The 72,089-nt window shown below is 44.6% G+C and overlaps 1 protein-coding gene and 2 long non-coding RNA genes across 5 annotated transcripts; all 3 read right to left on the minus strand.

Annotated features, from left to right (window-relative positions):
* Nucleotides 1-22,864: 22,864 nt before the first annotated feature.
* On the minus strand, nucleotides 22,865-23,296 carry LOC123487402. Its single transcript, XR_006659762.1, has 2 exons — nucleotides 23,236-23,296; nucleotides 22,865-23,054 (listed from the first exon to the last, which is right to left on the minus strand). It is a non-coding gene; the product is annotated as an uncharacterized LOC123487402 (long non-coding RNA).
* A 3,410-nt stretch (nucleotides 23,297-26,706) lies between these two features.
* On the minus strand, nucleotides 26,707-27,844 carry LOC121561641. 2 transcript variants are annotated; one of them, XR_005999296.2, is made up of 4 exons: nucleotides 27,800-27,844; nucleotides 27,483-27,560; nucleotides 27,272-27,337; nucleotides 26,707-27,159 (listed from the first exon to the last, which is right to left on the minus strand). It is a non-coding gene; the product is annotated as an uncharacterized LOC121561641 (long non-coding RNA). The 2 variants fall into 2 exon arrangements; XR_005999295.2 differs by having other exon boundaries at nucleotides 26,707-27,337.
* A 14,524-nt stretch (nucleotides 27,845-42,368) lies between these two features.
* LOC121564400 lies at nucleotides 42,369-49,459 on the minus strand. 2 transcript variants are annotated; one of them, XM_041875744.2, is made up of 4 exons: nucleotides 46,482-49,459; nucleotides 43,860-44,068; nucleotides 43,088-43,175; nucleotides 42,369-42,623 (listed from the first exon to the last, which is right to left on the minus strand). In XM_041875744.2, exons 1-4 carry the CDS (start codon nucleotides 49,132-49,134, stop codon nucleotides 42,439-42,441), a joined length of 3,135 nt encoding a protein of 1,044 aa, XP_041731678.2. In that variant the 5' UTR covers nucleotides 49,135-49,459; the 3' UTR covers nucleotides 42,369-42,438. The 2 variants fall into 2 exon arrangements, with proteins under 2 accessions (XP_041731678.2, XP_045074577.1); XM_045218642.1 differs by having other exon boundaries at nucleotides 43,860-44,113; nucleotides 46,482-49,458.
* Nucleotides 49,460-72,089: the final 22,630 nt, after the last annotated feature.

The following is a 72,089-nucleotide window of genomic DNA, read 5'->3' on the forward strand; positions in this document are numbered from 1 at the left end:
ACAACAATACACACAATACACTCAAATCTAAAAGTAAAAGAATGGATTGAAGAAATATATAAATATTAGGATGAGCAACGTCGGAGTGGCATAAACTAAAATACAGTAGAATAGAATACAGTATATACATATGAGATGAGTAAAGCAAAAATATGTAAACATTATTAAAGTGACTAGTGTTTCATTATTAAAGTGGCCAGTGATTCCAAGTCTATATATGTAGGGCAGTAGCCTCTAAGCTGCAGGGTTGCGTAACCGGGTGGAAGCCGGCTAGTGATGGCAGGTGAGTTACCGCCGCTCTGATATCCAAAAGTTATTTCCGGCTGTAATGTAATAACACAAAAAAAAATACTGGCCAAATAATGTAAGAAATACTGCAAAGTTGCTTAGGAGCTAGAAGCAGAGCTGCCATATCTGTCGGCGCCATCTTCAAAATTCTATGTGTCATGTTGTGTCCCATGCGGGTTCTGTCTGTGTGCGCGGCAGCCCGAAGCGCGACCTGTTTGATTCATTCATAATGTCATCAAAAAGCATTGCTCCTCCTTCACTAGAACTAGAATGGCCCGACTACAGAATATATAATGTCTGGCGTATTAAGTGATGCTATGTTTTCTGTTCTTTTCATGTTTTTTTTTTTATTCAACTTATTGTTAGATTTTTGGTCCCTCTGAAGGCCTAGGTCCTATAGTCACGGTCTGTTTGTGACGTCAGTGTGTCATGTACTGGAAAAGGGTCTATAACCACTTCCTCAAAATAGTCAGAAAACTCAAGAAATCTGTCTTTAATGTTGATGTTTTTGCCGAAGAGATCTTAGTGGTGCAATTTTACATTTAACTAAGATGTTTGTTGCAGATCTCAATGAAAAAATCTGCATGAAAAACGACTCGTCTCTCATTTAAGGACAAATACATTATTGAAGAATACCTACTGTTGACCAATAACCCCCTTCCCCTTCGGCTACAGACTTCGGCTTGACTCGAGGAAAAAAATGTTGTGTGCCAGAACAGCTGAAAAAAACCCTTACCGTAAGTCCAAAACGAAAACAAAATGTTGTCATAAGATATGCACAAACTCTTCCGAACTGTTTCGGCTGGGAAAGCATGCTGACGCCTTAAAGGCTAACAAAAGTCTGTCTTACAATGGTTTCAGTAGTCCTACATTGTCACAAGGTATAGATTATACCCCTATTTAGACCTGAAGTAGCAGACAGTCTAAATCCAGATTAGTGACATTGTCGGACTACTAAAACCATTTGTAACAGAATTTTAGCTAGTCTGCCTAGTTAAATAAAGGTTAAATAATAATAATAATAAAATATGTACATGCTAAAATCTCCACTGTAGAACACACAGGGTGTTCACTCCTTAGACCTACCTTCCTTTCTGCGTAGGACTTCGGCCTCAAGTCTTGGGTGGAAAATCTACTTCTGAAAGTACCATGCTTAGATTCATACACAGCCACATTTTCGATGCAAACAAGACACACTGGTTTGGCATTGGAGAAATATGATGAATATATTTTAATAGAACAGGTAGGCAGGGGTGGAAAAAGTACCCAATAGTCATACTTGAGTAAAAGTAAAGATACCTTAATAGAAAATGACTTAAGTAAAAGTGAAAGTCACCCAGTGAAATACTACTTGAGTAAAAGTCTAAAAGTATTTGGTTTTAAATATACTTAAGTTTCAAAAGTAAACCTAGTTACAAACCCCCCCTATATTGTAAATTCAATCCGGTTGGTATAAGATTGAAATGGGAAAATAATGAACCTGTGAACACCCTATGAAATAGCTCCCCAATACCGTCTGATGTATAGATTTAATGTATTACATGAATGGTGACCACAGCCCTTCCGACAATCCATTTAAAACGTGTTTTCCTGTGTTTTTTCCCACCCTGCTGAATGTATCCAATGTTCCATATCAAATGTGTGTCCTATTATGACACATCTGGCAGTTTCTTCTCTCCATGTTTCTTGGCCCAGTATCATTTTTTACAAAAATCTGTGTTTTTTGGTCACTACCATTGCAGGAAAATACCATGGTACTGGTGCAGCTACCATGGTATTTCCCTGACATGGTATTACAATGAAAAAGATACCACGGTACTATCATGTTTATTGGGTCACTACAGTGGCAGGAAAATGCCATGGTATTTGCACCAGTGCCATAGTATTTTCCTGCCTTGGTAGTGACCCAAAACACATCATAGTACAATGGAATGTTGTTGTTCATTTTTCTACCATGGTACATTTTTGTAAGGGCTGTCCTTCACATCGGAGTGCTAATGCTGGCTCTTTGCGTCTCTTGACCATGTCGCGTGGACCGGGCACAAAGCTCAAGGAGCGCTCTCCACTTCCCTCCTGTAGTTATTTAGCAAGCCTGGTAACACATCACCCCCGACAGACACAAGCAAAAACTCTTGCATAAATGTAGAAGCCTATACACCTAAACACTAGCGATCTGACATGCTGTATTGCATGGAAACTGCAGGCTACTAACAACAGCAGCTACAGTGACTTGCAAAAGTATTCACCCCCTTGGCATTCTTCCTATTTTGTTGCCTTACAACCTGGAATTAAAATTGATTTTTGGGGGGTTTGTATCATTTGATTTACACAACATGCCTACCACTTTGAAGATGCAAAATATTTTTTATTGTGAAACAAACAAGAAATAAGACAAGAAAACAGACAACTTGAGCGTGCATAACTATTCACCCCCCCAAAGTCAATACTTTGTAGAGACACCTTTTGCAGCAATTACAGCTGCAAGTCTCTTGGAGTATGTCTCTATAAGCTTGGCACATCTAGCCACTGGGATTTTTGCCCCTTCTTCAAGGCAAAACTGCTCCAGCTCCTTCAAGTTGGATGGGTTCCGCTGGTGTACAGCAATCTTTAAGTCATACCACAGATTCTCAATTGGATTGAGGTCTGGGCTTTGACTAGGCCATTCCAAGACATTTAAATGTTTCCCCTTAAACCACTTGAGTGTTGCTTTAGCAGTATGCTTAAGGTCATTGTCCTGCTGGAAGGTGAACCTCCGTCCCAGCTGCAAATCTCTGGAAGACTGAAACAGGTTTCCCTCAAGAATTTCCCTGTATTTAGCACCATCCATCATTCCTTCAATTCTGACCAGTTTCCCAGTCCCTGCCGATGAAAAACATCCACCATGCTTCACTGTGGGGATGGTGTTCTCGGGGTGATGAGAGGTGTTGGGTTTGCGCCAGACATAGCATTTTCCTTGATGGCCAAAAAGCTCAATGTTAGTCTCATCTGACCAGAGTACCTTCTTCCATATGTTTGGGGAGTCTCCCAAATGGCTTTTGGTGTTTGCTTATTTTTTTCTTTAAGCAATGGCTTTTTTCAGGCCACTTCTCCGTAAAGCCCAGCTCTGTGGAGTATACGGCTTAAAGTGGTCCTATGGACAGATACTCCAATCTCCGCTGTGGAGCTTTGCAGCTCCTTCAGGGTTATCTTTGGTGTCTTTGTTGCCTCTCTGATTAATGCCCTCCTTGCCTGGTCCGTGAGTTTTGGTGGGCGGCCCTCTCTTGGCAGGTTTGTTGTGGTGCCATATTCTTTCAATTTTTTAATAATGGATTTAATGGTGCTCCGTAGGATGTTCAAAGTTTAGGATATTTTTTTATAACCCAACCCTGATCTGTACTTCTCCACAACTTTGTCGCTGACCTGTTTGGAGAGCTCCTTGATCTTCATGGTGCCGCTTGCTTGGTGGTGCCCCTTGCTTAGTGGTGTTGCAGACTCTGGGGCCTTTCAGAACAGGTATATATATACAGAGATCATGTGACAGATCACGTGACACTTAGATTGCACACAGGTGGACTTTATTTAACTAATTATGTGACTTCTGAAGGTAATTGGTTGCACCAGATCTTATTTAGGGGTTTCATAGCAAAGGGGGTGAATACATATGCACGCACCACTTTTCCGTTATGTTTTTTATTTATTTTTTTAACAAGTAATTTTTTTCATTTCACTTCACCAATTTGGACTATTTTGTGTATGTCCATTACATGAAATCCAAATAAAAATCAATTTAAATTACAGGTTGTAATGCAACAAAATAGGAAAAACACCAAGGGGTATGAATACTTTTGCAAGGCACTGTACATAGTCTAGCCTACTATGGCCCTGTCCCTCTGGCCAGGGTAAACAAAGAGGTAATGTTGTGTCTTGTATATACAGTATAGGCCATTTGTTTGGGAGAATGTGAATGGGATCAAATTTGTTTTATATATAGACACTATTTCACTTAAAACAGTTTGTTTCATTTAATTATACACAAGAGAAGAAGAGGTTGCCCAGCATAAATTAATGTACAAACATTATTTTTCATTACATTTTTGTCATTTAGCAGATGCTCTTATCCAGAGCGACTTACAGAACCAATTAGGGTTAATTGCCTTGATCAAGGGCACAACAACATATTTTTCACCTAGTCGCCTCAGGATTCAAACCAGAGACCTTTCAGTTACTGGTCCAACACTCTTAATGGCTAGGCTACCTGCCGCCAAATCAATTAACTTAAATACAGTTATCCAAATACATTCATAATCAATTAATAAAATAATGAATCTAGTTTTAAAAGACAATTTAAAAAACACAAGTAGTCGATTCATAGCCTGTTTATCATTAAACAAAAGTTTAGTAATATAAAATCATCCACCCAAACTAATGGTGAAAACCGATCATCACAACATCTTTGTCTGATATACACTGAGTGTACAAAACATTAGGAACACCTTCCTAATATTGATTTGCACCCCCCTTTGTCCTCAGAATAGCCTCAATTCGTCAGGGCATGGACTGTCCAAGGTGTAGAGAGCGTTCCACAGGGATGCTGGTCCATGTTGACTGCAACGCTTCCCACAGTTGTGTCAGGTTGGCTGGGAGTGGATCTCTACTCCGAATAGCTCGTTCCATCTCCTCCCACAGATGCACAATTGGATTGAGATCTGGTGCCTCGGCAGGCCACTGAAGTAAGCTGAATTCACTGTCATGTTCTTGGAACAATTCCTGGACAAGGCTGGTTGCACGGGGCATAATCCTGCTGAAAAAATATATTTTGCAGATGGATACACCATTGCCAAGAACACATACTGCCATTAAGGGATGCACCGGATTGGCAATGATGTTTAGATATCCTGTGGCATTCAAACGTTGCTCCACTTTTATCAAGGGGCCCAATGTGTGCCATGAAAACACACCCCACACCACCACCACCAGCCTGCAATGCTGACACACGGCATGGTTGCATGTACTCATGGTTTTCTCCATACCTTAGTCCTCCCATCAGCATGAAACAGCAGGAACCGGGATTCATCAGACCAGGCAATGTTTTTCAAATTCTCCAGTGTCCAGTGTTTTCATTCCTTAGCCCACTGCAACTGCAGTTTCTTGTTTTCTGCTGAAAGCTAATGGGGATCCATAATAAATACACCACAACTACATCAGTAAGGATCATAGCTTTCACCTGGGTTCACCTGGTCAGTCTATGTCATGGAAAGAGCAGGTGTCCTTAATGTTTGTACACTCAGTGTATGTTGTGTCTACTAGCTCATTCCCACAGAAAACTGCAGAGGGAAGCAGTACCACCCAGTCAACCATCAGACTCCATTATGAGACGTCTCAAAGAGGATATTCAACCCTAAGGGCAAATCCAAGGTCATCTCAATATCTTTACAGTAGAAGCTATCTAAGCACAGCAAAACTGACAAGGTGAACACTGATCAGTAAAGAGATGCTAACATTCTACAACGCTCCCTTTCCTCTGCACAGTTCTCTCACAGTGAGAAACAATAGGATTACAATAGTGTTCTACGCTTTCTTCATTTGAACCAATCCACTACCACTTCTTATGTATACGTTGGTGTGTTTTTAAATTGCCCAATCTGTAGAATCTCGTCTCACAGTCAGTGCAGTGATAAGTCTCTCCAGTGTGTAACCATTGGTGTGTTTTTACATTGCCCAAACGGGAGAAACTCTTGCCATATTAAGAGCAGAAGGAAGGGTTCTCTCCTGTGTGTGTTCTCTGATGAACTTTTAGCTCAGTTGATGTTGTGAAGCATTTTACACAGTCAGAGCAGGAGTAAGGCTTTTCTCCTGTATGTATACGTTCATGTCTTTTTAAGGTGCCCAGTTGAGAGAAACTTGCCCCACAGTCAGAGCAGGAGTAGGGCTTCTCTCCTGTGTGTATACGTTCATGTGTTTTTAAGCTGCCCAGTTGAGAAAAACTTGCCCCACAGTCAGAGCAGGAGTAAGGCTTCTCTCCAGTGTGTATACGTTCATGTGTTTTTAAGTTGCCCAGTCGAAAGAAACTTGCCCCACAATCAGAGCAGGAGTAAGGATTCTCTCCTGTGTGTGTTCTCTGATGAACTTTTAGCTCAGTTAATGTTGTGAAGCATTTTACACAGTCAGAGCAGGAGTAAGGCTTTTCTCCTGTGTGTATACGTTCATGTTGTTTTAAGGTGCCCAGTCGAGAGAAACTCTTTCCACAGTCAGAGCAGGAGTAAGGCTTCTCTCCTGTGTGTGTTCTCTGATGAACTTTTAGCTCAGTTGATCTTGTGAAGCATTTTACACAGTCAGAGCAGGAGTAAGGCTTTTCTCCTGTATGTATAGGTTCATGTTGTTTTAAGGTGCCCAGTTGAGAGAAACTTGCCCCACAGTCAGAGCAGAAGTAAGGCTTCTCTCCTGTGTGTATACGTTCATGTGTTTTTAAGTTGCTCAGTCGAGAGAAACTCTTTCCACAGTCAGAGCAGGAGTAAGGCTTCTCTCCTGTGTGTGTTCTCTGGTGAACTTTTAGCTCAGTTGATGTTGTGAAGCATTTTACACAGTCAGAGCAGGAGTAAGGCTTTTCTCCTGTATGTATACGTTCATGTTTTTTTAAGGTGCCCAGTTGAGAGAAACTTGCCCCACAGTCAGAGCAGGAGTAAGGCTTCTCTCCTGTGTGTATACGTTCATGTGTTTTTAAGTTGCCCAGTCGAGAGAAACTCGTCCCACAGTCAGAGCAGGAGTAAGGCTTCTCTCCTGTGTGCACTCTCTGATGAACTGTCAGAGCCTGTGATGTTGTGAAGCTCTTCCCACAGTCAGTGCAGGAATACAGATTCTCTCCTGTGTGTATTTTTAGGTGTATTTTTAGCTTTGATAGAATTGGGAAAATCTCCTCACAATGTGGGCAGTGGTGAGACCTCTTAGCTCTGCGATCTTCCTGCTGTTGCTCTCTGGATGTAGAGAATGTCTCAATGTCACCTGTGTGAAAAGCATTTAAAAAAGTCAATTGGTGTGATATGCACTGAGTGTACAAAACATTATGAACTCTTTCCATGACATAGACTGACCAGGTGAGAGCTATGATCCCTCATTGATGCCACGTGTTAAATCCACTTCAGTGTCGATGAACGGGAGGAGACAGATTAATGAAGGACTTTTAAGCCTTGAGACAATTGAGACATGGATTGTGTATGTGTGCCATTCAGAGGGTGAATGGTATGTTTTAATCAAATCAAATACAAAAGCTGAAGAATATACGCACATCCAGGTAATCAAATCCACCATATGCACTGAGCTTGTCTGACAGGTTGAAGCGCACTAAATACTAAATAAATGATAACCGTACCAGAGAGTCTGTTGGAACGTTTTATTGTTAAGCCTTTATTACAGCAAAGACTAAAAACAGTTGCATTGATTCCTGAATGCAACTTCCGAAATGGAACGGTTTATTTATTGTTTATGCTAATTATTCAAGGGTGCTTTGTTATTTTAAAACCAAAAATGCTTGATTGCATTTCAATGACTTGCATGGTGTGTGATGACATGAACAAATGAATGATTGATACAGTAGCCTATATACAGTGTGCAAGAGTATTCCAAGATAAATATACAACACAGGGAATTAACGATCAATGGAAACAGTTGTTTTTAGTTCAACATCTGTTTAGTATCTATGTAGGGGTTCCAGTCCGGGACTCATAGCTACATGTGGCAAGTTAGCATTGGTCCAAATGGTCTATACATTGAGCCTGAAACGGGATACTTGGTATTTGGCCATTGGACCAATGTTATTGCAAGGAATTCTAATTGGTCAACCATAGGCAAGGGAGAAAACACTGAGAACAGGGAAGAATAAACATCTACAATCTACTTTCCAGCATAAAAAATGATTGGTTCTCTTTGAATAAATACATTTTTCTCCCCCTGATTTGCTTTGGGGTCTGTGTTATTGAAGAATAACATCAACTGCTAACAAGTGCATTCAGAAAGTATTCAGACCCCCTTGACTTTTTCCACATTTTGTTACGTTGCAGCCTTATTCTAAAATGGATTAAAAAATAAAAATACAAAAATAATCCTCAGCAATACCCCATAATGACAAAGTGAAAACAGGTTTTTAGAAAATGTTGCTAATACATTAAAAATGAAACAGAACTATATTATTTACATAATTATTCAGACCCTTTGCTATGAGACTCGAAATTGAGCTCAGGTGCAACCTGTTTCCATTTATCATCCTTGAGATGTTTCTACAACTTGATTCGAGCCAATCCTTGGTAAATTCAATTGATTGGACATGATTTAGAAAGGAACACACCTGTTTATATAAGGTCCCACAGTTGACAGTGCATGTCAGAGTAAAAACCAAGCCATGAGGTCGAAGGAGTTGTCCGTAGAGCCCCGAGACAGGATTGTGTCACGGCACAGATCTGGGCAAGGGTACCAAAACATGTCTGCAGCATTGAAGGTCCCCAAGAACACAGTGGCCTCCATCTTTCTTAAATGGAAGAAGTTTGGAACCACCAAGACTCTTCCTAGAGCTGGCCGCCCGGCCAAACTGAGCAATTGGGGGAGAAGGGCCTTGGTCAGGGAGGTGACCAAGAACACGATGGTCACTGACAGAGCTCTAGAGTTCCTCTGGAGATAGGAGAACATTCCAGAAGGTCAACCATCTCTGCAGCACTCCAGCAATCAAGCCTTTATGGTAGAGTGGCCAGACGGAAGCCAATTGTCAGTAAAAGGCACATGACTGCCCGCTTGGAGTTTGCCAAAAGGCACCTAAAGACTCTCAGACCATGAGAAACAAGATTCTCTGGTTGGATGAAACCAAGATTGAACTCTTTGGCCTGAATGCCAAGCACCACGTCTGGAGGAAACCTGGCACCATCCCTACGGTGAAGCATGGTGGTGGCAGCATCATGCTGTCGGGATGTTTTTCAGCGTCAGGGACTGAGAGACTAGTCAGGATCGAGGCAAAGATGAACTGAGCAAAGTACAGAGAGAGATCCTTAATGAAAACCTGCTCCCGAGCGCTCAGGACCTCAGACTGGGACGAAGGTTCACCTTCCAACAGGACAACGACCCTAAGCACACAGCCAAGACAACACAGGAGTGGCTTCAGGACAAGTCTCTGAATGTCCTTGAGTAGCACAGCCAGAGCCCGGACTTGAACCCGATCGAACATCTCTGGAGAAACTTGAAAATAGCTGTGCAGCAGCGCTCGCCATCCAACCTGACAGAGCTTGAGAGAATCTGCAGAGAAGAATGGGAGAAACTCTCCAAATACAGATGTGCCAAGCTTGTAGTGTCATACCCAAAAAGACTCAATGCTATAATCGCTGCCAAAGGTGCTTCAACAAAGTACTGAGTAAAGGGTCTGAATCCATTTTTTATTTTTTAATAGTTTGGCAAAAATGTCTAAAAACCTGTTTTTGCTTTGTCATTATGGGGTAGTGTGTAGATTGATGAGGGCAAAAAAACAATTTAATCAATTTTAGAATAAGGCTGTAACACAACAAAATATGGAAAAAGTCAAGGGGTCTGAATACTTTCCGCAGGCACTGTATATGTTGGGGTCAATGAAGGGTGGATAGGAACTTGGTGCATGGAAAGTTACTGAGGGAGACAAGGGGAAGTGCAGAATTCATCTTCTGTTCCTAAGGAGGGAGGCAAAGGGCAACAGTCTAGTTTCAGTTCCTGATAAGGCAGGCCAGTTGCGGAACTAGGGAGGAGCAAGGAATCCGGCTCGAGGTCATGTCAACAGATGAAGTGAGTAGAAACCTCTGGGAGGGGGGCCAGAGGGGCCCACCACAACGACCCTCCTACTACAGTCCTATCTCACACGCATACACTTTCACGCCCACGAAGGTTCTAGCATGAGGCAGGGCCATGACTACACCAGTGAGAAGAACTAATTAAGTTCCTGACTAGCATCAGAGATGTATTGGCTGTCTAGATATGTAAGGAGTTGAGTAGGAGGTTATAAATATATGTTCTTGTGTAATCATGCTTTGTCTTTGCAGCTGTTTGAAACCCGTTGGATGAATGAACTTGGTTTGAGGTTTTCCTAGATGTCCGTTTGAGTTTTTACTCTGTTTGTTCAGAACCTAACAGAAAGCTTCATAATGAAAAATTATCTAACGGGCGAAATGATGAACGCGATGTTCTTTATCTATTACCTAGCGAACAACTTGACAATAGGTATTTATTTTAAAAGTACTAATATTCAAAGGCCAAAAACCTTAACTGAGCAGAATGCTAACAAAATGCTAACTAGTACTAAGGAATCATCATAGAGGACGCTAACTAAATGCTAACGAGTGCAATGCGAACACTTTGTACAGTTTCTGACCTCAGCTATACAAGTAACTCAAACACTCACAGTTGGCTGCCCGCACAAAACTAATATTAGCCAGCAAGGCTCTTGATCCAGGTGGGGATTCTCTGCTGTTAGCAAGGGAATGCTTGATTGGAAGAAGCTAACCACTTAGCTAGATAGCTAACTAACTACTAAATTAGCAAACCTAATGGGCAACTGCAGAGCATTTAGCACATTGTAGACTGTTAACTTAATAGTTAAGATATCTAGCTGGCAAACATTTAGTTGTGAATTCCATACTGTAATTAGATCACCTGGCGCATGCTGCACGACAGAGATTGACTCACAAGGCTCCGGTCTCTTCTCGTTGACTGGGGACTACTGTAAGCTACATAATAATGTGACGTAATGTTCTTTATCTCGTAACGTATTGCACAAGTTGACTGCAGGTATTTACTTAAAAAGTAGCTACAAATATTCAAATTAATCAAGAAAAACTTCAAGAAAACAGTTTCAGCTGTATGGAAAACCCATCCAGTGGCTTTTTCCAAATTCCCTGGTATCCAGTATACCACCCAAGCATAGTAACTACACAGACTCATTTCATAGAAGTTCTAATTACTGGCAGTTTGTCTACGTCACTTCTTTAGTCTACTCTCTGAGCACTCCAGATAGCCCAGTTAATAAAACACATGCTGGCAATACTGGTATTTGGGTATTTTATTAGGATCCCCATAAGCTGTTGCAAAAGCAGTAGCTACTCTTCCTGGGGTCCACACAAAACATGAAACATGACATAATACAGAACATTAATAGACAAGAACAGCTCAAGGACAGAACTACATAAAAACATTTTAAAAGGCACACGTAGCCTACATGTCAATACATACAAAAACTATCTAGGTCAAATGGGGGAGAGGCGTTGTGCCGTGAGGTGTTGCTTTATCTGTTTTTGAAAGCAGGTTTGCTGTTTATTTGAGCAATATGAGATGGAACGGAGTTCCATGCAATAACGGCTCTATATAATAGTGTATACTTTCTTGGATTTGGGGACTGTGAAAAGACCCCTGGTGGCATGTCTGGTGGGGTAAGTGTGTGTGTCAGAGATATGTGTACAGCATGCATAGTATTTATATTAGCCCTCTGATTACAATGAAGAGCAGGACGTGCCGCTCTGTTCTGGGCCAGCTGCAGCTTAAATTGGTATTTTTATTTATTCCGTTTTATTTAAAATAAATCAGCTTTAATATTTCTGATAGATTGTAACTTCCATCAATGTAATTGTCTGCATCACTTCCAATCCCCCCATATATTTTTTTCACATATACATATATATATATATATATCCTTTAATACTTTCCAACCCCACCACCCTCCCCTAATTGGAGTAAACTAGTGAACAACAATGCTTAGGCCTCTACTTCCAGCTTATACATACTATATACATTTTATGGACACAGTCAATTTCACAAAAGTTCTATTTTGTTTGTTTTTACTCCTCAACCTCTCCGATCATTTTCATGATGTCCCTCCGGTTTGCTTCTGTATGCCATATCTTTCAAACTGTGCTCTTTCACAAAAGTTCTTAACCTATATCCTATATACTTTTAACTTAACTAGGTCTTTCCTTACAGAACTTGACCACACGACTGGACAATAATCAAGATAAGACAAATCTAGAACCTGCAGAACTTGCTTTTTGGAGTGTGGTGTCAAAAAAGCAGAGCATCTATTACGGACAGAACTCTCCCATCTTTATAACCATTGAATCTATATGTTTTGACCATGACAGTTTACAATCTAAGGTAATGCCAAGTAATTTAGTCTCCTCAACTTGTTCAACAACCACACCATTCATTACCAGATTCAGCTGAGGTCTAGAACTTAGGAAATGATTTGTACCAAATACAGTGCTCTTAGTTTTAGATGTTCAGGGTCAGTTTATTACTGGCCACCCATTCCAAAACAGACTATACTGGTGTCATCCATGCAAGTCACAGTAGCATGAAATAACATTACCTTCTCATTGAAACAGTTCATCATGAAACAGTTCTACTGCAACTTACCTTGAGAAACAGATTTCCCAATCGTCTCCTCCTCTTCTTCATCTTTAATGCTGACATTCAGCTCCAGTGTTTGACTGCAGTCTTCCAGCTTCACTGATGCCATCTCTGGTACCTGCGGTGCAAACTTGGCTCGACTGTCAATCAGGACCCAGTGACTGTAGGTTTGGACTCAGTGTGGAAGGAGAGAGGCAGGCTGGGTTTGTCCTCACTGTTGATGTTACAGGCCCAGATGTAATCCTAGTTGGCCTGTAGTAATAAAGAGAAACAGACAATGTTGTGGAGAATTGTCCTTATCCTCAGTAAAAACAAAGTACTTCCAGAGTTTTTGTAGAATCAAGATAGACTTTTTTACACAAGCAATAGAGCCGAGCTGGTCTGCAGAGCAACTACTCTCCTACACTCAGTTGTCAGTTTTTATACAGTTTCATTTTTTGCTCCTAGTACACACCTTTTTCTTAATCCATCCCTGGTTAGTTTACTCCACCATTGTTTCCAATCTTAACATCTTGACCGTCCCGCCCACTTGTTTATTATTTAATAGTGGCACAATCTGACTTCTCTTCCTTCTATTCAGTCTGTTTTTGGAAACAATGGAGGCGGGACCAAACCTTGTTATGCCACTCCCTGGCTCTGTTTTAACCCTTTAAGTGGTTCTTTCTCCATAGGCGTATATTGAGCCATTTCCTGTCTTTGTTTCAACTGAGCCATTTCCTTTTGCACCATACTTAGCTTGTTATGTTTTCTATCCTTGTGTGAGATAGTGGTTAACCGCGATTAACTGAAAAATCTCCAATACTTTAGGGCCTTTCCGGCCGTCTTCGTGGTTATATGAGGGGAGCATAAATTGTACAATTGAAAGCTAATAAATACTTTTCCAAGATAGAACTCATGTATATTTATGCAATAAGGCCAGAGGAGGTGTGGTATATGGTCAATATACCACGGCTAAGGGCTGTTAGGCACGATGCAACGCCTGAGTCGCCTTATTGCTATTATAAAACTGGATACCAACATATGTAGAACAGTACAAATATTGCTTTTGTCATACTTGTGGTGTAGGTCTGAATTACCACGGCTTTCAGCCAATCAGCATTCAGGGCTCTAACAACCCCGACCACCAAAAGTATATTTACTACAGTAAAATAATATACTGCACCAACTACATAAATATCTGATAGGGGCCATTATCTTCTACGTGGACTTTAAACGAACATCAGAATGGACAACGCCATTTTAACAGTTCGTAAGATTATACATTTTTACACAAAACCAATAACATTTCAAACGAACACAGACATCTCAAATTGTTTATTTTATTAAGTTACTTTGACGAAATTATGTACATTCATTCAGACAAATCGCAAATCATTAACTATGTGACTTGTAAAATAGTTTTTATCACGTTCTTTCACTCACTCGGTTTGACACAAAAAGAACACATAATAACTTTACCAAATGGGAGAATACCTTGACGTATTTGTTAACTAGCATGTTATGACATGTTCTTTCGATATTAGAAAGTTTAAACGTGCTATTACATACCTGTAGTAATACATTTGAAACGGACACAAAGTTGTCGTCTTGACAGCACAGGTCTGGCGCATTCTTTATTCTGAACAATGGGTCGCGCCAACCCGGAACTTCCTGTTCCCCCACTACCACAGTGCAACACCGACATCTATTGGACTGATGGACTAACTACCTCTTCTTCTTCTTATCTAGTATAATGAAATTCACGTAATGTGTATGCCGCAACCTACTGTTCGGTTAGTAAACTGGAGAAAATATAAATGTCCATTGCGGAAAAGGGGGAAAACCCACATTACACAAAATTGAAATACATAAAAAAAGTCACAGTCCAATCCAGATCACATCCCTACACAGGCTCAGGGGCCTTGGAGGGCGGAACATCTCCAGTCAGTATTCCCTGCAATCAGTGGAAACTCCTTAGAGGAGGAAGGGGAGGACCATCCCCCTCTGTGAATTTCATAAAAAAATAAAAATAGTGAAACATTTAAAAAGTATTATTTTTAGTTAAAACTATAATATATGTATCTATATGTCACAGATTAATTTACTAAAACACACTGTTTTACATTAAAGGCCATACCCCGTTCAAAGGACTTAAATATTTTCTTGCCCGTTCACCCTCAGAATGGCACACATACACAACACAATGTCTCAATTGTCTCAAGGCTTAAAAATCCTTGTTTAACCTGTCTCTTCCCATTCATCTACACTGATTTAAAGTGGATTTAACAGGTAACATCAATAAGACATCATATCATTCACCTGGTCAGTCTGTCTTGGAAAGAGCAGGTGTTCCTAATGTTTTGTACATTCAGTGTATTTTTTTAGTTGACGCATGTCATGTCTGATATACATGAATAAAAGTGTTATTCACCCTGGACATGAGACTTGATTTCTGAACTTTTGAATCATAAGCTCTAAGTGTTGTCTTGATTGATAAAGTCTGCATGTTGTTTAAGTTACCATAGTAAAAATGTGAAGACCAACATGCTATGAAATAGTTATTTTGCATTTAGTCATCCCCCAAATGTGACCATTGAAAGCCTTGACCGTTGCATCCTTCCTCAGGGAACGGCCTGCTGACAGCTGGCAACAGGGTGGCATGTTTTTTGATGTGCTGCTCTGGAGTTCCATGTCTCAGCAGACACCTGGGGACATGGGAAAGAACAGTCTGGGATACTTTTCGAGGGAGAGCGCATGAGTTCTGAAGTACAGTAAACCCAACCAGGGACCCTTGATTATCTGCTATATCACACAGACAGCACTAGTGAAGACCTTGATTATCTGCTATATCACACAGACAGCACTAGTGAAGGCCTTGATTATCTGCTATATCACACAGACAGCACTAGTGAAGACCTTGATTATCTGCTATATCACACAGACAGCACTAGTGAAGGCCTTGATTATCTGCTATATCACACAGACAGCACTAGTGAAGGCCTTGATTATCTGCTATATCACACAGACAGCACTAGTGAAGACCTTGATTATCTGCTATATCACACAGACAGCACTAGTGAAGACCTTGATTATCTGCTATATAATAATATAATATCACACAGACAGCACTAGTGAAGACCTTGATTATCTGCTATATCACACAGACAGCACTAGTGACATTGCATCAGTATACTATTACAAATGGAGCCTACTTCTCTGTGCTCTGGAGAGATGGCAGGTAATTGGTCAGAAGGCTCTGGAGGTCCATGGAATGTTCTGTCTCTGGCACCTGGAGAGGGATGGATAGAAGTACTGAGTGTGCTTGAAAGAAAGCAAGAGAGTTAACATGTAATACGTATTACATTGTTGATTATTGAGGACTATAAGGGGGCCTTTAAATCAGATGCAGCAACTCAATGTGAGGAGTGTTGGGGGAGTTCTATCTTCATGTCTGTAATGTCCCCTCTTACTGGGTCAGTTCATTTTGCATGGCCCGGTGCCCCAGATTGGTGGAGATTTCACATAAGGACCAATGGAATGGTCTAACATACTAGCCCACTCTCTCTGACCTCCAAGCCCTCACCCGTGACCTCCCATTGGCCCAGGGCCTCCTGTCTAACCCTCTAATCACAGTTTCTCTGACAGGAAGTTACTCCAGTATTAAGGTTTATGGTGCATAGGGCTTCTCCACTCCTTATGAGATGACAAACCTGCATGGATTAGCAAAAGAAAACATGGCACCTGTATTTAGACAGTTGTAGTCAAGACAGCCACAGTTTACACAGGAGTGTCCAGGTTCCAGCACTCTACTAACACTTCACTCAACTAATTGTGGTCTAAATGGAAGACCATGATTAGTTGAATGAGATGTTTGTGCTAGGCAGGAATAAAAATGTGCACACAGTTCAGTCTCCAGGGACTAGAGTTGCAAGAATCCACCAACTTTCCCATAATCCCCAGGTTTTCCAGAAATCCTATTTGAAGATTCCAGATTTACTGTTTATTCCCTCCTGATTCAGGAAACCTTCCAACCGGGTTTTCTGGAAAACAAGGGAATTTGGGGAAAGTTACCAGATTTTTGCAACTACCTGGGACAGAAATCACCAACGTCTGTATTATAGAACGAGCTCCCTGAGGAACAATGAGATGACAATTCTGCATGATATAGACAATAACATGTGTGGATCTACATGTAATTGCCAAAATAAAGGAAACACCAACATAGTGTCTTTTAATAGGGCGTTGAGCCACCAAGAGGCAGAATAGTTTCAATGCACCTTGGCATAGATTCTACAAGTGTCTGAACTCTATTGGAGGGAAGCGACACCACTCTTCCTCAAGAAATTCCATCCTTTGGTGTTTTGTTGATGGTGGTGGAAAATGCTGTGTCAGGAGCCGCTCCAGAATCTCCCATAAGTGTTCAATTTGGTTGAGATCTGGTGACTGTGACGGCCATGGCATATGGTTTGCATAGTTTTCATCAAACGATTCAGGCACTCATGCCCTGTGGATGGGGGCATTGTCATCATATGGGGGGCCCAAAAAAATGGCCTGCCCAGCATTTTGTATGCATGACCCTAAGCATGATACGATGTTAATTGCTTAATTAACTCAGGAACCACACCTGTGTAGAAGCACCTGCTTTCAATATACTTCGTATCCCTCATTTACTCAAGTGTTTAAATTGTTTTGCCCCTTTTTCTCCCCAATTTCTTGATGTCCAATTGCGATCCAATTACGATCTTTTCTCATCGCTGCACCTCCCCAACGGGCTCGGGAGAGGCGAAGGTGGAGTCATTCGTCCTCCGAAACATGACCTGCCAAACAGCGCTTCATAACGCCCATAACCCGGAAGCCAGCCATACCAATGTGTCGGAGGAAACGCTGTTCAACTGACGACTGAAGTCAGCCCGCAGGCGCCCAGCCCGCCACAAGGAGTTGCAAGAGTGTGATGAGCCAAGTAAAGCTCCCCTGGGACAAACCCTACCCTAACCCGGATGTCGCTGGGCCAATTGTGCGCCGCCCTATGGGACTCCTGGTCACGGCTGGTTGTGACACAGCCTGGGATCGAACCCGCGTCTGTAGTTACGCCTCAAGCACTGCGATGCAGTGCCTTAGACCGCTGCGCCACTCAGGAGACCCTAGTTACCTGTATTTTTATCTAACATGTGTGCCTTCCTGAATAAACTCCAGAATAAACCTGAAGAACAAGGAGATTTTCCTGATGCTCGGGTCACTGAAGTTCTACATCTGTCTGGGTGTTATGTGCTTACGTCTTTAAAATATGACTAGAACATATATTGTTTATTTCTAGAAATATATCCTTAGATAAATTGATGAACTCAGTTGATAGTGGGAGTTAGCTATCTAGATAGCTATTCCCCAGCAGTTTCAACCTAGCTAGCTACCTAATGGCCTTTTTATAATCTTTATAGATAATACAAATATATACATTTACATTTACATTTTAGTCATTTAGCAGACGCTCTTATCCAGAGCGACTTACAGGAGCAATTAGGGTTAAGTGCCTTGCTCAAGGGCACATTTACGTCATTTAGCAGACGCTCTTGTCCAGAGCGACTCACAAATTGATGCATTCACCCTATAGCCAGTGGGATAACCACTTTACAATTTTTTTTTTTGGGGGGGGTAGAAGGATTACTTTATCCTATCCCAGGTATTCCTTAAAGAGGTGGGGTTTCAAATGTCTCCGGAAGGTGGTGAGTGACTCCACTGTGGGGGGGGGAGGGGGTAGAAGGATTACTTTATCCTATCCCAGGTATTCCTTAAAGAGGTGGGGTTTCAAATGTCTCCGGAAGGTGGTGAGTGACTCCACTGTGGGGGGGGGGGGGGTAGAAGGATTACTTTATCCTATCCCAGGTATTCCTTAAAGAGGTGGGGTTTCAAATGTCTCCGGAAGGTGGTGAGTGACTCCACTGTGGGGGGAGGGGGTAGAAGGATTACTTTATCCTATCCCAGGTATTCCTTAAAGAGGTGGGGTTTCAAATGTCTCCGGAAGGTGGTGAGTGACTCCACTGTGGGGGGAGGGGGTAGAAGGATTACTTTATCCTATCCCAGGTATTCCTTAAAGAGGTGGGGTTTCAAATGTCTCCGGAAGGTGGTGAGTGACTCCACTGTGGGGGGGGTAGAAGGATTACTTTATCCTATCCCAGGTATTCCTTAAAGAGGTGGGGTTTCAAATGTCTCCGGAAGGTGGTGAGCGACTCCGCTGTGTGTGGGGGGGGAGGTAGAAGGATTACTTTATCCTATCCCAGGTATTCCTTAAAGAGGTGGGGTTTCAAATGTCTCCAGAAGGTGGTGAGTGACTCCGCTGTGGGGGGGGTAGAAGGATTGCTTTATCCTATCCCAGGTATTCCTTAAAGAGGTGGGGTTTCAAATGTCTCCAGAAGGTGGTGAGTGACTCCGCTGTGGGGGGGTAGAAGGATTGCTTTATCCTATCCCAGGTATTCCTTATAGAGGTGGGGTTTCAAATGTCTCCGGAAGGTGGTGAGTGACTCCGCTGTCCTATATGAAGTTTCCCCTCGCATCTAGAGCTACCTAATATAGCAAGCCAGTTGATAGTACAGTAGCTAGGATGAATGCAATGTGTGACATTAGTAGCTATATGGGTGACATTAGCTAACCTTAGATAATTGAGTGATGAAATCCGAATAATGACATCACATCAGAAAAAGGTTTATAGCTAAACAGGAATTAATGAGTCTACCAATACAGATATCCACTGGCAAATCTTTACATAAATGAAATCATCAAAAACATGTTGAAATAGCATTAGGCTGAATTATCTAGCTAGCTAGCTAGTCCCTTGCTGGGAGTCCACCATGTTACAATGTGGCTACTGGCTAGGTACCTAACTGGTGATGTAATCATCATGTTGTATGGGTACTGCCTTCCATTTAGCCAATCAATGACATTATAAGAAAAAATACAGTAGTTGCATGATAAGAAATGGACGAGAAAAAACACAGCTCAATCAAAACCATCTAACCTATAGCGCTTTAGACACACCCACTCCTTTCCAGACGCCCACTACTTTCCTTTAGACACACCCACTCCTTTCCACACGCCCACTACTTTCCTTTAGACACACCCACTCCTTTCCACACGCCCACTACTTTCCTTTAGACACACCCACTCCTTTCCACACACCCACTACTTTCCTTTAGACACACCCACTCCTTTCCAGACACCCACTACTTTCCTTTAGACACACCCACTCCTTTCCAGACACCCACTACTTTCCTTTAGACACACCCACTCCTTTCCAGACACCCACTACTTTCCTTTAGACACACCCACTCCTTTCCACACGCCCACTACTTTCCTTTAGACACACCAACACCTTTCCACACGCCCACTACTTTCCTTTAGACACACCCACTCCTTTCCACACGCCCACTACTTTCCTTTAGACACACCCACTCCTTTCCAGACACCTACTACTTTCCTTTAGACACACACATTTAGTTTGTAAATGATGTCTGAGTGTTGGAGTGTGCCCCTGGCTATCCATAAATACAATTTCAAAAATAAAATGGTGTCATCTGGTTTACATAATATAAGGAATTTGAAACGATTTCTGCATTTACTTTTACTTTTGATAGTGAAGTATATTTTAGCAATTACATTTACTTTTGATACTTAAGTATATTTAAAACCAAATACTTTTAGACTTTTACTCAAGTAGTATTTTACTGGGTGACTTTCACTTTTACTTGAGTCATTTTCTATTAAGGTATCTATACTTTTCTCAAGTATGACAATTAGGTGTTTTTTCTACCACTGACAATGCCACAGATGTCTCAAGTTTTGAGGGTGCATGCAACTGGCATGATGACTGCAGGAATGTCCACCAGAGCTGTTGCCAGATAATTTAATGGTAATTTCTCTACCATAAGCCGCCTCCAACTTTGTTTTAGAGAATTTGGCAGTATGCCCAACCACCCTCACAACTGCAGACCAAGTGTATGGTGGTGTGTGGGCGAGCGGTTTGCTAATGTCAATGTCGTGAACAGAGTACCCCATGTTAGTGTCAGGGTTATGGTATGGGCAGGTATAAGCTACAGAGAAGGAACAAAATTGCATTTTCTTAATGGAAAATTGAATGCACAGAGATACCATGACAAGATCCTGAGGCCCATTGTCCTGCCGACATCACGTCATGTTTCAGCATGATAATGCATGGCCCAATGTCGCAAGGATCTGTACACAATTCCAGGAAGCTGAAAATGTCCCAGTTCTTCCATATCCTGCATACTCACCAGACATGTCAACCATTGAGCATGTTTGGGAGGGCTGGATCGACGTGTACCACAGCTTGTTCCAGTTTCCACCAATATATAGCAACTTCGCACAGCCACTGAAGAGGAATGGGACAACATTCCACAGGCCACAATCAACAGATTGATCAACTCTATGCAAAGTAGAAGTGTCCCGGAGGAGGAGGAGGCAGCGGCAGATACCCCGTTCTCATGTAATGGGGTAGGGCCCAGTGATGCCAACTTAGCAATTTTGTTGCTAGATTTAGCAACTTTTCAGACTACCCTGGCAACTTTTTTTTCAAACAGCACCTAGCAACAAATTTAGCTACTTTTAAAAACTTATTTGGAACTTTTAGCAACTTTTGAAAAGTGACTCAAACACTAAAATGCACAAATTTTACCTCAAAATAACACTAAAACGATTTTCTCTGTCACACACTCAGTCACAACACACATGGCTGGCTGCAAAAGTGCATTGTGAGTGACATCAGCAGCAGGCGCTCAGCTCGTGCACAGGCAGCAGCAGGCCAGCCAAGCAGCACAACAACCTGGAGAGAGCTGGAGAGAGATGCCTAGCGCACACATCATTATTTGAGTTAAGTTGCTTGTTCAATAAGATAGCATATATACCTTGTTATTAGCTTGTACCTATAATTGTTGATCAGTTAGGTAGCATGTTTACTAACTACCAATACACTACTAGTTAATAAGAATATAAATCAAATGTAATTGTTCAATAATGTGTAATGTGTAATTGATCAATAATTCAATGTGTTGTGTTTATAAATAAAAATATCTGATCATATAAATGTTATGTGTTTATATTACTTTTACAAATACAAATATGTGATAATAAACAAACAAATCTAAACTAACAAATGTCAAATCATATTTGTCGCGGAGATGGCCAGTCAATTTGATTAACGTTATTGTGTATTCTATGTAATTATGCAGTTTTACGTTTTTACATAATGACTTCATCACGCAAAGACATCACAACGTTTTGAGCAACTTTTAGCAACAAATCGACCTGCCTCTAGCAACTTCCCCTGAAAATGAGTTGGCAACACTGGTAGGGCCGTCCCAAGGTCCCGAAATGCACGGACCGTTGCACAGTAGTAGTGGGGGAACAGGAAGTTCCGGCAGGCGCGCCCATCCTCTGTCATCCGCCATGCTATGCTTTGTTGTCTTGGCGCCTTTGCACTGCTGCTGGCGCGATGACGTCACGGATAGGCAGACTGAATCGAGTAATGTTTAAAGCCTTTATCATTAAAAGTGCTAAGAAAAAACATCCATATAAAGTCTGACGTGCTTAAATCCAATGGGTTATTTCCTAGTATCGATACAATCGATTTATTACATTTTAAAACGATGTTAGATCGATATATGTTGTCCAAAAGGCCAACTCGCTCGAGCACAGATCGATGTAGTTGGATCATAGGAATATAAATCGATACATCAATGTAGTAGATGGATCGTTACACCCCTAGTAAAAACACTCCAGTGCGCAAAACAGGGGCACTGGAAAATACAAGGCACACAGGGAATATTCCCAGCGATACAAAATACATGGAGCTCCACCGAGCTTCTCTCTCCTCCACAATAAACAATCACACACAAAGACAAGGGGGCAGAGGGAACACTTATACAGGTACTAATGAGGTGATATGAACCAGGTGTGTGTAATAAACAAGACAAAACAAATGGAATGATGAGATGAGGAGCGGCAGTGGCTAGAAGGCCGGTGACGACAAACGCCGAAGCCTGCCCGAACAAGGAGAGGGGCAGCCTCGGAGGAAGTCGTGACAGATACTGTATATTTTTGAAAGAATAATATATTTCCCTTGACAGAGTAATGCTGAATGTAAAAAATGGCTCAACTTACCCCACTCTCCCCTACACATGATGTAACATTTGTTTACGATTGACAGATAATGTTTAAATGCAAAACACTTTATTTTGTGATGGGGCCCTCAGCTCAGTTTGGGAACCTTAATCCAGGCTGGACAGCAGGAACTCAACCTGTATTTGTAGATTCCCCATCACCTCCCCCGAGAGCCTCTCTGGGCTTTCATAGATTGACTCATTGAGGTTGAAGATGGATTCTAGCCATGCCTTCATCTGGCCCTGTTGACAACAGACACATCATCAACTATTATTAGAGAGAGAGAGAGAGAGAGAGAGAGAGAGAGAGAGAGAGGAGAGAGAGAGAGAGAGAGGGAGAGAGAGAGAGAGAGAGAGAGAGAGAGAGAGAGAGAGAGAGAGAGAGAGAGAGAGAGAGAGAGAGAGAGAGAGGATAGAAATGTACCTTAACGAGGAGGTAGAAGTTCTCAGCAGCCTCTGTCCAGGCTCCTCCAGGAGGGTCAATCATCATTATGACTTGCAGGAGCAGATAAAGGAAGCTACCAGGCTTCTGGAGAAGGAACAGGGGACATGAGTGAGTGTCTACAGATCTGATATGACAACAGTGTGTATAGCATAGATAAACAACAGGATGTTCCATTCTTAGGGCCACTTACAGATATAGGAAGAGATGTCTTTCCTTCTAGAAGGCTTAGTAGAACGAATTCATAAAAAACATCTGCGAAGTTGATGCGGTCAATCTGAAGTCAAACAAATAGGATAATTACATAATCTTCATTAACAAGCACTTTAGAAAGTCTCATTGAGTAGATGTTAGATGAGAAGACGGTGCCTGCAGCTAACGCTCAAGCTTGCATGTAGACCTACTCCTACGAGAGCCATCTCCTGCTCTAGTCGCTCCCTGTTTGCTGGCTCATTAATGAAGTTCACCAGTAGGTCGTAGGCCTGCTGAAACTGCCTCACATCCTCAAAACAAAACAATCATAAAATTCCTTAAAACTTAGATAATAAACTCAAAGATTCAGGTCTGTAATTCAAAGGGCCTCTGATTGTTTGGCTAGTATGACGTTGAAACTTCTCAACTAAACCCTATGAATCACTGTTGCCTAAAGGTAACCCACTGTGCAAGAACTGGTTTAATCAATGTTGTATCAATAAAAAATGTCAATGTGATGATGTTGAATCAAAGTGGGAAACTGATTGGATTTGAAAGAAGTCATCAACGTAAGGGAATTTCGTCTTTTAACCTAAATCCAATTACGTTAATTTTGGGGGGGATTTCACATTGAATTCACATTAGTTGACAACTCAACCAAATGTAAATCAAAACGAGACGTTGAAATGACATCTGTGCCCAGTGGGAACTATATATCTGGTCTGATGAACGTTGCACAATTATGTAATTGGTTACCTGCTGGTTGAGCTCGGATAGTCCACTCAACACCATCCTCCCAGCGTGGGTGAGGTAATTGAGGGAGGTACTGTCAGAGGATGTCAGAGCCTGTGAGAACAAGACAGTACATTTACAAATAGTCCAGAAATGTTCATGAAGTGAAATACAAAAAGTGCTAAATTCACATTTTCTCACCTCCATAGCACGTCTGATACCGGCCAGCCTCAGAGAGAAGTTGGTTGTCCCTTGGTTTTCAAAGTAACGCCTGTAAATAGAAATGTTCAATAACAAATGTTCAACCTAAGAAGCTAAAACATCAGTGCCATGAAATTAAGAAATCATTTTATGTTAGCCTATATTATAACTGCAGGATTCAGAAAGACCATACCAATGTAGGATCTTAATTTGATCACTCTTTTGTTGCTGAGAATTTTCCTGCATGGCAGGAAATGCAAACTTGTAGCGTATTTGGAATTTTCAAGTTTGTAATTTCCACTTTTAAATTTTAGACTCGATTTGCCCTAACGAAAAATGTATCCTGTTGCTGCAGGATTATTTTCCTGCTGTAGCAAACTGTCTCAAATTAAGATCCTACATCTGTATAACTAAAGCAAAGGTTTTTACTATAGATGAACACATGAAAGCGAACCCACCGCAACTGGGGCACATCTGCAGCATTATTTTGCTCCTCCACAAACTCCTCCTCAAACTCCTAAAATAGACATCACATTAACTTAAACTCTACTAAACTGCATTTCACCTGCAACATCAACTGAAGCAGACAAAACATTCAGTGACATCATAACAATACTTTCATCTTGACCTAACAACTTGACCCTTGACAGACAACACAAACCTATCGATACCAAAACAATGACACACACCTGTACACACAAGTACAAATGAAATAAGAATTATTGACTGTAGAAAGAGTTTTACCTGAGGAGTGCTGTCAGGGTCTGGTCCTGGTCCTGGGTGGAGTGGTAAGGTGGAGGGGGACTGGGAGGGGAATCGGAAGGGAAAGGGGGAGGCGTAGAATTCTGGGGGAACTGGTGAGAGGAGCCAGAGGACGGCTCATGAGGGGGTGGTGATGATGTCAGAGGTGGAGAACTGATATGCCATCATCTCATCCCCCCTCTCCTGGTACCCCTCCACTGTGGTGGAGATATCCACCTGCTGTTTAACACACAACATGTGACACTGTCAGCCCAACACTGAAAACCACCATATTGAAAACCCCTCAACCAAACACTGAAATAAATCATAACACAGAGAAACAACGGGGTGTACCTGGGCATCCTCATAATAGGTGAACTCAGACCTCCTCTTGACAAGGCAGGACATGAGTCCATGGATCCTTCTACCAAGGAACTAAAAATGAGGCAAGAGATTAGAACGTGTAATTTCATTTTCTGTCAACATGTATTTATTCAAATAGGTAAATGGACATTTGCCACTTTACATTTTTTCTGTGAAAAATTGCCTGACTGTACCTTAATACCAGTCAGCTTCTTGTTGGTGAGGACCACCTGGACGAGACCCTTTAAAAGAGACAGAGAAACATTAAATTTCATCCAGGAAATATAAGTAGACCTATAGCATGTGCGTCATTTGACACAAATCAGGTGCATTTGAGACGAAAGACCAGTTGAGAATCTCTCACCCATGGGTCCAGGATTTTTTCCTGGATGACTCTGCTCCACCACAGCTGCTTCTCTACTCCCCTCACAATGCACAGGTGATGCATGTCCTCTTCATTTTGCTATAAAGAAAAAAACTCCTTCAGTCTCCAGACCTCTCTCTATATGTTAGCTGTAGATGTCTATAACATTTGGCAGGTGATTTCAGTTCTGAGTATAATCCCTGGCAGTGATATAGAGCCCACATGATGTTCAGATGCGACAAGTTTCCCCTAGGTTTCAATTAGGGGACAGACATACAAAAGAAAACCCAGAGACAATTGGGAGTTCAAATACACAGGTGTGTTCATAAATGTTAAGAATATGTCTGAAGTACCTGCACTCGTCCATAATGGATATTCCAGTAATGGAAATGAAACGAACCCCAGTTCCCAACCAGCTGCAACTTCTCATAGGGAAAACCAGAGTCTTCCCTATTTGGCTGAAAAACAAAGACATCCCCTAATTATAGAGATTGCTCTGTGATTAATAAGACACACAATTGTGGAGATAGAGGACATGGTAATGTGTACTATTACTAATCAGCTATGACTGTCTAATAATGTGATTGACTACCTGTGAATGGCTATCTGAAGGTGCTGACAGTTCGTCAAGCACTAGCCTCCCAGCTTCAGTGAGGTGAATGGTAGGCTCCTCAATAACCAATTTGGAAGTCTGTGAAAAAAAAGGGAACAGGGTAAAGTAAATTCTCCCTATAAGATCAGATGAGCTTTGGTTAATAATGTGTTTGGTTACCTGTGTGTTTAACACTGCAAGCTCTGTTACCAGCATTCTCCCAGCACGAGTGAGGTAGTAGACTGGTTTGGCCTTGGAGAAGACAAGGGAATATGTTTTTTCATTATGTGGTTTTATAGAAAACTAGTGACTTGATGTTAATCTTTAATATCCTCTAAAGACCAGAGAGTATCAGAATGGATAGACTCACAAAGATAGGAACACACAAGGGTCCAGACCAAGGGATTAAAGCCGGACAGGACCGGTGCCCAACCTCCTCATCCACATACTAAGGAACAAGACAGGATTCAATTAAGAGTCAGTTTGAATGATAGACAGGTAGCCTATAGGACTGACAGACTGGAATAGGGAGGATCGCAAGAGGAGGCCACTGCATGATAGATTCTGAGACACTACACAGGTCTGTGTTGAAAGGTTAAGGAAACATCTGAGGTACCTGCATATGAATGGCTACCTGTTCATTTTGAGAGGACAGTTCATTCCATACCATCCTCCTAGCAGGAGTGAAACTGATGAAAATGGGCTGCTCCACTGTGAATATCTGTGAGAAAATGAGGGAACGAACATCAAAGTATTTCACTACCATAGTGGATACTGAAGGTAATCCTGCCTATTAGATCAGATGAGCTTTGTCCAATAATCTGCATGGTTACCTGCGTGTTTAACACTGCCAGCTCTCTCACCAGCATCCTCCCAGCTTGGGTAAGGTAATATGTTGGCTGCAGTTATAAAAAATAGGGAATATGTTTCCAGAAATGTATTTCCATATTGTTCTTCAGAAAACGTCATGTTTATGTTTAAAGTACATAAACCAGTTTTAAGACCAGAGAGAAGACCAAAGAGTATCAGAATGGATGGACTTACAGAGCTGGGAACCCACAGAGGTCCAGACCAAGGGATTAAAGCCAGACAGGGCCGGTGCCCAACCTCCTCAACCACATACTAAGGAAGAAAATCAGAATTAATTAATGAGTCAGTAAAATTACAGTTTGAATGACAGATTGTTATTGAACCAATCCTGCTAATGAAGCAGTATTGTTATAGCCTGGGTGCCAGTCTGTTTCAGCTCTCTGTCCACTCCTTATGGGATTGTGATGCCAATATCATATTGCCACGATGGAATTGGCAAGAGAGCGGAAAGACTGGCACCCAAGCTATTGATAGGGCTGCAGCATTCTTACCTGAACAAGGACTGGGTCCTCCTGGTCCAGGGTAGGCTCATTATCTTTATGAAAAACAATAAAGGATTGTTTTCTCTAAGTTTAAGAAATACTAGCTACAAGACACCAGACATCTGTCCATGTAGTTAGGCTGATCATATATTTACTTGTGTTTTATATTGTATGACATCAAATGTATTTATGTGTCTGCATAATGTACCAACATGTTCAATTAAACCTAAAGCAAGGGTTTGGTTTCAAAGGAGCAAGTTTGTTTGTTGTTGTTAATCTAGGGCTACACTGTAAAAAATGTCATCACCATGATTGCTACCTAAATGACACCCTATTCCCTATTTAGTGCACTACTTTTGACCAGCGCCTTTTAACCATAGAACTATGGGTCCTGGTCAAAATAAGAAATAGGGTATTGGGTGGCATTTGGGACTTTTACTATTTAGACATTGTCAAATATGTAAACTTACCCTCCTCAACCGTGACAACACGGTCCACGCTCTCCACGGTGGCCAGTGCATCCTCACCGATACCGTAATATTTGCTATATGTGGTCCTCTGTAGCTCAGCTGGTAGAGCACGGCGCTTGTAACGCCAAGGTAGTGGGTTCGAACCCCCGGACCACCCATACACACAAAAACTGTATGCACGCATGACTGTAAGTCGCTTTGGATGAAAGCGTCTGCTAAATGGCGTATTATTATTATTATTAAAGTAGACTGCCGAACCAGTCGCAAACAACAGGTCAGCTGCACACAGAAGCGACCTCTTGCGGAGGAATCTCAGCGGGGTCGCTTTCAACAAACGACTGAACATAGCCCTACTCATTATCGCTCTACATACTGCAGTGATTTTGACTGAGTTCAAAACCATCTGACAATTCTTTCTTAGAATTACAGGGATTTATAGGGACCATTAATACGTCAAAGTATTCCATAAGTCATGGTTGGCTATGTCACAATGGGATGAACATGTTTATCAAACTGATTAAAAAACACTCAACAGTGACATCAATTAAATTGAATTTTGAGCATGATTTGGGAGTTTATACAATTGTAAACTATGAAACCATTGTTTAGAGAACAGTAGGAGTATAACCATTTAGAAAATACTGTATCTATGGCTCTGAGTAGGAGTAGAAGGGACAGCGTCACAATGCGCTCGCCATGGTTCTGAAAAAGAACGTTCATCAGCTCTGTGATGTTCTAGGTGGAGACACTCACTGAACCACTCACTTTCACGTTCAAGGTGTCAAAGCGTTCAACCAACATGCATTGGACTAAAACATCATTCAAATAGTTACTAAAAGCCTACAGATATGTCTCCGGGGGGGGGGGGTTAGCTGCAGGCGCTGCCGGCTTCCATAGATAGTGAACGCGCCCTCGGCGCTGCCGGGCCCGGGCGGGCGGGTGAGACGGGCCAGCGAAGCCGGGCGGGGAGGGGCGTGGTGTAATCATTCGGGTGGGGTGGGATTCTCCCAGGGTTGAAATAAATGTTTAATAATTATTATCTTATAGGGGCGCTGTGCTATAAAAATTATAAAATGTTTTACATTATTATTTTAAATCTCCTGCATAAATCAGCTGAGATAGCCTACTCTTCTCATCTCTTCGCCCTCCTGCCCTGGTGGTTAAATCTGAGCGTTTTGATAACTGATTGATAATTTGGATTATTCATATCCAAAGTGAAATGCTGATTGTGTCATATTTATAATGTAGGCCTAGTAGCCCACGTTTCATGACATAACCTAATCCTAAAATAGACTAAAATTGAAACCCTGGGCGAGCACACAAGCTCTGGCTGTACAGCCGGCAACAATAATACATCCAAAGAGGGTGGCTGTTGAGGAAAACCAGTACACCAACACAAATCTTCATTAGGAGATAAAAGTAATCAGAGGCTAAAAGAAAATGGCAGACAATAGAAATCGAATGCGTATGTTACGGCTGGTTAGTGTTTTAATTACGAAGGACTCCCACAAATCTATTGTCTCTCTAAAAAACTGTAGGCTGCATATTGGTGGTCAAAGTGGTCGAAACGGTGTAGTGATCCTCGCTAATACAGTGAGCCACTGATAGCTCCACTGAACCATATGCGCTGCACCCCGAAGTTAGCGACAGAAGAAGAGATACCATTGCCGCGAATGACGACAGGAGAAGAAACGGTCACTACCTCAAGAAGTCTGATATGAAGCTGAGCTGAGACTAGGTATGTAACAATGAAATGTCGTCCAATTGAGTACTCACTCTCTTAAACTTTAAATCTTGAAATCAATTATTTGTTTGTGCGTGTGAACATGATTTAGTGTGGGGAATGTAAACTCAGCTGATTTCGAACAGGTAAGATGTATTCCAAAGAATTGAACATAAATACAGGAAATGTGCGCAATAGAAGTAGGTATGTTTTTGTAACTGAGAGTAGAGTTATTAAACCAACATGACCATTTGAATTGTTTAAGGTTTCAAAGATGTCCCGTAAGAGACCTTTGCCAGGACAAAAGCGAAACCTTTTATTTTAGTTAAAGAACCAGCCAAGTGAGAAAAAGACAGACAAACACACTGACAGAACAGCCAGAACGATTGATAGAAACGACAGAACAACAGACAGAGGAGCAACACAAAGGACAGAGAGAGCAGGAGACAGGACAGACTGACAAACAAGCAGAGGAGCAACAGACAGGACAGATTGACGCCCATGCAGAGGAGCAACAGACAGGACAAATAGAACAACCAACAGGGCAGATGGAAGAAGACACAGAGGGACAGAAAGAAGAGACCCCCAATCCAACAGCAGGGCCAGAAGAGTCGTGCTCTGGCTGGAGCAGCAACATATAGATCCATTTTCCAAAATGAGTGGACCTCTTCATGGCCATGTATTACCAGAGGGAGCCTCAACACGCACTACTGGTGTGCAGTCTGCCGTATTGAAAACTCATGTTGCCACCAGGGTGTGACAGATGTAGTGTGCCATATAAAAAGCAAAAGGCCACCAAGATAAGCAACGAGCTCTCCAGTCCACAGCCACAATATCCCAATATGCAATGGCCGTTCCATCTGTTGGGGGTATGTCTGCACAAGAGGTTAAGGTATGATATGTGTAATGATTCTGTCAAGGTTCAGTCAAGAGTTTTGTGTTCTAGTTGATCACGGTAAAGTCATGGTTGATAGTTTTGACTAATTTGTGGTTTGTATTTCAGTGTAGTACAGTCCAGTTTTCTTAATTTGAGATCTTAGTTGCTGAATGTGTTTTTTACCTGTGCCCTATTATCACAGGCGTCTATTTTAAATAAACTATGGTCTTTTTGGGAGGATTAATAATTTTTTATTTCTTACAGACAAGAAGGGCTGAGGTCAAAATGACAGCTGGGTTGGTAGTTCACAACGTCCCCCTAGCCTTTGCGGACCACCTGGGGCCTCTCCTAAAAGAATGTTTTGGAGATTCGAAGACAGCGCAGGAGTACAGGTGTGCCAGGACTAAGTCATCCTGCATTACCAATGAAGCACTCGAGGAGATGAAAAAAGCCCCGTATACCCTTGTTACGGATGGGTCGAATGACACTGGTATTTCACAAATTATTTGAGAATTTTCTCCTCTGCAAAACATGTGCTTTGTGTATTTTTAAACATCTAATAACAAGAACATCTGTATGATTCTAACTTGTCATTGTAGGAGTGGAAAAGATGAACCCGCTTACTGTCCGGGTCTTCATGGGCAGCAAAGTTGTCCACCAGTTCTTAAATATGTGCACAACAAGTGGGACGAGCTGTGGGCCAGCAAGTGAGATCTTCACCAAAATCAAACTCCTGTCATAACGGCTGATGTGGATGCGGTGTTGGAGTCAGGCGCAGGACACAGAAGCTAGTCGATCCGACTTTAATAGTCACAGGAGCAAAATACAATATAAACGGGCCTCGTAAACAGGAGGCGAGCGATTACGCAAAACAGTGCGTAAAGTGCGAACAGCACTAACAAAAAGAGAAAACAAATAACCTACACCAACAGACAGGCGTACAACAACACACAATATACCTAACACAAAACAGGGAACTTATAGGCCACGTAATTAGGACACAAACAGAAACAGGTGTACCAGACAGACCAAAGCAATCAACACACGAAACATACAACGGTGGCAGCTAGTATTCCGGGGAGCGACGCCGAAGCCTGCCCGAACCAGGAGGAGGAGCAGCCTCGGCCGAAACCGTGACAGTACCCCCCCCTTGACGCGCGGCTCCAGCCGTGCGCCGACCCCGGTTTCGGGGACGGCCAGGAGGACGCAGACCCGGGCGCGTGGGATGCCCACGGTGGAACTCTGTCAGGAGGGATGGGTCGAGGATGTCCCTCCTAGGCACCCAGCACCGTTCCTCCGGACCGTACCCCTCCCACTCCACGAGATACTGGAGACCACTCCTCCGGCGCCTCGAGTCCAATATAGTCCGGACCCTGTACGCCGGTGCCCCCTCGATGTCCAAAGGGGGTGGAGGGGTCTCTCCTATCTCCTCCTCTTGGAGTGGACCAGCTACCACCGGCCTGAGAAGAGACACATGGAACGAGGGGTTAATATTTTTGTACTCATAGGCAGTTGTAATCTGTAACACACCTCGTTCAATCTTCTCAGGACTTTGAAGGGCCCCACAAACCGCCGACCCAGCTTCCGGCAGGGCAGGCGGAGGGGCAGGTTTCGAGTCGAGAGCCAGACTCGATCTCCCGGTGCGTACACCGGCCCCTCACTGCGGTGGCGATCGGCGCTCGCCTTCTGTTGACGGATGGCACGCTGCAGATGGACATGGGCAGCGTCCCCACGTCTCTTCTGAGCGCCCGAATCCACTCGTCCACCGCAGGGGCCTCGGTCTGGCTCTCGTGCCACGGTGCCAGGACCGGCTGATACCCTAAAATACACTGGAAAGGTGTTAATCCGGTGGAGGAGTGGCGGAGAGAGTTCTGGGCCATCTCTGCCCAGGGGATATACCTCGACCACTCCTCCGGCCGGTCCCGGCAATAGGACCTCAAAAACCTACCCACATCCTGGTTCACACGTTCAACCTGCCCATTGCTCTCTGGGTGGTACCCCGAGGTAAGGCTAACCGAGACCCCCAGGCATTCCATGAAAGCCCCCCAGACTCTGGAGGTGAACTGGGGACCTCGGTCGGACACAATATCCTCGGGGACCCCATAGTGCCGGAACACGTGGGTAAAGAGGGCCTCGGCGGTCTGTAGGGCAGTAGGGAGACCCGGCAGTGGGAGGAGACGACAGGCCTTAGAAAACCGATCCACAACGACCAAAATGGTAGTATTACCCTGGGAAGGGGGTAGATCGGTCACAAAATCTACCGAGAGGTGGGACCATGGTCGTTGTGGAACGGGCAGAGGATGTAACTTACCCCTGGGCAAATGTCTAGGTGCCTTACACTGGGCACACACCGAGCAGGAGGAGACATAAACCCTCACATCCCTGGCTAACGTTGGCCACCAGTATTTCACGCTAAGGCAGTGCACCGTCCGACCAATACCAGGATGTCCAGAGGAGGGTGATGTATGAGCCCAAGAAATAAGCCGATCACGAACCTCGAGCGGAACGTACGTCCGCCCCACAGGACACTCGGGGGAGTAGGGTCGGTACGCAGCGCCCGGCTCGATTTCCGCATCGACCTCCCATACTACCGGAGCCACCAGACAAGACTTCGGCAGTATGGAAGTAGGCTCAATGGACCTCTCCTCCGTGTCATACTGTCGGGACAGTGCGTCTGCCTTACCATTCTGGGACCCAGGGATGTATGTGATCTTAAAAACAAACCGGATCAGGAACATGTTCCACCTAGCCTGACGAGGGTTCAATCTCCTAGCTGCCCGGATGTACTCCAGGTTACGGTGATCAGTCAGAATGAGAAAAGGGTGTTGAGCCCCCTCAAGCCAATGCCTCCACACCTTTAGGGCCTGGACTACAGCTAACAGCTCCCTGTCCCCAACGTCATAATTGCGCTCCGCCGAGCTAGAGCTTCTTGGAGTAGAACGCACAGGGGCGGAGCTTAGGTGGCGTGCCGGACCGTTGTGACAGGACTGCCCCAATACCGGTCTCGGGACGCGTCCACCTCTACTTGGAAAGGCAAAGAGGGATCCGGATGCGCCAGCACGGGGCCGAGGCGAACAGGTTCTTCAGCTTGACAAATGCCCTGTCCGCCTCAGCTGACCACTGCAAGCGCACCGGACCCCCCTTTAGCAGGGACGTAATGGGAGCTGCAACCTGTCCAAAACCCCGGATAAACCTCCGGTAGTAATTAGCAAAACCCAAGAACCGCTGCACCTCTTTTACGGTGGTTGGAGTTTGCCAATTACGCACAGCTGATACCCGATCTACCTCTATCTCCACGCCAGACGCGGACAACCGATAACCCAAAAAGGAGACGGACTCCTGGAAGAACAGGCATTTCTCTGCCTTGACATACAAGTCATGCTCCAACAGTCGTCTCAATACTCGGCGCACCTGGGCTACATGCTCGGCTCGTGTAGAAGAATACACTAGAATGTCGTCAATGTACACCACTACACCCTGCCCATGCATGTCCCGGAAAATCTCATCAACAAAGGATTGGAAGACTGAAGGAGCATTCATTAACCCGTATCGGCATGACGAGATACTCGTAATGACCCGAGGTGGTGCTAAATGCTGTTTTCCATTCATCCCCCCTCCCTAATGCGCACCAAATTGTACGCGCTCCTGAGATCCAACTTTGTGAAGAACCGCTCCAGCGTAATGACTCCGTCATCGTCGCAATCAGTGGAAGTGGGTAACTGTATTTTACTGTGATCTGATTGAGACTACGGTAATCAATACACGGGCGCAATCCCCCGTCCTTTTTCTTCACAAAGAAGAAACTCGAGGAGACCGGAGAAGTAGAGGGCCGTATGTATCCCTGTGCCAAGGACTCGGCTATGTAAATCTCCATAGCCGCAGTCTCCTCTTGAGACAAGGGATATACATGACTCCTGGGAAAAGCTGCTCCGGTCTGGAGATTTATCGCACAGTCCCCCTGTCTATGAGGAGGTAGTCTAGCTGCCCTCGATTTGCTAAACGCTAGTGCTAAATCCTCATACTCGGGGAATGCGCAGTGCGGGCACTTGGTTCGGACTCTCTACCGAGGTTGCCCCTATGGAAACACCCTAGACATCTCTCTACACACTGGGCAGACCACTCCATAAGAGCCCTCTGTTGCCACGCTATGGTAGGATCGTGGGTGCTTAACCAGGGAAGCCCTAACACCACTGGGTATGCAGGAGAGTCAATCAGATAAAACTGTATGATTTCCTCATGACCCCCCTGCGTCGTCATAGTCAGTGGTGCTGTGACATCCCTGATCAGACCCGACCCCAACGGCCGGCTGTCTAAAGCATGGACAGGGAATGGAACTTCTACCGGCCGAAGGGGAATTCCTAACCTAGCACAAAATGCCCGATCAATAAAGTTCCCAGCTGCGCCTGAATCTACTAGCGCCTTATGCTGGGAATGAGGTGCCACCTGTGGAAAACGCACAGGAATACTCATGTGACCAACAGAGAGCTCTGGGTAAGTGGGGCGCCTACTCACCTGAAATGACTCCCCAGTGCGTGACCTGTTGTCCCCTCTCTCAGAAAACCCTCCCCAGCACCTGGCCGCGGTGTGTCCTCCACGGCCACAGTTGGTGCAGGGGTGGCCTTCCTCGGGTTCTCCTCCTCCTCTCTCTAGCGCCAGCACCCCCGAGCTCCATAGGAATTGGCTCGGAGGTGCTGGAGGATGGAATGGACGACCCCCACTCGGGACGTCCGCGGGTGGCCAGCAGGGTGTCAAGCCGGATGGAGATGTCCACCAGCTGGTCGAAGCATAGGTTGGTGTCCCTGCAGGCCAGCTCCCGACGAACGTCCTCTCGCAGGCTACACCGGTACTGGTCGATGAGGGCCCTCTCATTCCATCCCGCATCCGCAGCTAACGTCCGGAACTCCAGTGCGAACTCCTGTGCGCTCCTCTTCTCCTGTCGGAGGTAGAACAGACGCTCCCCCGCCGCCTTCCCTTCAGGTGGGTGATCGAAGACTGCCCGGAAGCGGCGGGAGAACTCAGCGTAGGTGATGGTAGCTGCGTCCATTCTCCTCCATTCGGCGTTGGCCCATTCCAACGCCTTCCCGGATAGACAGGAGATGAGGGCGGAGACGCTCTCGTATCCCGAGGGCGCTGGGTGTATAGTCGCCAGGTATAGTTCTATCTGCAGGAGGAACCCCTGACACCCATCTGCAGAACCGTCATATGCCCTCGGGAGCGAGAGCCGAATACCACTGGGTTCCGGCGCTGAGAGAGGAGGATTGACCGGTGGCGATGGGATGGTGTATGTGGACGTGGGCACCTCTCCACTAGCCAACCGGTGCAGAGTGTTGGACACCTCGCCTAGAACGGCCTCCATTTGCCGGATCATGGAGTCCTGCTGACTGAGGCGTTCTTCCAGTGTCCAGGCTGTCGTCGCTGATCCTGCTGACTCCATATAGGTGTGTTGTTCTGTCATAACGGCTGATGTGGATGCGGTGTTGGAGTCAGGCGCAGGACACAGAAGCTAGTCGATCCGACTTTAATAGTCACAGGAGCAAAATACAATATAAACGGGCCTCGTAAACAGGAGGCGAGCGATTACGCAAAACAGTGCGTAAAGTGCGAACAGCACTAACAAAAGAGAAAACAAATAACCTACACCAACAGACAGGCGTACAACAACACACAATATACCTAACACAAAACAGGGAACTTATAGGCCACGTAATTAGGACACAAACAGAAACAGGTGTACCAGACAGACCAAAGCAATCAACACACGAAACATACAACGGTGGCAGCTAGTATTCCGGGGACGGCGAACGCCGAAGCCTGCCCGAACCAGGAGGAGGAGCAGCCTCGGCCGAAACCGTGACAACTCCACCATAGAGGAGCATGGCATCCCTTGGGAGAACTGCATTGGTCTCTCAGTTTACAATGCAGCTGTGAACATTGGACCACGTAATTCCATTGCCTCTAGGGTGCTCCAGAAGCATCCCAACACCTATATTCATGGTTGTCCTTGTCATGTGGCACATAACACCGCCAAAGCTGCAGGAGTGGGATTTTTTAAAGTGAGTTAAGGCCTGATTTATCTTTACATGTAACTTTTTATTTGTATCCTAATTACGTGCATTGACTGAATGTGTTATGATTGATTTATGCATTGCAGGTGTCCGGTTTTGATTTGGAGGATATGGTAGTGGACATCGGTTACTGGTTCAAGGGTAGCACAAATCGGAAAGGATACCTGTCAGGTATGCATGTTTGATACTATTAAGTGTAATACTGAAATGCTGAGCTGTAGAAAATATATGATATGGATTTAATGTCTAAAACAGAGTTTTGTGAGCTCCATGAAGCGGAGTACATGGAGGTCCTCCTGCGTATCTCGGTCCGTTGGCTAAGCCTTGAATGTTGTGTGACCAGGATCCTGAGGCTGTATGAACCTCTGGCCAGCTACTACAAATCTGCTAGTATGGTCATCAATTTTCAATTTCATTATGCAGCAACTACATGGATTGTTAGTCACATACTTTTATTAATGACAACCTCTTGTTTTGTGTTATTAATTGATTGATTCAAGATGAAAATCAGGCCAGGTTCAAGAGACTTGTGCAGACATTCACTGACCCCATGACAGAAGTGTACCTGCTGTTCTTCCAAGCCACCGTACCAACTTTCACTTCTTTCAACTTGCTGCTTCAGAGAGAGAGGTCATCAATATTTTTGTTACATGATGAGGTGGGATTGGATTTTGCTGTTTTTTTCCATTCTGTGTTTCTTGCTGATATCTGCAGGGGTCCTCTAAAACAGGTTTACCTACTATTTTTGTATATGTCTGTTATAGATGGTGAAATTCGTACGCAAGCTATGTTCCAAGTTTATGGTTCCAGCAGCTCTGCAGTGCCATGAGGAGCCTTGTGAAATTGCCTTTGAAGAAAAGGCAAACCATTTACCAGGTTAGTATTTGACTATTATTATGATCAAACACTGTGATATGTGATATTTAGCCTTGTACCTTATACCGATATGCTGTATTGGGTTCACAACCAGGGCTAAACTTAATAGATTACTCGTCGAGGGTGACATCACACCACAGCAGGTGGATTAATTCCATGAAGCTGTGTTGTGTTTCCTGACAAGTGCTGTGGACTATGCACTTAAGAAGCTGCCACTGGAAGAGCCACTGATCAAGCACGCACAATTTGTAGATGTACGGCAGAGGGCTGAAAGTGTCATCGAAGATGTCCTGTACTTTGTTGAAAGGTTAGTTTTTTTTCTCTAATTATTGTCTATCATCTTAGCTAAAATACCCTGTGTTTTATGATGAGGTGTGTTCACTCCTAAACTGCACATGAGATATTCTTATGTGGCTTCTACTCAAAGATGTGTATGAACTGCTGCTGGTTGATGACTATGTACCTAAAACGTAACAACTTGTAACTCTACTTTCATAAATAGGTTTCCCCATCTCCTCCCATACCATTGGCCAGAGGAGCATGACCTTCTGGGTGAGGAGTTTCTAAATTATCAGACCATGCCAATGATATCCCTGCAGGACGAAACTGAAATGGAAAGCTTCTGGGCTGAAATGGCAACCCGGAAGCATAAGGTAAAATTTTTTTTCCCTTTTTTGTCTTTCCTTTTGGCAGGTGTGGCTTGGCTACATCTGTTGCTTAAAATTGTTGCATGCATATATGTGTCATGCATGTTGCAAATGATGCATGTTTTTATCTGAACTTTGTTAACGGATCAACCTACAGTATACTCACAGTATTAATCAATCAAAAATCAAGGTATGTTTTTCCATTGTGTTTTGGTGCATTTTCCATAGGTGACAGGAGCCAAAGAATTCGAGAGGCTTGCTGCCGTCGCCAAGCTTGTCCTGGTGTTGCCCCATGCAAACGCAGATGCTGAGAGGGTGTTTTCAGTTGTGGGACTGAACAAAACCAAGAGAAGAAACAGCCTAGCATTGGATGGCACCCTGTCCTCAATAATGACCATAAAGATGGCCAATCTGGAGCCCTGCTTCAAATGGGAGCCCCCCTCCGATATCATCAAGGCCTCCAAGAAGGCCACAGGCCAGTATAACCATGCCGACAGATCATAGACAAGAGGCCCATTTGAGATGAGCCAGGTCTGCGCAGAATCGATCACCGGCGATCACCGCCCAATGCATGCTGGTTAGATTTGTGTCCGACTTGATCCCGACTTTCTCTGACGTCATGCACACGCGGGCAACGATAACCTCATGAGATCAAGGCGGCCGCAGTTCTGAGATGCAGGCAGTGCAATTGCTTTTCACCGACTGCAGGACCCAGGCGGACCCAGGACAAAAACTCACTATGTTAACATATGCTATTCCACATAAACATCTAAATGTTTTTCTACAACAATATTAATAGTTAGCTATACCAGTGCAATGGCTCGTGGCTCGATGACTCATTGCGAGCTCACAGAACAGAGCTCCGGGCAGCGGAGCGGAAATGGAAGAAAACTAAACTCCCTGCCGACCTGGCATCTTTTCACTCCCTCCTCTCTACATTTTCTTCATCTGTTTCTGCTGCTAAGGCCACTTTCTACCACTCTAAATTCCAAGCATCTGCCTCTAACCCTAGGAAGCTCTTTGCCACATTTTCCTCCCTCCTGAATCCTCCCCCCCTCTCCCCCCCCTCCTCTCTCTCTGTGGATGACTTCGTCAACCACTTTGAAAAGAAGGTTGACGACATCCGATCCTCGTTTGTTAAGTCTAATGACACTGCTGGTCCTACTCACGCTGCCCTACCCTATGCTTTGACTTCTTTCTCCCCTCTCTCTCCAGATAAAATCCTGCGACTTGTGACTGCAGGCCGCCCAACAACCTGCCCGCTTGACCCCATCCCCTCCTCTCTTCTCCAGACCATCTCCGGTGACCTTCTCCCCTACCTCACCTCGCTGATCAACTCATCCTTGACCGCTGGCCATGTCCCTTCCGTCTTCAAGAGAGCGAGAGTTGCTCCCCTTCTCAAAAAACCAACACTCGATCCCACTGATGTCAACAACTACAGACCAGTATCCCTTCTTTCTTTTCTTTCCAAAACTATTGAGCGTGCCGTCTTTAGCCAACTCTCTTGCTATCTCTCTCAGAATGACCTTCTTGATCCAAACCAGTCAGGTTTCAGGACTGGTCATTCAACTGAGACTGCTCTTCTCTGTGTCACGGAGGCTCTCCGCACTGCTAAAGCTAACTCTCTCTCCTCTGCTCTTGTCCTTCTAGACCTGTCTGCTGCCTTTGATACTGTGAACCATCAGATCCTCCTCTCCACCCTCTCCGAGCTGGGCATCTCCGGCGCGGCTCACTCCTGGATTGCGTCCTACCTGACCGGTCGCTCCTACCAAGTGGCGTGGCGAGAAGCTGTCTCCGCACCACGTGCTCTCACCACTGGTGTCCCCCAGGGCTCAGTTCTAGGCCCTCTCCTTTTCTCCCTATACACCAAGTCACTTGGCTCTGTCATATCCTCACATGGCCTCTCCTATCATTGCTATGTAGACGACACACAACTAATCTTCTCCTTTCCCCCTTCTGATAACCAGGTGGCGAATCGCATCTCTGCATGTCTGGCAGACATATCAGTATGGATGACGGATCACCACCTCAAGCTGAACCCTGGCAAGACGGAGCTGCTCTTCCTCCCGGGGAAGGACTGCCCGTTCCATGATCTCGCCATCACGGTTGACAACTCCGTTGTGTCCTCCTCCCAGAGTGCGAAGAGCCTTGGCGTGACCCTGGACAACACCCTGTCGTTCTCCGCTAACATCAAGGCGGTGACCCGCTCCTGCAGGTTCATGCTCTACAACATTCGGAGAGTACGACCCTGCCTTACACAGGAAGCGGCACAGGTCCTAATCCAGGCACTTGTCATCTCCCGTCTGGATTACTGCAACTCGTTGTTGGCTGGCCTCCCTGCCTGTGCCATTAAACCCCTACAACTCATCCAGAATGCCACAGCCCGTCTGGTGTTCAACCTTCCCAAGTTCTCTCACGTCACCCCCCTCCTCCGCACACTCCACTGTTTTCCAGTTGAAGCTCGCATCCGTTACAAGACCATGGTGCTTGCCTATGGAGCAGTGAGGGGAACGGCACCTCTGTACCTTCGGGCTCTGATCAGTCCCTACACCCAAACGAGGGCATTGCGTTCATCCACCTCTGGCCTGCTGGCTCCCTTCCTCTCTGCGGAAGCATAGTTCCCGCTCAGCCCAGTCAAAACTGTTCGCTGCTCTGGCACCCCAATGGTGGAACAAGCTACCTCACGACGCCAGGACAGCGGAGTCACTCACCACCTTCCGGAGACATTTGAAACCCCACCTCTTTAAGGAATACCTGGGATAGGATAAAGTAATCCTTCTACCCCCCCAAATTGTAAAGTGGTTATCCCACTGGCTATAGGGTGAATGCACCAATTTGTGTGTCGCTCTGGATGAGAGCGTCTGCTAAATGACGTAAATGTGCCCTTGAGCAAGGCACTTAACCCTAATTGCTCCTGTAAGTCGCTCTGGATAAGAGCGTCTGCTAAATGACTAAAATGTAATGTAAATGTAATGACCTTTGGCACACTTTCACAACTCGTAGTGCTACATTCTCACTGCCAAGGACATGATCAGCGACTAATATATTCTTAGCAACACGGTTACACAGTATAACACTGTTTTATATAAATTGCACACACTTCACCTGAGCTTTTAGTGCCTCTGCAATGAGCTGAGCCCCAGTCACATCTTCCATTATTATTGTCGAGAAATCTGTTCAAAGTGCAAACGCGGTTAGCAATGCTTTCTTGGACTTGTTGTTCAGTAGCTTATAAATCGTGTTTAGATCTCTTGCAAATCATTAGTTTTTGTCTGCTTTCCAGCATGCATTACATGAGTAGCTTTTTCTTCTTCAGTGGGGTTTATAGGCAGTTGGCATCCAACGTTATGGTGCATTACTGCCCCCTATTGTACAGAAGTGTGGACATGAGCCGTGCAATAGCAGTCATGAATATTTAATAAACTAGTAGCATTTTTCTTTTTTTATTGCAAGAAATACATAATAAGCCCTCATTATGTGTTTATAACTGCACTTAACTTAACACTTAACTCAATTAAGTCATTATGAGTGTATGACAGTATGAAAAAAATCAAAAATGTATGCACTCACTAACTGTAAGTCGCTCTGGATAAGAGCTTCTGCTAAATGACTAAAATGTAAAATGTAAATGACTTGAGTGTATGCATTATAGATATAGGCTTCATAGAAAGTGTTACAAATGTTCTCCTGTCATCTTATAGGAGATCCATTCATGGATTTAGTTATGGCTTGAGAATGTGACTGGTCTACTGAGTTCTCCTTTATGTCTGTCTTTATATGTGACAACAACTTTTCTGTATTATGTGTATTTCCACAATCAATAATCATAAACGGTACTTCACTATGAATACTTTTGACTATGTGGTTTGAAGTACTTTACCGTTATCTTGCACATACATGAAGACTACTATAGACAGAAATCAATGCAGTAATGTTTTATTAAATAAAGGCTCTGATTAAAATATCATATTAATAAAATCTGGCATTTGGCTAATTCTTCTTCCCAGAAGCTCCTCTGAATGGTTTGGAGATGGCTCTGGAGAGAGCGTGTAACACCCTGACTATGAGTGGGCGTTTACGGGACTGGGACTCCTGGGGAGCAGGGGCCGGTGTGGTTGTCAGGTCCTCCTTGGGAGGGGGAGTGGATGGAACCTCTGGAACCTCACACTCAGCATCTGTCATAAGAACATTTCATAATCAGAAAATGAATGTGTGTGTTTGTGTCTGTCCATCTGTCCGTCTGCCTGTCTGCCTGTCTGTCCGTCTGCCTGCCTGTCTGTCTGCCTGTCTGTCTGCTTGTCCGTCTGTCTGCCTGTCTGTCCGTCTGCCTGTCTATCCATCTGCCTGCCTGCCTGCCTGTCTGTCTGTCTGTCTGTCTGTCTGTCTGTCTGCCCGCCCGTCCGTCCGTCCGTCCGTCTGTCTGTCTGCCTGTCCGTCTGCCTGTCCGTCTGTCTGTCTGCCTGTTTGCCTGTCTTTCTGTCTGCCTGTCTGTCTGTCTGTCTGCCCGTCCGTCTGCCTGTCAGTCTACCTGTCTGTCTGCATGTCTGTCCGTCGGTCTGCCTGTATCTGTTGTCACTGTTTTAACAAGCTTGTCATAGGGTGATACATCAATATGACATTATCGATGCTTATCACTTACCCTGTGAAATATGAGTCTCTCTGAGACGTTTGGTAGGCAGCGCATCCTGTTCAGGGTGTCTCTTCGGTTCCCCTTTTGTCTTGAACAGCTGTTGACAAAACACATCAGGACAACTGAGCCTGTGTAAAATACCGAGTGTGCATCCCAAAAGGCACCCTATTCGCTACGTAAGGCACTACTTTTGACAAGGGCCCAGAGAGCTCTGGTAAAAAGTAGTGCACTATATAGGGAATAGGGTGCCATTAGGGACATAGCCATTGACTCTCTCCCATGTGTATTAGGATTGCATTACAGCGTCCTCACTCAACCTCCTAAAGACAATTACAACAGTATTGTTCTAATGCTGAGAGACAATAGGGGTGTAGTGAATCTGTAGGGTAAATTTCAGCCCTGCCTTACAGATTTCAGCCCTGCCTTGTCCCCTGAGTGGCGCAGTGGTCTAAGGCACTGCATCGCAGTGCTAACTGTGCCACTAGAGATCCTGGTTCGAATCCAGGCTCTGTCGCAGCCGGCCGCGACCGGGAGACTCATGGGCGGCGCACAATTGGCCCAGCGTCGTCCAGGGTAGGGGAGGGAATGGCCGGCAGGGATGTAGTTCAGTTGATAGAGCATGGCGTTTGCAACGCCAGGGTTGTGGGTTCGTTTCCCACGGGGGGCCAGTATAAAAAATTAATAAATGTATTCACTAACTGTAAGTCGCTCTGGATAAGAGCGTCTGCTAAATGACTAAAATGTAAATGTAGATGTAATCTCAAAACACAGAGCACCCTACCTTAATCATGATCTTTGGAAACGTATGCATTTTCGGTAGGAAACGCCACTTCCTGTTCTTCTTAGTCTCTTCCCCTCTGGCAGAGGGAAGACGGGCCATGCCGTCAGCCTTTACATCAGCCGGGCTAAGGCTCCTGGCAGGGAATTCCTCAGTAGCCTTAAGGTCAGCTACAACACCATGAGTGATGTCACTTGTGGCATTGCTGGTGTCTGAGTGAGAAGAGCACGCTAGTGTGACCGACCTGTGTACAATAACTGGGAGAAGAGGACGCAGCCATTGAAGTCAGTCACTGCATCCCAAATGGCATTCTTTTCACTTTATAGTGCACTACTTTTGACCAGGACCCATAGGGTCTGGTCAAAAGTAGTGCACTAAATATGGAAGAAGGTGCCATTTTGGACACAACCAGTGAATTTTACATCATAAAACGCAATGTTTTTTGTTTTTTTTTCACCTTTATTTAACCAGGTAAGCCAGTTGAGAACAGGTTCTCATTTACAACTGCGACCTGGCCAAGATAAAGCAAAGCAGTGCAATAAAAACAACACAGAGTTACATATGGGGTAAAAAACATAAAGTCAAAAATACAACAGAAAATATATATATACAGTGTGTGCAAATGTAGCAAGTTATGAAGGTAAGGCAATAAATAGGCTATAGTGCAAAATAATTACAATAGTATTAACACTGGAATGCTAGATGTGCAAGATATTATGTGCAAATAGAGATACTGGGGTGCAAAAGAGAAAAATAAATAACAATATAGGGATGAGGTAGTTGGGTGGGCTAATTTCAGATGGGCTGTGTACAGGTGCAGTGATCGGTAAGGTGCTCTGACAACTGATGCTTCAAGTTATTGAGGGAGATAAGAGTCTCCAGCTTCAGAGATTTTTGCAATTCGTTCCAGTCATTGGCAGCAGAGAACTGGAAGGAATGGCGGCCAAAGGAGGTGTTGGCTTTGGGAATGACCAGTGAGATATACCTGCTGGAGCGCAGACTACGGGTGGGTGCTGCTATGGTGACCAATGAGCTAAGATAAGGCGGGGATTTGCCTAGCAGTGATTTATAGATGGCCTGGAGCCAGTGGGTTTGACGACGAACATGTAGTGAGGACCAGCCAACAAGAGCGTACAGGTCACAGTGGTGGGTAGTGTATGGGGCTTTGGAGACAAAACGGATGGCACTGTGATAGACTACATCCAGTTTGCTGAGTAGAGTGTTGGAGGCTATTTTGTAAATGACATCGCGAAGTCAAGGATCGGTAGGATAGTCAGTTTTACGAGGGCATGTTTGGCAGCATGAGTGAAGGAGGCTTTTTTGCGAAATAGGAAGCCGATTCTAGATTTAACTTTGGATTGGAGATTCTTTATGTGAGTCTGGAAGTTGAGTTTACAGTCTAACCAGACACCTAAGTATTTGTAGTTGTCCACATACTCTAGGTCAGACCCGTCGAGAGTGGTGATTCTAGTCGGGTGGGCGGGTGCCAGCAGCGTACGATTGAAAAGCATGCATTTAGTTTTACTAGTGTTTAAGAGCAGTTGGAGGCTACTGAAGGACTGTTGTATGGCATTGAAGCTCGTTTGGAGGTTTGTTAACACAGTGTCCAATGAAGGGCCAGATGTATACAAAATGGTGTCGTCTGCGTAGAGGTGGATCTGAGAGTCACCAGCAGCAAGAGCGACATCATTGATATACACGGAGAAAAGTGTCGGCCCAAGAATTGAACCCTGTGGCACCCCCATAGAGACTGCCATAGGTCCAGACAACAGGCCCTCAGATTTGACACACTGAACTCTATCTGAGAAGTAGTTGGTGAACCAGGCGAGGCAGTCATTTGAGAAACCAAGGCTATTTAGTCTGCCAATAAGAATGCGGTGGTTGACAGAGTCGAAAGCCTTGGCCAGGTCGATGAAGACGGCTGCACAGTACTGTCTATTATCAATCGCGGTTATAATATAGTTTAGGACCTTGAGCGTGGCTGAAGTGCACCCATGACCAGCTCGGAAACCGGATTGCATAGCGGAGAAGGTACGGTGGTATTCGAAATGGTCGGTGATCTGTTTGTTAACTTGGCTTTCAAATACTTTCGAAAGGCAGGGCAGGATGGATATAGGTCTGTAGCAGTTTGGATCTAGAGTGTCACCCCCTTTGAAGAGGGGGATGGCCGCGGCAGCTTTCAATCTCTGGGGATCTCAGACGTTATGAAAGAGAGGTTGAACAGACTAGTAATAGGGGTTGCGACAATTTCGGCGGCTAGTTTTAGAAAGAAAGGGTCCAGATTGTCTAGCCCAGCTGATTTGTAGGGGTCCAGATTTTGCAGCGCTTTCAAAACATCAGCTGTCTGAATTTGTGTGAAGGAGAAGCGGAGGGGGGGGCATGGGCAAGTTGCAGCAGAGGGTCAGAGTTGGTGGCCGGGGTAGTGGTAGCCAGATGGAAAGCATGGCCAGCTGTAGCAAAATGCTTGTTGAAATTCTCGATTATTGTAGATTTATCGGTGGTGATAGTGTTTCCTAGCCTCAGTGCAGTGGGCAGCTGGGAGGAAGTGCTCTTATTCTCCATGGACTTGTATTGAGCATGTTACAATTAAGTCCTATGCAGATGAAAAGAGGTACTTTCACTTACCATCCTCCATTGTAGACTTGGACACATAAGTCAGGCTGTCCATCACCACGTCTGTCATCAACTTGATGACCTGATCCAAAACCATTTCAGCCGATGGTGGCATAGGCCTTCCCATACACTGCCCCAGGAGTCTCCTAACAGAAGTCTGGGCAAAGTTGTAAATGAGCTCTGAGGCATCGTCCTTTGACAGCTTCCTCAGGGCTGGTTTAGGCAGCGCTGGTTGAGAGAGGCTTCTGTGGCCAACCATGGATTGAAGCTGGCGGTTTATGGTTATCTCCTGAATGAGACCATGGACCTTTGCGATCAGGTTGCCAGATGCACCTTGAAGGGCTTCAACTGACAGGAGCCTATCCAGATTTTCTTCTGCTGAAGTCATCTCTGGGTCGTCCGTCTTCATTGTGTCCATTATAGTTTTCACTATGATATTGGTGTCAGATATGTTTATTTCTTGTTGGCTCACAAGCGTTGACCGTGAACCTGTCTCATCCATTGCGATAGAGGTATGGGATTCTATCCTTGTGATCTCATCGGCAGCGCTCATGTCAGGCAACTGGTCAAGGCTCTCCAGTACAGAGTCTAACATGTTAGTGGCTATCAGACACTCCTCACTTGCAATCTGCCCAACAGATGAACTCTCAGAGTTGGCCACTCTACACTTGATCACATTTAGGATCAAGCTGAGCGTCTTCTTTGCAGTTTTGCTAAAGCCTTCTTGGCTGACTGCCACTGTTACGTCTTTTAGAGCCACAAGAGGTTTGCAACTTTCACTCATTCCACTGCCGTGGAGAGGAGAGGCTCTCTTCAAACTGTTGTTGCTCACAACTGACATACTCCTGGTGGGCAGAGTGAAATCCTCACTGCATGTGTCAATTACATGGTGGTCTGTTGAAGAGCCACTCGAAGACACAAGGGCTTTAGACCTTTTAGCCAAACAGACTTTTGACAAAGGCTTCTCACTTCTCACAGACGGAGGGCGGCTCCTGTCCTCAACAAGAGCAGTGTCAGCGGACTTAGAACGTCTGAGTGTCTCCACATGGGTGGAGTCCAGCACATATTTGGCTGTGGTGACTGACACTGGTGGAAAAGAGAAAAAGATGTTCAGTCTATCCTTTACTCTGTGGTACATGGTTTGAGCAGCATCCAATAAGTTGTCAAAGACAACTCTGGGTTTGAGCTGGGACTCCAGCTTTTTCTCTTCTAGTGGGAAGGAGTCTGCGTCATCCACAGTGTACTGGGATACACTTTCAAGGTCTTGCATGATAATATTTACTATATCTTCGGCTGTAGAAACCGCATGGTGTGAGAAGGTGGTGCTAGGCATGCTCTGTAGCAAAGAATGGCTGGCTTTGCTAGCAGCTCTGAGAATGGTCTCACTCACAATGTGTTTGGCCTTAGCTCGGAACTCAGCACTGTGAAAGCTCTGGATGGAAATGTTAGAGGTTCTGCTGGCTGCACAAAGAGATCGCGTGAGTGTGGCAATCTCGGCTGAAGTCACGTCACTCGAAATGGTGAGGTCCTCCAATTTCGAAATTATCGAGTCCAACTTCTGGTTGAAGTCGAAGGATGAATTTGACGTGCTCTCCCCAACGGAAGCGGAGCAGTCTTCCTTTGAAGTGTCCACCCTCAGCACCGAGATCACCTGTTTGATTACCCCTTTAGTGCAGGTGTCGAGGGTGAGCTGGTGGGCTGAGGCTGAGAACTTAGAAGGGGTCTTACTGTCTGTCTTCTGTACAGGAGATTCCTCCACAGTGGCCTCAGTTACAAGTAGTCCAGTTGCAGAGAGCTCGATTTGCACAGGAGTATTTTTTCCCTCAGTGAGATGGTGGGAGGTGAACAGCTTCCTTAGTTTGTCCAGGGTTTTGGTATAAATCATCTGGGAATCTGAACTCACTTCCACCCAAAACATTTTGCGACCTGATTTGGTACGCACGGAGGCCTTATTGACCTCAGATACCTCATGCAGGTCGGAAATAATTCCACCAAAGAGATCAGAGGATGCCTCCTCAATATTCTCTGAGGAAACATGGACAGATAGGATTTCCGACAGTTTCCCACAAGAGTCGGTTCTATCCAGCGCAGCAGTATAAGTCACAGCTGCATCCTGAATGACCTGAATGATGCATTGCTCAGCTTTGACAATATACTCCTCCACTGGTTGACCATGGAGGATGTCAACTTTATCAGCAGGGAGCTCCTTCTGAATACTCACATTCTCCTCTGATGGGCATGGGTTGTTGAAGATAATGCTCTCAGTGACCATCTTAGAGGAGGCGAGAGATGAGTCGAGAAGCAGAGATCTGTATATTGTCGAGGTGGACATCTCTGGGTGCTTTATCACAGCAGCCTCCTCCAAAATGGCCGACGGGCCCTGGAGGATGTCAGAGATATCCATGTCCTCAATGGTCTCTACCAGAGACGATAGTAGGTCTCTGGCTGCCAGGTTGGTAGGTCTCTGGTTCTCGAGCTCTGTTTTGATTGCTTGACAGGCAGTTGCCAGAGCAACAACAGAGCGAGAACACAACTGCTTCAAGGTGGAGTCAGAAAAAGATGATGACAGATCTGTCATGGACATGGTGGAGAGTTGACTCTCAGAGACAAATGGGCTGAGTTTGACAGACACCTGTCTGACCAAGTCCTCAGCAAGAGCTCTCATATCTATTGCTCCACTAGCTGAGTTGTGGGAGCAGGCACTCTGTGGCCTTGACGGGTTCCTGTTATCCAAAAATCCTGTTATCCAAAAAACCTCAAGTACAAGATCCACAACATCGGATGACACTTCTGTCACTCTGTTGTCGGACAGAAATGTACTTGGATGAATGGTGCCTGCATTCACAGTTCAGTCGCAAATGGAGTTGTTGGACTGACTCTGGACTAGTGGAACTAGACAGGTTTCACTTGGACCTTGGCCAAAGAGCTCTGCCATTTTGAGCAGAACTGATCTTAAGACCTTTGACTTGGAAATGTTCAGCAGTGGGCCGTTGTTGGACAGTCTGGTGGATGGTCTGCTAGCCGATCTGTGAACCACTAGACTTTGTATTTCTGCCGAAATGGCAGTTAGAAAATAGGTCAAGGGGCTGGACGCTCTCCCCTCATTTCCTCCGTTGGCTTTAGCCTTGATGATGCTATCTATGATGATGACTATGACCTGTCCAGCCAGAGGACCCAAGATGGCCTCAAGCTCCCTCTCTAACTCAAGGGGAGACTTGTGGCCGAGCGCAATATGCTCTATGGCATGGGAATACATCTTAGAAGTCGCCATGCTTAGCATCTCTTGGGCAAACTGTTGACTTGCTGAGATACTTCCAGTCAGCAGAACTAGAGTTCCCTGACTGACACTTCGCATTAGCTCAGCCAATCTGGAGTTGAGAAGGTTTATAACCAACTCGACAATACCCATCATAAACTTGCCGTCCGTTGACATTTTGCTAGGTCTGTATTTCTCCTGTCTACTCCGTTTGGGCAGCGGTACGATGTCACCCTGCGACTGGCCGCTCTGGACCATGTCGAAGACAGAGTCCTCAGAGATGCCAAACACAGATCTCAGTGGTGCTGAGTGTGGTCTGTGTCTCATCTCTCTATCGCCACCCTCAGGTGAGGAGACATATCGCTCTTCGTTCTCACTTAGCAAAGAGGTCATGGACCAGCAGAATGCACAACAGAAATGAATAGTATATGGTAACAAAATAAAAAATATGATCCAAGAATTTGGGACACAAACTCAACCGTGTTATTGTTATTCAAAGGAAGCATTGTGAACCATCTCAAACCACACTCAGACCAAACATTAACATTCAGAGTAAACGTTTTAGAGTGGTTGTGTAGTATCTAAGTAGTATTTCTCACTAAGTGGATCTGGAATGGATATTTGTACCTATAACAGGAAATACCTGCAAAAAGAGGAGGGGGATAGAGCTAGGTATCTGTGAGAGGAGGAGATAGGGCTAGATACCTGTGAGAGGAGGGGATAGGGCTAGGTACCTGTGAGAGGAGGGGATAGGGATAGGTACCTGTGAGAGGAGGGGATAGGGCTAGGTACCTGTGAGAGGCGTGGATAGGGGTAGGTACCTGTGAGAGGAGGGGATAGGGCTAGGTACCTGTGAAAGGAGGGGATAGGGCTAGGTACCTTTGAGAGGCGTGGATAGGGGTAGGTACCTGTGAGAGGAGGGGATAGGGCTAGGTACTTTTGAGAGGCGTGGATAGGGGTAGGTACCTGTGAGAGGAGGGGATAGGGGTAGGTACCTGTGAGAGGAGAGGATAGGGCTAGGTACCTTTGAGAGGAGGGGATAGGGCTAGGTACCTGTGAGAGGAGAGGATAGGGCTAGGTACCTTTGAGAGGAGGGGATAGGGCTAGGTACCTGTGAGAGGCATGGATAGGGCTAGGTACCTGTTAGAGGCATGGATAGGGCTAGGTACCTGTGAGAGGCATGGATAAGGCTAGGTACCTGTGAGAGGCGTGGATAGGGCTAGGTACCTGTGAGAGGAGGTGATAGGGCTAGGTACCTGTTAGAGGCATGGATAGGGCTAGGTACCTGTGAGAGGCGGGGATAGGGCTAGGTACCTGTGAGGGGTGTGGATAGGGCTAGGTACCTGTGAGAGGAGGGGATAGGGCTAGGTACCTGTGAGAGGAGGGGATAGGGCTAGGTACCTGTGAGAGGAAGGGATAGGGCTAGGTACCTGTGAGAGGCGTGGATAGGGGTAGGTACCTGTGAGAGGAGGGGATAGGGCTAGGTACCTGTGAGAGGCGTGGATAGGGGTAGGTACCTGTGAGAGGAGGGGATAGGGCTAGGTACCTGTGAGAGGAGGGGATAGGGCTAGGTACCTGTGAGAGGAGGGGATAGGGCTAGGTACCTGTGAGAGGAGGGGAAGGGCTAGGTACCTGTGAGAGGCGTGGATAGGGGTAGGTACCTGTGAGAGGAGGGGATAGGGCTAGGTACCTGTGAAAGGAGGGGATAGGGCTAGGTACCTTTGAGAGGCGTGGATAGGGGTAGGTACCTGTGAGAGGAGGGGATAGGGCTAGGTACCTTTGAGAGGCGTGGATAGGGGTAGGTACCTGTGAGAGGAGGGGATAGGGGTAGGTATCTGTGAGAGGAGAGGATAGGGCTAGGTACCTTTGAGAGGAGGGGATAGGGCTAGGTACCTGTGAGAGGAGAGGATAGGGCTAGGTACCTTTGAGAGGAGGGGATAGGGCTAGGTACCTGTGAGAGGCATGGATAGGGCTAGGTACCTGTTAGAGGCATGGATAGGGCTAGGTACCTGTGAGTGGAGGGGATAGGGCTAGGTACCTGTGAGAGGAGGGGAAAGGCGTGGGAATGTGTGTGCTGTAGGCAGTTCTGGCGCTGGTGCACCTGCTGGCTCCTCCACTACAGCTGAATCTGACGCTGCGGCCAAGAGAGGTCACCTCTCCTGCCTCATTACTTCCTGATCCTGAAGAGCTTGGCGAATCAGAGAGCTCTATCTGCATGGTGAGGTCAAGGGCGGGAACAACCACAGTGGATGTAGACTCCATCACCCATGCTACAATATCCATGCAATTGGCACTAAACTCATGTCTGCTCATCTGCAATGTTAAAAGACCATACAGAGTTAGTTTGTTAAAGGGGCTGCACTGATATAAAACTTAGAACCATTTACTCAAGCTAGTCAATTAAAGCAGTGGTTCAGGATTAAAGGTCCTGCAGGATTTATGGATGGACATTACCTCTATTATCTTAGACTACGTTATGGATGGACATTACCTCTATTATCTTAGACTACGTTATGGATGGACATTACCTCTATTATTTTAGATTACGTTATGGATGGACATTACCTCTATTATCTTAGACTACGTTATGGATGGACATTACCTCTATTATCTTAGATTACGTTATGGATGGACATTACCTCTATTATCTTAGACTACGTTATGGATGGACCTCTATGGAACTAGGCCACACCCAGACATCCCTGATTGGTTATTTGGTCCGTTGAGTCCTTTGTATTGGCCCAAGACTATGGGAGACTCTCAATCTCCTCGCCTCCTTCTCAAAACCCATTGGATGAGAAGTTCAGAAGGGCGGGACCTCTGGCTTTCTCATCCAATGGATTTTGAGAAGAGAGGACACGAGGAGTATGCAATTGAGATAGGGAACATATCTAGGGGATGCATGGGGAAGCCAAAGAGCAACTTTCTGTTCGCGGTGGCCGATGTTGTTGAAGCTGCAGTAGGAGTTGTGCTCGCTGCGCAGCACGGGCAGGCTGTCGAAGGTCACACTCTTGGAGGGGCTGGTGGTGTAGTGGTTAATGGCACTGAAGGACAGGCTGGGCGCAGGGTTGCAGGGGGACACGGGCATCATGGTGGCCAGGATCAGCGCCAGGCAGTCCGCCACGTCCCCCTGCAACCCTGCGCCCAGCCCCTCCAAGAGTGTGACCTTCGACAGCCTGCCCGTGCTGCGCAGCGAGCACAACTCCTACTGCAGCTTCAACAACATCGGCCACCGCGAACACGATGGAGGCTACTAGTGCTGTCTCGTTGGGAGAGGTTGTGTTTTCTCTAGCAGGAGGTAAGCTTGGCTTCTTTTATGGCGTTGAGTAAAGCTTAAACCATGTATTTGATTGTAGGTAGGTAGTTGTAGTTAGGTAGTGTAGGTTAGTTTATTTAGGTAGTTATTTAGGTAGTTATTGTAGGTTTCTGTAGGTAACTATTGTAGGTAACTATTGTATACGGCGGAGCACGAGGCTAGCTAGCTAGCGGGTAGCTACTGGTAACGTTTAGCAACGGTGGATAGCTGTTTCCAATGTTATTTCACGCTTAAGAGTACCTGTAATTAAGCCAGCTAGCTACCTACCATTTCAGCCGTTTTTCTAACCTCATTATCTGAGGCATCAACGTTAGGTAGTTAGTAGCTACTGTACTTAATTACACCTACTGATTGCAGAAGACAAATATCAGCTGGCGTCGGGTAAGTTTGGCTTTGTACATAGCTTGGGCTTTGTCGAGTAAGGCTTAATTATGTATTTAGATCGTAGTTAGGTATTGTAGGTAGGCATCGCGGGCTGTTGTGGGTAGTTATTGTAGGTTAGCATTGTATTCGGCTGTGCCGGGAGTAGCACGAAGCTAGCTAGCTAGCTAGCCGTTTTTCAAACAAAGTCAACACAGTAGCCATTGCTAGCTAGCCAACACGACTAGCTAACTGTACTGTAGCAGCTAAATACAATATATTTGTGCTAGCTAGCCAACGTTTAATTATTGCTGCGTTATGATAGGAACTAGACACGGACACGAATTATCTGTTTAGTGTGTTAACACACTATTGGTAGTTTGTTGTTACCAAGTATTGGTACTAAACTGTGTGTTATTGGATGCTAGCATGCTAGTTGGCTATAGCGTCATAGTTAGGCATCGTGGGCTGTTGTGGGTAGTTATTGTATGTTAGCATGGTATTCGGCGCTCCCGGGTGTAGCACGAAGCTAGCTAGCTAGCCGTTTTTCAAACAAAGTCAACACAGTAGCCATTGCTAGCCAGCCAACACGACCAGCTAACTGTACTGTAGCAGCTAATTACAATATATTTGTGCTAGCTAGCCAACGTTTAATTTTCGCTGCGTTATGAAAGGAACTAGACACGGACACGAATTATCTGTTTAGTGTGTTAACACACTATTGGTAGTCTGTTGTAACCAAGTATTGGTGCTAAACTGTGTGTTATTGGATGCTAGCATGCTAGTTAGCTATGGCGTCATAGTCAGGCATCGTGGGCTGTTGTGGGTAGCTATTGTGGGTAGTTATTGTAGGTAGCACGAAGCTAGCTAGCTAGCCGTTTTCCAAACAAAGTCAACACAGTAGCCATTGCTAGCTAGCCAACACGACCAGCTAACTGTACTGTAGCTGCTAAATACAATATATTTGTGCTAGCTAGCCAACGTAATTCGTTAACACACGAATTATCTGTTTAGTGTGTTAACACACTACTGGTAGTTTGTTGTAACCAAGTATTGGTGCTAAACTGTGTGTTATTGGATGCTAGCATGCTAGTTAGCTATGGTGTCATATTTAGCTAGCTGAACAAAGTAAGTTGAGTCTATTCCTTGAAACATTAAACTGCTGTAGTTCACAACAATTCTAATTTCTAAAGTGGAAGTTGGGAGATTGTTTTATTCGGGTGTTTCAGTGAAACAATTATAGTTTCTGAGGTGGAAGTTTTGGTGAGGGAGGCCCTACTCTATCCTTTCCCTGATGTTTAGTTCATTTCATTCCGATCTCCTCTGCATTATTGTAGCCATTTGCTACAGCCTGTCAACAATGCCTCTGCCTATCCCTGTTCTCTCCTCTCCGCACAGGCCACACAAACGCCTCACCCGCTGGTGCTGCCTCTCTAACCTGGTGGTCCCTGCACGCACCCCACACCTGGAGTTCAGGTCTCAGGCAGCCTCTGGAACTGCCGTTCTGCTGCCAACAAAGCTGACTTCATAGCCTATGCTAACTCACCTCGACTTCCTGGCGCTGACGGAAACATGGATTACCACTGAAAACACTGCTACTCCTACTGCTCTCTCCTCGTCTGACCATGTGTTCTCGCATACCCCGAGAGCATCTGGTCAGAGGGGTGGTGGCACAGGAATCCTCATCTCTCCTAAGTGGTCATTCTCAATTTTTCCCCTAACCCATCTGTCTATCTCCTCATTTGAATTCCATGCTGTCACAGTCACTAGCCCATTTTAGCTTAATATCCTTGTCATCTATCGCCCTCCAGGTTCCCTTGGAGAGTTCATCAATGAGCTTGACGCCTTGATAAGTTCCTTTCCTGAGGATGGCTCACCCCTCACAGTTTTGGGGGATTTCAACCTCCCTACGTCTACATTTGACTCATTTCTCTCTGCCTCCTTCTTTCCACTCCTCTCCTCTTTTGACCTCACCCTCTCACCGTCCCCCCCTACTCACAAGGCAGGCAATACGCTTGACCTCATCTTTACTAGATGCTGCTCTTCCACTAATCTCACTGAAACTCCCCTCCATGTCTCCGACCACTACTTTGTATCCTTTTCTCTCTCGCTCTCCTCCAACACTACTCACTCTGCCCCTACACCGATGGTAATGCGCCGCCGCAACCTTCGCTCTCTCTCTCCCACTACTCTCTCCTCTTCCATCCTATCATCTCTTCCCTCTGCTCAATCCTTCTCCCTCCAATCTCCTGATTCTGCCTCCTCAACCCTCCTCTCCTCCCTTTCTGCATCCTTTGACTCTCTGTGTCCCCTACCCTCCCGGCCGGCTCGGTCCTCCCCTCCAGCTCCGTGGCTTGATGACTCATTGCGAGCTCACAGAACAGAGCTCCGGGCAGCTGAGCGGAAATGGAAGAAAACTAAACTCCCTGCCGACCTGGCATCTTTTCACTCCCTCCTCTCTACATTTTCTTCATCTGTTTCTGCTGCCAAGGCCACTTTCTACCACTCTAAATTCCAAGCATCTGCCTCTAACCCTAGGAAGCTCTTTGCCACATTCTCCTCCCTGCTGAATCCCCCCCCCCTCTCTGTGGATGACTTCGTCAACAACTTTGAAAAGAAGGTTGACGACATCCGATCCTCGTTGTTAAGTCTAATGACACTGCTGGTCCTGCTCACACTGCCCTACACTATGCTTTGACTTCTTTCTCCCCTCTCTCTCCAGATAAAATCTTGCGACTTGTGACTGCAGGCCGCCCAACAACCTGCCCGCTTGACCCCATCCCCTCCTCTCTTCTCCAGACCATCTCTGGTGACCTTCTCCCCTACCTCACCTCGCTGATCAACTCATCCTTGACCGCTGGCTATGTCCCTTCCGTCTTCAAGAGAGCGAGAGTTGCACCCCTTCTCAAAAAACCAACACTCGATCCCACTGATGTCAACAACTACAGACCAGTATCCCTTCTTTCTTTTCTTTCCAAAACTATTGAGTGTGCCGTCTTTAGCCAACTCTCTTGCTATCTCTCTCAGAATGACCTTCTTGATCCAAACCAGTCAGGTTTCAGGACTGGTCATTCAACTGAGACTGCTCTTCTGTGTCACGGAGGCTCTCCGCACTGCTAAAGCTAACTCTCTCTCCTCTGCTCTTGTCCTTCTATACCTGTCTGCTGCCTTTGATACTGTGAATCAGATCCTCCTCTCCACCCTCTCCGAGCTGGGCATCTCCGGCGCGGCTCACTCCTGGATTGCGTCCTACCTGACCGGTCGCTCCTACCAAGTGGCGTGGCGAGAAGCTGTCTCCGCACCACGTGCTCTCACCACTGGTGTCCCCCAGGGCTCAGTTCTAGGCCCTCTCCTATTCTCCCTATACACCAAGTCACTTGGCTCTGTCATATCCTCACATGGCCTCTCCTATCATTGCTACGCTGACGATACACAACTAATCTTCTCCTTTCCCCCTTCTGATAACCAGGTGGCGAATTGCATCTCTGCATGTCTGGCAGACATGTCAGTATGGATGACGGATCACCACCTCAAGCTGAACCCTGGCAAGACGGAGCTGCTCTTCCTCCCGGGGAAGGACTGCCCGTTCCATGATCTCGCCATCACGGTTGACAACTCCGTTGTGTCCTCCTCCCAGAGTGCGAAGAGCCTTGGCGTGACCCTGGACAACACCCTGTCGTTCTCCGCTAACATCAAGGCGGTGACCCGATCCTGCAGGTTCATGCTCTACAACATTCGGAGAGTACGACCCTGCCTTACACAGGAAGCGGCACAGGTCCTAATCCAGGCACTTGTCATCTCCCGTCTGGATTACTGCAACTCGCTGTTGGCTGGGCTCCCTGCCTGTGCCATTAAACCCCTACAACTCATCCAGAATGCCGCAGCCCGTCTGGTGTTCAACCTTCCCAAGTTCTCTCACGTCACCCCCGCTCCTCTGCACACTCCACTGGCTTCCAGTTGAAGCTCGCATCTGTTACAAGACCATGGTGCTTGCCTATGGAGCTGTGAGGGGAACGGCACCTCCGTACCTTCAGGCTCTGATCAGTCCCTACACCCAAACGAGGGCATTGCGTTCATCCACCTCTGGCCTGCTGGCTCCCTTCCTCTGCGGAAGCATAGTTCCCGCTCAGCCCAGTCAAAACTGTTCGCTGCTCTGGCACCCCAATGGTGGAACAAGCTCCCTCACGACGCCAGGACAGCGGAGTCACTCACCACCTTCCGGAGATATTTGAAACCCCACCTCTTTAAGGAATACCTGGGATAGGATAAAGTAATCCTTCTACCCCCCCCCCAAAAAAAAAAAACAATTGTAAAGTGGTTATCCCACTGGCTATAGGATGAATGCACCAATTTGTAAGTCGCTCTGGATAAGAGCGTCTGCTAAATTACATAAATGTAAATGTAGGAATGGGCCAAAATTCACCCAACTTATTGTGGGAAGCTTGTGGAAGGCTATCCGAAATGTTTGATCCAAGTTAAACAATTTAAAGGCAATGCTACCAAATACTAATTGAGTGTATGCTCATCAGTCATGATAATTATATATTTACATTTTAGTCATTTAGCAGACACTCTTATCCAGAGCGACTTACAGTTAGTGAGTGCATACATTTTCATACTGGCCCCCCGTGGGAAACGAACCCACAACCCTGGCGTTGCAAGCAGCATGCTCTACCAACTGAGCTACATCCTCCACTCACTATAACAGGGGTTAGACACTACACAGACTCATTTCCTAGAACTTTAAAACACTGGCAGTTTGTCTACTTCACTTCTTTAGTCTACACTCTGATCACTCCAGATAGCCCAGTGAATAAAACAAATGCTGACAAAATTGGTATCAAACCATGCAAGTCTGAGTAGCATGGAATAACATACCATCTTATTGAAACAGTTCATCAAGAAACAGTTCTACTGCAACTTTTCATGCACAGTGGGAAGTTGGAACGAACAACACAAACTTAGTTAGATAGAACCTGCTCTTACCATGAGAAACAGATTTCCCAATCTTCTCCTCCTCTTCTTCATCTTTAATGTTGACATTCAGCTCCAGTGTTTGACTGCAGTCTTCCAGCTTTACTGATGCCATCTCTGGATCCTGCTTAGCAAACTGGGCTCCACTGTCACAATCAGGACACACTGACTGTAGGTTTGGACTCAATGTGGAAGGAGAGAGGCTCGCTGGGTTTGTCCTCACTGTTGATGTTACCGGCCTCAGATTTAATTCTAGTCGTCCTGTAGTAACAATGAGAAACAGACACAAAAAGTTATTGTCTTGACAGTTCTGGCACTTTCTCTAAAAATATATTTGATCAGATAGCTAAGCATTGACAACAAACCATTTATTAATTTCACATTAGACACAAATTGCACACTTTAAATTAAACAACGTAAGTGCACTTAACCTATAGTAGATTTCAGAAATTCACATAAATGACTGAAAAACCATTTAGTACAAGGTTGCAGTTTGTTTTAGGCAGCACTATGTCATATTTTCCTGAATAACGTTGTCTTCACTGTATTATTTCAATCAAAAAACAATTGTATTTATTCATAGGTATAACTTCACAAGCCCTGAATTCATTAGATTATAGCTGACTGTTTGAAATGCAGTGTATTTGACCTTTAATTGTACAACACTTACTTAGAGAAAAACAAAATTAAGAAATCTTGAATCACCCATACGTTTGAAAAAACTCAAGATACAGCTGTATGATTTAGTCCATATAGCCCAGCCCGAACATAGTACATTAAAGTAGAATACAATACAGTACGTTATACTGTACTATACTCTGTACTGTTGTACTGTACTGAACTAAACTTCTCTTTCCTGTACTCTGCTGTACTGTACTTTCCAATCTTGTGAAACAGTAGCTATGTTTCCAATAACTTGTCCAGTGCTTTGTTTTTCGACATTTATAAAAAGTTTGCATAGAAAATAGATACGACAATTGCCATCTAGGGTGTGTTTCCATGTAACTATCCTGTGTCGATAAAAACTGCTGGACGTAATGACTCAGCCTGTACCGTCAAAATGATTTGGCAATCATTTATTTAAAAAACACTGTTTCAATCCTCACTTGTCAGAATAAAGAAACTTTGACAAAAGAAAAATCCACCCGTCCAACGATTAAAAATGTTTTCGAGCTTTAGAACATTTCTCCTATATCTGCCGTCTCCATTGCACACATCGCAAAGATTATTTTAGCAACATTGCTTTTGTCGAATGCAGCTGGGTCAATGGAAACCTGCCTAATGTCTGAGTGATTGGTTCAGATTTGGTCTGGTCTAATGTTTGACCCAATGGTTGGGCCAAGTCAGTTAAGAACAAATTCTTATTTACAATTATGCTTACCCCGGCCGACGCTGGGCAAATTTTGCACCGCCCTATGCGTCTCCCAATCACGGCCGGATTGTGATACAGCCTGGAATCCAACCAGGGTCTGTAGTGACAGATGCAGTGTCTTAGACCGCTGCGCCACTCGGGAGCCCTGTGACTAATCATTTTGTCTATTTAAGCTCTGAAAAGGCCTATCAGCTACCCAACTTTATCAGGAGTTATCCTGAGCCTATTTGCAATGAGAAACAATGCATTTGCACAGCGGGAAATGTAGAAGTATTTAATTTTTTGTTATGATCATCTCGTCAAAAATGTACAGAGACAAACTTGAAACCACTGATTATCATGACAATTTAGCTGACAGGGTTAAACTCCAGGACAACAGTGGTTTCAGAGTCCTACAATAGAGTGAAGACGCTAATATTTGTGTAAACTCTACATAGTTGTGTTCTGTGGGTGTCACTGAGTAGGCTGAACAATACATAGGTAGGGCTGTACAGTGCAATATGAATGTCCAATACAAACTAAAGAAACAGCATACTCAACTGGCGTAACGCAGTAAGGACCAAGAACGGGGTCGATATGGACCACGGGTCACAAAAAAAGTATATAATAATACTGTTTTGGTTGGGCTTCAACCCCTGGTATCATATAAACACACATAATACATGGAAACATGTAGAATTGGTTAAAAAGAGCAACAACTAAAAATTTCAGCCCTGTCGTCAAATGTGTAGAATTACGGGATATTAGCTTTAAAACTGCTAAATGTTCTCTCCGCCAACAAGAGGGTTGTGAACAGTTTGGGGTCACAAGTTGGGGGTTTGTTACTACGCCAATAAATGGCAATATCCATCCGGACCTTTGCCACCTAGGAAATTTGTGTGATCGGACCTTCTCAAATAGTACTGGAGTACCCCTGCAATAGACTGACTGGGAAGGTGATTTTTCACAGTCAAAGTCCTGCAATAACAACTAACATGCTAATATTTGTATAAACGCTTGAGAATTGTTTTCTGTGGGTGTCACCCGTTCCATGGGAGCACAATCCAACCCGTTTCATAAGTGCATATAAGAATGCCCCCAATGCAATTATGTGGTCTAATACCTCCACAGTGGGATTTCAACCGTTTCTTTCTGTTTATTTTCAAAATAATTAGTTTTTGTAATTCATTTTAAATTAAGTAACAACATTTGACATGATTCCAATATTTTATATCAGTTTGCATCACTTTCAATGAAGGCCTTTTATTTTGAGGGCAAACCGCAAATTCCACTATTGTGGCTAATCATTATTATGACTAGCTTCACATACATAGGGACAAGCGGGTACCAGGGCTGCGTCCAGCAGGAGGACGGAGACGTTGGCGACGATCAGATACAAATGTATTATGTAGAACAAACATGCCTCTGATTCTATTGAATCATGTCACTTCTATTCAGGGTATTTCTATCTGCAACTTTCCTAAACGTTTTTGTACTGAACATGCCCAGGCGAAACGCACTGACCTATATACGAACCTGGAAAGCCTCACAAATGAAAACATGTAATGGACCCCACGCCGTGTGATTGTAAAATATATTTTATCACGTTCTTCAATCACTCGGATTGACACAAAAATTACACAAAACCTTTGCCAAACGTGATTATACCTTGACTGATTTGTTATCTAACATGTTATGACGTTATTTAGATATTAGACAGTTTAAAAGTGCTATTATATACCTGTAGTAATAAAGAGAAACGGAAAGCACAGTCCTGTCGTTTTCTTTGTTCTGAAGAATGTTGCGCGACCCCCCGGAAGTTTCTGTTCCCCAACTACCACAATGCAACAGCGCCATCTTCTTCTTCTTCTGTGGGTTTTATGGCAGACTACATCCAAAAGTTGTATTGCCGCCACCAACTGGACGGTTTGAAACCACAAAATAAATTAAATAAAAAATACATCCATACTTAATAGTGATACTAACTTACTCCACCCTAATAAAAATAGTACATTGCCAAAACAAACAAAAGTCCCATTTCTTCCTTCCTTTAAATCTCCATATCTCCCTTCTCAGTCTCTAGGACCTGAGATGGTGGTACGGCTTTTGACAATATTCCATGTAACTCTTTTGCCAATAAATCTTTCAGCCCCAGGAACCGTTCTGCCGCAACCACAATGATTTCTATCTTCCTAGATCTTTTCTCCACCTTGGCTATGCCGTTAATCACCATTGCGATAAAGGCCACAAAGTCCACCTTTTTAACCTTTAAAATGTCAGGATCATCTTGTTGAAAGGCAACCCCTGCAGCTTGCATTGAAGGCTTATCCACCACCATTATATTTACTGTAAAGATAACCCCCAACAACTACAATGATTCAGTAGATCAGTAATGTTACAGTACTCTAGCATGTCTCACAGCTGCTTATGCTGACAAAACGTGTTAGTGAATAGGTCAGATTTAGCTTCGTGATGCTCATTTAAACTTCCTGTCTTGTTCAGCTTCAGAAAAACAATAAATATGTCACTTCAAACATAGTTTTTTGGTAAATCATTACACAAAAGAGAAGAGCTTGACTAGTACAAATTCATATACAGTGGGGGAAAAAAATATTTAGTCAGCCACCAATTGTGCAAGTTCTCCCACTTAAAAAGATGAGAGGTCTGTAATTTTCATCATAGGTACACGTCAACTATGACAGACAAATTGAGGAAATAAATTCCAGAAAATCACATTGTAGGATTTTTAATGAATTTATTTGCAAATTATGGTGGAAAATAAGTATTTGGTCACCTACAAACAAGCAAGATTTCTGGCTCTCACAGACCTGTAACTTCTTCTTTAAGAGGCTCCTCTGTCCTCCACTCGTTACCTGTATTAATGGCACCTATTTGAACTTATTATCAGTATAAAATACACCTGTCCACAACCTCAAACAGTCACACTCCAAACTCCACTATGGCCAAGACCAAAGAGCTGTCAAAGGACACCAGAAACAAAATTGTAGACCTGCACCAGGCTGGGAAGACTGAATCTGCAATAGGTAAGCAGCTTGGTTTGAAGAAATCAACTGTGGGAGCAATTATTAAGAAATGGAAGACAAACAAGACCACTGATAATCTCCCTCGATCTGGGGCTCCACGCAAGATCTCACCCCGTGGAGTCAAAGTCAAAATGATCACAAGAACGGTGAGCAAAAATCCCAGAACCACACGGGGGGACCTAGTGAATGACCTGCAGAGAGCTGGGACCAAAGTAACAAAGCCTACCATCAGTAACACACTACGCCGCCAGGGACTCAAATCCTGCAGTGCCAGACGTGTCCCCCTGCTTAAGCCAGTACATGTCCAGGCCCGTCTGAAGTTTGCTCGAGTGCATTTGGATGATCCAGAAGAGGATTGGGAGAATGTCATATGGTCAGATGAAACCAAAATAGAACTTTTTGGTAAAAACTCCACTCGGTCGTGTTTGGAGGACAAAGAATGCTGAGTTGCATCCAAAGAACACCATACCTACTGTGAAGCATGGGGGTGGAAACATCATGCTTTGGGGCTGTTTTTCTGCAAAGGGACCAGGACGACTGATCCGTGTAAAGGAAAGAATGAATGGGGCCATGTATCGTGAGATTTTGAGTGAAAACCTCCTTCCATCAGCAAGGGCATTGAAGATGAAACGTGGCTGGGTCTTTCAGCATGACAATGATCCCAAACACACCGCCCGGGCAACGAAGGAGTGGCTTCGTTAGAAGCATTTCAAGGTCCTGGAGTGGCCTAGCCAGTCTCCAGATCTCAACCCCATAGAAAATCTTTGGAGGGAGTTGAAAGTCTGTGTTGCCCAGCGACAGCCCCAAAACATCACTGCTCTAGAGGAGATCTGCATGGAGGAATGGGTCAAAATACCAGCAACAGTGGATTGCGAATACAGTGGATTGCGAAAGTATTCAACCCCCTTGGCATTTTTCTTATTTTGTTGCCTTACAACCTGGAATTAAAATTGATTTTTTTGGGTGGGGTTTGTATCATTTCATTTACACAACATGCCTACCACTTTGAAGATTCATAATTGTTTTTATTGTGAAACAACGCACTTGAGCGTGCATAACTATTCACTTCACCAATTTGGACTATTTTGTGTATGTCCATTTCATGAAATCCAAATAAAGATCCATTTAAATTACAGGTTGTAATGCAGCAAAATAGGAAAAACGCCAAGTGGGATGAATACTTTTGCAAGGCACAGTGAAAATCTACACACCCCTTTACATTTTGCTAGCTTAAATCTTAATAGAGATTCAATATAGTTTTTATCCTGCCGACCTACAAAAACTATCCCACATTTTCAGTGTAAGAAAATTGTAGAACAATTTTCCTTCTAAAGATATCCAGTAGTTTTGATTACATATATTTTCACACCCCATGAAGCAGTTCTACAGCAACTTTACATGTGTGTTGTGGCTTGTAAGTAACTAACTAGAGGTTTATACACTGGATCTAATATGGAAAAACTGAATACAACCAGAAGAACCATTCATACTGTCAGATCTAATATGGAAGAACTGAATACAACCATAAGAACCATTCATACTGTCAGATCTAATATGGAAGAACTGAATCCAACCATAAGAACCATTCATACTGTCAGATCTAATATGGAAGAACTGAATACAACCATGAGAACCATTCATACTGTCAGATCTAATATGGAAGAACTGAATACAACCATAAGAACCATTCATACTGTCAGATCTAATATGGAAGAACTGAATGCAAAAGAGAAGGAGAGGTTGACCAGTACAAATTAATGTACTAATGTTATTTTTCATTGGCAGATCAATGCAGTTTTCCAAACATAATCATCATCAGTTGTTTTGTAAGATTTTAACTAACTGAACAAAAATATAAACACAACATTCAACAATTTTACTGGGGTACAGTTCATATAAGGAAATCAGACAATTGAAATACATTCATTAGGCCCTAATCTATGGATTTCACATGACAGGGGCCCACCCATCAGTCAATAAGAATAATTTTTCCCCACTAAAAGGGCTTTATTACAGATATAAATACTCCTCAGTTTCATCAGCTGTCCGGGTGGCTGATCTCAGATGATCCTGCAGGTGAAGAAGCCAGATGTGGAGGTCCTGGGCTTGCACGGTTACACGTGGTCTGCGGCTGTGAAGCCAGTTGGACGTTCTGCCAAATTCTCGGTAGAGAAATGTACATTCAATTCTCTGGCAACAGCTCGTGAACATTCCTGCAGTCAGCATGCCAATTGCGCACTCCCTCAAAATGTAGACATATGTGGCATTGTGTTGTGTGACAAAACTGCACATTTCAGAGTGGCCTTTTATTGTACCCAGCACAAGGTGCACCTGTGTAATGATCATGCTGTTTAATCAGCTTCTTGATATGCCACAACTCGCAGGTGGATTGATTATCTTGGCAAAGGAGAAATGCTCACTAACAGAAATGGAAACAAATTTGTGCACCAAATTTGAGAGAAATAAGCTTTTTGTGCGTATGGAAAATATCTGGGATCTTTTATTTCAGCTCATGAAACATGGGACCAACACTTTACATGTCAAGTTTATATATTTTTTCAGTATAGTTTTAGAAGACAATTAACTAAATACGTAGTCATTTCATTTTGTCACATGTTTGGTAAACAACAGGTGTAGACTAACAGTGAAATGTTGACCAACAATGGAGAACACAATACAACAATTATAATGATAGGAAAAAAGATTGTAGCACAAGGAATTAATACATGATGAGCAATGGTAGCTTGGCTATATACATGGGGTGCCAATACCTAGTCAATGGTAGCTTGGCTATATACATGGGGTGCCAATACCTAGTCAATGGTAGCTTGGCTATATACATGGGGTGCCAATACCTAGTCAATGGTAGCTTGGCTATATACAGTGCAATCTGAAAGTATTCAGACCCCTTAACTTTTTCCACATTTTATTACGTTACAGCCATATTCTAAAGTTGGTTAAATAATTTTTCCCCTTCATCAATCTACACACAATACCCCATAATGTCAAAGCAAAACACAGGTTTTTAGAAATGTTTCCTAATTTATTAAAAAAAAATTGAAATATCTAAGTATTCAGACCCTTTACTCAGTACTTTCTTGAAGCACCTTTGGCAGCGATTACAGCATCGAGTCTTCTTGGGTATGATGCTACAAGCTTGGCACACCTGTATTTGGGGAGTTTCATTCATTCTTCTCTGCAGATCCTCTCAAACTCTGTCAGGTTGGATGGGGAGCGTTGCTGCACAGCTACTTTCTGGTCTCTCCGGAGATGTTCAATCGGGTTCAAGTCTGGGCTCTGGCTGGGCCAGGTGAACCTTCGCCCCAGTCTGAAGTCCTGAGCACTCTGGAGCAGGTTTTCATCAAGGATCTCTCTGTACTTTGCTCCGTTCATTATTCCCTCGATCCTGACTAGTCTCCCCTGCCTCTGAAAAACATCCGCACAGCATGATACTGCCACGACCATGCTTCACCGTAGGCATGGTACCAGGTTTCCTCCAGAAGTGACGCTTGGTATTCAGGCCAAAGAGTTCAATCTTGGTAACATCAGACCAGAGAATCTTGTTCTCATGGTCAGTCCTTTAGGTGCCTCTTGGCAAACTCCAAGCGGGCTGAACTCTGGAGCTCTGTCAAAGTGATCATCGGGTTCTTGGTCACCTCCCTGACCAAGGCCCTTCTCCTCCGATTGCGCAGTTGGCCGGGCGGACAGCTCTAGGAAGAATCTAGGTGATTCCAAACTTCTTCCATTTAAGAATGGAGGAGGCCACTGTGTTCTTGGGGACCTTCAATGCTGCAGACATTTTTTGGTACCCTTCCCCAGATATGTGCCTCATCACAATCCTGTCTCGGAGCTCTACGGACAATTCCTTCAACCTCATGGCTTGGTTTTTGCTCTGACATGCAATGTCAACTGTGGGATGTTATATAGACAGATGTGTGCCTTTTCAAACCATGTCCAATCAATTGAATTTATCTCAGGTGGACTCCAATCAAGTTGTAGAAACATCTCAAGGAATATCAATGGAAACAGGATGCACCTGAGCTAAATTTCGAGATTCATAGCAAAGGGTCCGGAATACTAATGTAAAAAAGGTTTTGCAAAAATGTCTAAACCTGTTTCCACTTTGTCATTATGGGGTATTATGTGTAGATTGATGAGGGATTGTTGTTGCTTTTGTTGTTTGTAAAAAAAAAAACATTTTTACAATAAGGCTGTAACTTATTTTTTTGTTGAAAAAGTCAAGGGGTCTGAATACTTTCAGAATGCACTGTATAGACACTAACTATTTCACTTTAAACACTTTGTTATATTTATTGGCAAGAGAAGAGGTTGCCCAGCACAAATTAATGTACAAACATGATTTTTCATTACATATTTGTAATTTAGCAGATGCTCTTATTCAGAGCGACTTATAGGACCAATTGGGGTTAATTTCCTTGCTCAAGGCCACAATGACAGATTTTTGACCTAGTTGGCTCGGGATTCAAACCAGCGACCTTTCAGTTACTGGCCCAACACTCTTAACCGCTAGGCTACCTGTTAAATACATAACACAATATGTGACATAAGTAGAATACAGAACACTTGAAATATTACAGGACATTTTTCATGATGGAAATTGAAATATTAAAATGTGATTTAAAAAAAGCAGTGGGTAGAGTGGCGTTTCGCAGGCGGTTTGTACGGGCAGTTATACAGGACAGTTTGTGGCTGTTTCTCAGGAGCCTGGTGGTGTAGTTACATATTTTTGGAGGGAGCAGGTCATTCAGTGGATGGTCAAGAGTGTGCATGTCCTTCACCAGGTGCACTGCAGCCTGTTCTCGCCTGCTCTGCAGTGACGGGAGCTGTGGTTGGACTGCTCCACCTCTGGAGATGATCCTCAAGGCCCTCCTCTGCACCCTGTCTAGTTGGGCCTGCTGCTTTTTACTGCATCCAACTAACAGCACTCCACCGTATTCCAGACAAGGCCTGGCCAGTGTAGTATAGACTGTGACCAGATCTTCAGTAGGACATTACTGGCAAAAACAGTCAAAAAGGCGTATCGAGGCCATTCTCACTGGCTGATCCAGGTGTCACCACTGAGGTTAGAGTCTAGATGAAAACCAAGATACTTGGTTGTTGTTACCACTGGTACTTCCTGTCCTCCTAGGATTAGTGGTGCAGTTTGTGGATGGTCCTCTGACCAAGGGCTAAATGTACCAGTTGCCATCACCCTCTGCCCTCTTTCGGTGGTGTAGCTGTGGAGTCAGGCTAGTAACCTTGGACACAGTTCAATGTCAGACAGATGTTGAAGGAACTATGGGTGATATACTCGATCAAAGGCTTTGGACACATCAGCAAGTAACACCCTCACCATTGTTGGGTTTATGGAGTCTGTAGCTGTCAGCCAGGAGTATGTGGCTTTCACAAAGGCGGTAGTAGTGCTGGACTTTGGGAGGTAGTCATACTGAATCGTGCACTCAGATAACACCTCCTACTGGCAGGGGACAGTTTTAACAATGTGTTTGATGACAGGGGCTAGATCTTCTGCATGCTCTTTAGTAGCCTGGCTGGAATTCCATCAGGCCCACATGCTTTACGTGCTCTGAGTCTGTTCAGAACTTGCTTTAACTAGCCAATGCTGCACAGCTCAACCTGCTTTGTAGGCATTGGCAGGGGGAAGATGGCAAGAGGTGTGGTGCTTGTCCATGCCTCAGCAAAGAAACCATTCAAAACATCAGCCACATCGTCTTCAATTCCCTCGACCTGTATTCTCCCTCCTGATGTTTTCTTTGGTCCCAGTCCATTGTTAATGAAGTCCCACCATTCCTTAGGGTTTTTCTTCTTAAGGTCCTGGATTTCAGTTTTGTAGAAGATTGTCTTTGCTTCCTTGATAAGCATTTGCACTGTGTTTCTGTATTTTCTCCATGTCATTGTTTCTCCCCATCTGTTGAAAATATTCTGCATTTTCCTGATGGCAGCCTTTATTCTTTCAGTCATCCAGGGCTGGTCCAGTATTGTTGTTTTCTTATTTCTTATTGACATGCAGTCAATAAGAGAGTAAGTACAGTGGGTTGTGTTGATCAGATCTAGGATGGAGTCCCCTCTGTGGTCTTGTCTTTGGCCACTTGTTTCATGTCTGGATGGGAGTTTGTCAGCATCTTGATGGGCAGGTGATTAAAGTCTCCACACAGGATGAGACCCATTTGGGGAGAGGACATCCTGATCACATGGACAGTGATTATGAGATAATCCACAGTGTTCTGCTCCAGTGTTTTGTCATGTGCCCATGGTGGATGTTAGAGCACTCCACTACCAGAGATGAAACTGAGCTGGGGTGTTGTTTAGGACGGAGCTGAAGACACTCAAACTCTTCTTTCTCTAGGTCAGTTAATCTTCTCTTTGCCTGCATACTGTGATTCACATACATAGCCACGCCCCCTCCTCGCATCCCCTCTCTGGACCTGTCATTTCTGAACAGCTGATAGTCTTTGTCATCAGAACAGCCTCAATTTGTCAGGGCATGGACTCTACAAGGTGTTGAAAGCGTTCCACTGGGATGCTGGCCCATGTTGACTGCAATGCTTCCCACAGTTGTGTCAAGTTGTCTGGCAGTGGATTTATACTCAGATTAGCTCGTTCCATCTCCTACAACAGATGCACAATTGGATTTGAGATCTGGTGCCTCTGAAGGCCACTGCAGTAACCTGAATTCACTGTCATGTTCGTGGAACCTTTTCTGGACAAGCCTTGTGGCATGGGGCATAATCCTGCTGAAAAAATATATTTGCAGATGGAAAACTTCTGCCATGAAGGGATGCACCTGATTGACAATGATTTTTAGATATCCTGTGGCATTCAAACGTTGCTCCACTTTTATCAAGGGGCCCAATGTCTGCCATGAAAACACACCCTACACCACCACCACCCTGCAATGCTGACACACGGCATGGATGCATGTACTCGTGGTTTCCTCAATACCCTAGCCCTCTCATTATCTTTACAGTAGGAGCTATCTAAGCACTGCAAAACTGACAAGGTGCACACTGATCAGTTAAGAGATTCTAACATTCTAAAACTTTCCCGTACCTCTGCACAGTTCTCTCACAGTGAGAAACAATAGGATTACAATAGAGTGTATCCAATCCACTACCACTTCTTATGTATACGTTGGTGTCTTTTTAAATTGCCCAGTCGAGAGAAACTCTTCCCACAGTCAGAGCAGGAGTAAGGCTTCTCTCCTGTGTGTATCCATCCGTTGGTGTGATTTCAAGCTTTCCTGCTGAGAGAAACCCTTCCCACAGTCATTGCAGGAGTATGGCTTCTCTCCTGTGTGTACGTTCATGTATTTTTAAGTGGCCCAGTTGAGAGTAACTCTTCCCACAGTCAGAGCAGGACTATGGCTTCTCTCCTCTGTGTATATGTTCATGTCGTTTTAAGTTACCAAGTTGCGAGAAGCTTGCCCCACAGTCAGAGCAGGAGTAAGGCTTCTCTCCTGTGTGTGTTCTCTGATGAAGTCTTAGCTCAGTTGATGTTTTGAAGCATTTTACACAGTCAGAGCAGGAGTAAGGCTTCTCTCCTGTGTGTATACGTTCATGTATTTTTAAGCTGTCAGATCGAGAGAAACTTGCCCCACAGTCAGAGCAGGAGTAAGGCTTCTCTCCTGTGTGTGTTCTCTGATGAAGTCTTAGCTCAGTTGATGTTGTGAAGCATATTACACAGTCAGAGCAGGAGTAAGCGTTCTCTCCTGTATGTATAAGTGTATGTCTTTTTAAGGTGCTCTGATGAGAGAAACCTGCCCCACAATCAGAGCAGGAGTAAGGCTTCTCTCCTGTGTGTATCCGTTCGTGGGATTTTAAGTTGCAAAGTTTGGAGAAACTCTTCCCACAGTCAGAGCAGGAGTATGGCTTCTCTCCTCTGTGTATATGTTCATGTATTTTTAAGGTGCCAGATTGAGAGAAACTTACCCCACAGTCAGAGCAGGAGTAAGGCTTCTCTCCTGTGTGTATACGTTCATGTATTTTTAAGCTGCCAGATTGAGAGAAACTTGCCCCACAGTCAGAGCAGGAGTAAGGCTTCTCTCCTGTGTGTATACGTTCATGTTGTTTTAAGGGGCCCTGTCGAGAGAAACTCTTCCCACAGTCAGCGCAGGAGTAAGGCTTCTCTCCTGTGTGTGTTCTCTGATGAAGTCTTAGCTCAGTTGATGTTGTGAAGCATTTTACACAGTCAGAGCAGGAGTAAGGCTTCTCTCCTGTGTGTATATATTCATGTGTTTTTAAAATGCCAGATTGAGAGAAACTTAACCCACAGTCAGAGCAGGAGTAAGGCTTCTCTCCTGTGTGTATACGTTCATGTTGTTTTAAGGGGCCCTGTCGTGAGAAACTCTTCCCACAGTCAGAGCAGTAGTAAGGCTTCTCTCCTGTGTGTATACGTTCATGTATTTTTAAGGAGCCCTGTCGAGAGAAACTCTTCCCACAGTCAGAGCAGGAGTAAGGCTTCTCTCCTGTGTGTATACGTTCATGTATTTTTAAGGGGCCCTGTCGAGAAAAACTCTTCCCACAGTCAGAGCAGGAGTAAGGCTTCTCTCCTGTGTGTGTTCTCTGATGAAGTCTTAGCTCAGTTGATGTTGTGAAGCATTTTACACAGTCAGAGCAGGAGTAAGGCTTCTCTCCTCTGTGTATATGTTCATGTCTTTTTAAGGTGCTCTGATGAGAGAAACTTGCCCCACAATCAGAGCAGAAGTAAGGCTTCTCTCCTGTGTGTATCCGTTCATGGGATTTTAAGTTGCCAAGTTTGGAGAAACTCTTCCCACAGTCAGAGCAGGAGTATGGCTTCTCTCCTCTGTGTATATGTTCATGTATTTTTAAGTTGCCAGAATGAGAGAAGCTTGCCCCACAGTCAGAGCAGGAGTAAGGCTTCTCTCCTGTGTGTATACGTTCATGTATTTTTAAGCTGTCAGATCGAGAGAAACTTGCCCCACAGTCAGAGCAGGAGTAAGGCTTCTCTCCTGTGTGTGTTCTCTGATGAAGTCTTAGCTCAGTTGATGTTGTGAAGCATTTTACACAGTCAGAGCAGGAGTAAGGCTTCTCTCCTGTGTGTATACGTTCATGTCTTTTTAAGTTGCCAGATTCAGAGAAACTTAACCCACAGTCAGAGCAGGAGTATGGCTTCTCTCCTCTGTGCATATGTTCATGTCGTTTTAAGTTGCCAGGTTGCGAGAAGCTTGCCCCACAGTCAGAGCAGGAGTAAGGCTTCTCTCCTGTGTGTATACGTTCATGTATTTTTAAGCTGCCAGATCGAGAGAAACTTGCCCCACAGTCAGAGCAGGAGTAAGGCTTCT

The sequence above is a fragment of the Coregonus clupeaformis genome, unplaced genomic scaffold, assembly GCF_020615455.1.
Source record: "Coregonus clupeaformis isolate EN_2021a unplaced genomic scaffold, ASM2061545v1 scaf1701, whole genome shotgun sequence".
Taxonomy (NCBI): Eukaryota; Metazoa; Chordata; class Actinopteri; order Salmoniformes; family Salmonidae; genus Coregonus; species Coregonus clupeaformis.

What these genes read in the sequence shown, in the direction of transcription:
- LOC121564400 (XM_045218642.1), bottom strand. Translation starts at nt 49,134, where the DNA reads ATGAGAGCTCTTGCTGAGGACTTGGTCAGACAGGTGTCTGTCAAACTC. An exon ending in CAAGTCTACAATGGAGGATG is followed by an intron (nt 44,114 to 46,481) that starts GTAAGTGAAAGT and finishes CTCTTCTCCCAG; the next exon opens with TTATTGTACACAGGTCGGTC. An exon ending in TTCCAAAGATCATGATTAAG is followed by an intron (nt 43,176 to 43,859) that starts GTAGGGTGCTCT and finishes TTTTGTCAACAG; the next exon opens with CTGTTCAAGACAAAAGGGGA.